Here is a 55,310-nt window from a genome sequence, read left to right as displayed (position 1 = left end):
ATTGCCATCTTAATCAGAAGTGGGCTATGGTTCTATCTAGAAAAAAAACTGGCATTTTTTTCCTCTACTCCAGAGGAATGTTATCTTACTTGGATCAACAAGAAATCCAGAAAAAAATCAGTTAAGCACTTCAGTCTTTAGACATAATCTGTCTGACCTAGATCATTCAGAGTCTACTGGACAGTCACTTATCTGAAGTGGTATAGCGTCTCCTGCTTGAGCAGGGGGCTGGATTGGAAGACTTCCAAAGTTTCTTCCAGCTCCATTCTGATTGATTGCGCCATCATTTCTAAATGTTCATTCTCTAATGAGCTTGCAAACATGTTGTTAACCAAGGTTGGTTTGTGGTCTCTTTCTAAATAGACATCTACTATAATGACCCATCCTAGCACTAATTTCTGGACGTATGGAACATTGTGGGAACCACTGATCTGAGCTCTTACTTTGTGGGCTTGTAAGATATCTCTTCCTAGGAGCAAGATTATCTGAGTCTAAGGATCGAGCTCTGATATCAGGAGTACTACGCAGTTCAAATGTGGGTGATGAATTGTGCATCTGGTGTAGGGATTTCAGATCTATGGTTAGGAATCTGGTTGCATTCAATAAGAGTTGATAAATTCAGGCATGTTCTCCCATCTACTGAGTGACTTAGAAATAAGATACAAAGTCCACGGAAAAAGAGAAGGGGATTAATGGAACATTGTACTTTCTTTTGCATTTAGAGTCCTGTGTGGTCCACTGCTTTTGTAAGTTATGTGGTAATTGGGTTGACAACTCTGGCTGTGTCAAGGAATGCAAGTCCTGGCAACTCCCCTTCCAAATTATCTACTTGAAGTTCCATCAGTAAGTCATTAAGTTCCCTAAGTTTCTGATAAGGCCTGTTAACTATTTTGGGAAGTCTTCAAGTCTTTTGAATAGTGCATTTTCTACTGCTTCTGATGAACGATAACACTCATCAAGTCTGTCCCAGATCATAAAAAGGCTTGTCACAGGATAGTTTATATTTATTATCCTGATTTGTTTTGCATGCTATGCAAATTCAATTCTGAGCCATTTAATTATTAAGTATCCCTTCACTGCATGACAAATCTAAGCCTCTGATGGCATTTTGAAAATTGCTAGGCTCTATAGCTTTCAGGGCAACCATTAAACCTCATAAAACTCATGTCATTCCAAGAACTTGGCCAAGCCTATGGTGGCTTGATTATCTGACTGGGTATTGCTGTGGTGAAAAAGTGTTGTGTAATCATACCTTTTAAGGGTCTTTGGTTTCAGCTGGCCCTTTCTATGCTGCTCTGGCAGGAAGGCTGATCCTGTAGAATAACTTGCAGACTCAGGTACCTTGGGTGTAGGGTGCAGCTTTGCTTGGAGTTCTCTCGTTTGTAAGTGTGAGGCTTGTCATTGGCTTGTAGTGGTACTGTGTAGCATCTCTGGCTTGCTTCTTGAAGGTTGTCTTTTCCATCTAGGTGAGCATTGTTGCTTGGCCTGAAGTGTTGATAGATGCACACTGAAATGCATTGCAATCCTTGATAGAAAATTAGAATACGAAGGCAAGGAGATTGTAATTTTAAAGCAAATTCCAAGTAGAGTGAGAGAAAAAAGAAGAAAATACCATTTCCTGACCACAATTCTACTTAAATAGGAGTCAACTATAGATGGCTGATACCGGAAGGTTTAATATTTTTATGGAAAGGACAAAGGTACAGAATTGATACAATTGAGAAAGCAGAAGCTTTTTATACAGAACATCTGAGAGGAAAGGCCGAGAAGTCTGGAAAAGAAGAACTTCTAGTCCAATTGTTAGACATACCTATAACTGAAACCAAGAAGATGGAGGGTGCCATAGGTGGGATTGACATTGAAGAAGGTGCCGTAGGGGGTGTAGAGATTAGAGAACAATGGGAACAAAGAACAACTAGAGCTGTAAACCCTAATTATAAAACATAATGATGGAAGGAACAAAACTGCTTTTAATTAATGTAAATGGACTTAATTCGGTAATCAAAAGAAGGAAAATATTTCATAAATTAGAAAAGTTAAAAATAGATATAATCTGCTTACCAGAAGTACATATTCAACAAAGATACGATTATTTATTTTTACAACCAAAACTTGGGAAAACTTTTACTTCCTGGGCGGACTGTAAGAAAAGAGGTGTGACCTTTTATATTAAAGATAAAATCCCAGCAAAACAAATCTATACAGATGAAGATAGAAGAATCTTGATGATGAAAATTATGGACAATGCAAGGAAAATACTCTTAATTGCAATCCACGCACCTAATGAAAAACAGGATGAATTTTATAAAAAAAAACTTCACAAGAAAATACTCGACTTAGATTATGCTGATATTTGTATGATGGGAGATTTTAATGGCATTATAAATCAGAATATGGATCATAAAACCCATAGAACAATAAAATCAAATAGAAAAACCCTCCCAAAATCCTTTTTCAGGATGATGGATGAAATTAATCTAAAAGATATCTGGAGAGAAAGAAATCCTACCAAAAAACAATATACCTTCTATTCAAATAGACACCTATCATTCTCTAGAATTGATATGATTTGGGCTTCAACTGATTTATTTGGCAGTATACAAGAAGTGGAAATTGAACCAAGTATTTGGGCAGACCACAATCCAATGACAATAAAATGGAGAGCGCAAAGAACAAGATCAAGATGGACTTTAAACAACACGATATTGAAAGAGAAAGATTTTTTTAAAGAAAATGGAAAAAGAATTGATTTTCTTTTTCAAAGAAAATAAAAAAGAAAATACATCCTTGCAGAACCTTTGGGATACAATGAAGGCCTTTTCTAGAGGTCTGATAAGAGACTATACAAGAATGAGAAACTCAAAGAAAAGACAAATATCAAAAAATCTAGAAAAACTATAGAATTTTGGAAAAAGAACTACAGAAATCTCCACAAAAGAAAGAGACTAATATAAAAATGGATACAATTAAACATAAAATGGACTTACTGGAAAAGGAGGAACTGGCACAAAAAATTAGAGGCACTAAACAGAATTATTTTGAAAATGCAAATAAACCAGGGAGATGGTTGGCATATAAACTGAGAAAGGAGAGAGAGGCTAAGAAAATACAACAACTAAAAGCACTGTTCCCTCTAAGGTGCGCGGCTGCGCGGCCGCGCACATGGCAAGAAAACACCATGCAGCAGTTTCTAACTGCCGCGCAGTAATTTCTGTCACAGGCTCTGGAAGCTGAGGGGCATCAGAAAATCTAGGGTTACCACGGGTGCGGGGACGGTGGCAGGAGGTTACACAGCACATCTGGTCTTCTAGGACCTCCTAGGCACCGGCTGCACCGCTCATTACCGTCAGTCGCCCCATGCTCAGCAAAGCAAACACGGGGAAGTCCTTTGCAGGCGGCTAGAACTGGCCGCCCGCAAAGGACCTCCCCAGACTTGTTTTGATGAGCATGGAGCGACTGACAATAGTTTGTGATGGCTGCCGCCGCTCAAACTAGCATCAGTCGCCCCATGTTCAGCAAAGCAAACCCGGGGAGGTCCTTTGTGGGCGGCCAATCCTAGCTGCTTGCGCCCGGTTCTGCAGCTGAAGTGAACCCCCAAAACCCCCGCCACCACCAGAATATCTGCTGCCGCCTCCTCCTTCTCCAACAGCACTGCCGGATTTGCCGCCCGACACTGCAGCTGAGGTGAAGCTGCCAAAGCTCCCACCAGCACCCCCACCGGTGGCAGTGGTGCCTCCGCCTCCATGTGGAGCACCTGAGCTGGCATCCGTGTTATCCCTCCCCCTTTCTCCTCCGCCATCCTTTTGAGGAGCCATGAGGCCATGGGAGCTAGTAGGAAGGCGGCAGAGGGGGCGGGAGCAGGAAAAAAAGGCCTCATGGCTTCTCAAAATCACGGCGGAGGTGGAAGCGGCGGCAGGGGTAACGCGGTGCCCAGCTGAGGTGCTCTGAGCGGAGGGGGAGGCACCACTGCCACCGGCGGGGGTGCTGGCGGGAGCTTTGGCGGCTTCACCTCAGTACTGGGGGAATAATCAGAAGTCAGTTTTGATAGATTTCTTTTCTGTATTTTTCTAAGAAATGTTTCCCACTTTTCCCCCAGCCCTTCTATTTTTTCCCATTGTGATTTTGTATTTCATCGTTCTTTGGAAATTTGATAAAGTTATTTGAAAGGCTTTGAGCACTCAAGATATGCAAGGAGAGTCACTGACTGCCATTGCTCTGTTCGCCATTGCATACCATGTGCTCTGAGGCTGAATGGTTTTTCCAATTACAATGCCTCACCATCTGACAGCAGGCACAGCTGCTTTTAGTGACTATTGATCAGCAAAACTCCTGATCATGTTGATTAGCCTCACTGATTGAATCCTTGAAGCTTCCTCAGATTGAAATGCAACCTGCTGTCCCACAGGAGAATCTTACGTGTCATACTCCTCAGTGTCAGCATTAGGCAAGAAGAACTAAAGAAGAACTAAATAGGTTGCCTTTCCACAGTAGGGACAGAATCAAACAGGGTGTGTGGGAATCGGCAAGATATCTAAATGACCTGATCTCTCCAAAACAAAGAATAGCTTTCTTCAGAGCCAGATTTAACATTCTTCCTTCAGCACTCCTCCAGGGCAGGTATAAGAGAACACCTATAGCCGAACGCGTTTGTATATGTGGTAAAGGAGAAGTGGAAGATAATTCACATGTACTATTACACTGCAAGCTATACAGAGCTTGTAGGTCTGCATATATTCTCCCCTTATTAGAGAGATTGCCAGGGAGGGCAGACAATTTTTATCTAGGCTTTCTCCTCCAGGACACTAACCCGGTTACCACATATGCAGTGGCAAAGTTATGTGCTGCTGCAATGTCCATAAGAAAAAAATTGGCTACAGTATAGTACCATCTTGTACCAATTATCTGGACATACCTTTAACAATCTTTGGACCATAATGTTATTATCCACTTTTAATGTAAATACTTTTAATTATATTTTAATGTTGGTATTTTTAATATAGTATAAAGACAAATGTATATTGTCTTTGACCGTAATAAAGATCTTACTTACTTACCTCAGTGTCAGCATTAGGCATGCCATGTAGACCAGTGGTGGGATTCAATTTTTTTTACTACTGGTTCTATGGGTGTGGCTTGGTGCACATGGCAGGGGAAGGATACTATAAAATCCCCATTCCCTCAGCTGGGACTCAGGAAGCAGAGAACAGATGGAGGCGGGGCCAGTTAGTATTTACCAGTTCTCCAAACTACTCAAATTTTCCACTACAGGTTCTCCAGAACTGGTCAGAACCTGCTGAATACCCCCTGTGATTTAGACATCTGCATTTGACAATCCTAAGCATTATTTCTGTAGTATGTGAATTTAAATATATTGTACAATAGTTTGTTCACTTTCTTAAATCTCCTTTCTTTAATATCAATACATGGAGTTACCTCTTCCAATCTCTAAATCATTGTGTTGTTCCCCAGATTTGCTGATGGGTTCGGTTAAAATCTTTATGGATTCTTCTTTTGGTTCTCATTTTTCTGTAGATATTCCATCAATACCATTAACCCCCTGACTTAGTAACAATTGGAGTGCTGACCTGTCATCACTTCGACTACTTGAGGCTCTGATATATAAAGAAATAACTTCTGAAGTATTGTGGATGCTGCCATTGCTAGTATACAAGACTTCAGTAAGCTCCTATTTTTTGTTTAATCATTTTTAATCAATTGCTAATCTATCTAGTATACCAATTTAGTGTTAGAAATTTCTGAGTTCAATGATCTTTTGAAATTCTTTCATTATTTTTCTGGGTGTTTTTCTATTTTTTGTGTTGGTATATATGTGTGTATACACAGAAACACAGACAACACACATGTATATGTGAGTTCCGACAGGCACTACTGCCAGTTCGCTCGTGGGCACATTGCATGTGCATGCACAGTGCAATAAAAATTGTTCTGTGCATAGACAGAAGCGAAATGCAAGATAGGGGTGCCTATGCCACAACCGAGACAACCGGTTTGGGGGTGTGGCAGACCTGGGTCGTTTCCAGTTCCAGCAACCCTGGCTGCCAAACCACTAATGGTTCGGTCAAACCGGTAGGAGCCCACTATTCACACACACACACACACACACACACACACACACACACACACACACATACACATGATATATATTTTGTTTTCTGGCTGTAATTCCATAATCAAGATTAAGATTGATGTTTTATTGTGTTCCTGCTTGCTGTCTTTTCTAAAAATATTGCGAAATCCTTAATTAAATTGCTTCTTGAGATCTTTATCTTTCTTGCCTTTGGCTTCTTAACAATTTCTCTTCTTGATAATTTCTACAATTAATTTGAATATCCCATTTGCTTTCTTCTGTTTCTTGGTTGTTGGCTGTTTCTTTTACATATATTCTTAACAACCTCTTTGATTTAATTCCATAGTTCCTGCTTTCTATCGATGGGGATTTCAAACAGTTTCTGATGTTATCCTTAAAATGGGGATATATTCTCAAGAGATGACAGCAAATGGCTGTCTTCATTTTTCCTCTTTAGCTTGACTTGAAAATTACACATGAGCATGAACTTGAAATTCAGAAAAATAACTGGATTGAAAGAAAACAATGAACTATTACAGTACTTCATTTCTATTTTCTAGATGATATAGTTTGGTTATATTTCCCTCCTTTTTATTACAATACAAAACAAAATACAATTTTGACATTCTAGTCCCCAACTATAGGTAACACTTCCAGTTTCTAGTTTCTGTAAGGACTGAAGTTCACCACAAAACTTGTCAGACATCTTTTCTGCATCAGGGTTAGATCATAAACTGGGTCTCTGTCATTTTAATATGTTGTCTATGAAGTTCTTGACTGCATTGTAACCAAGTACAGCCCTTGCTGTTTTTTTCTTGGTTATAAGGACAAGCGTCCAATTAGAGTATCTTTCTGTTACCTGGTGCCTCATATATTAAATGAGTTCATTCCATTTTTCACTGTTTTGAACTTTCCCACATTGAAGCTTGTTTTTCTTTCAGGTTCCTACTGTAACTATCTTTACATCTTTAGAATATCTTTCACCGCATGACAACAGTGGCAACTAAATATTCATAATTCTTTAATCTAGTTACCTGATAAGTACTAAGTAGTCTGCAAGATATATACTCTGTCTCCATATTATGTTCCGTCAGACCTTGAAGCCATCTTTTACATTTGGGCCACGTTTTCTACTGTGGGAAAATGAGAGGGGGAATTGTATGGAGTTTGGGTGAGATATAGTCAAAATAACATTCTTTCACAAACGAGGCAGCAGAACAGGACTGAGATGGGGAGATAGTCAGGATCTAAAATTAAACTTTCAGACAAGTTCACAGCATGTAAGCAGTCTTCTAGAAATTTTAGACTATAACTCTTTAATCTCTGTCTATTAGCTCTGCTAGTTGGAATAGGCATTCATAACAGAAAGCTGCAAGAAGGCAGATGGTTAGGAAGCTGGAAGCACCGCAACAGGAACAGTTGGAAAATAACAAAGCTCTGAAGACTCTGCAAAACCCAACTGGACACCCGCTACCAGGGACCTTCAGATCAAAACCATTCTGGAGGAACAAGTGAAAAAGAAGAAACATCTTGATAACCAAAGAGGAACTGGCAGTTTCTCGAAAGGTCTGAGATAAAGTTCTTCAAATTAGCAGTGGCAGCGGCCACATTAATGGCGGCTTTAAAGTCGGGGCAACCGGACCAAACCATTTGAGCAGGAGAGGTGCTGAAACAAAGTGTTGGACCTGGGTGAAAGAGTGATCAACCCAACTTTAAATTTGGAATTAAAAGAGACCTGGAGTGGAAATCAGCGGCTATTTGGCAGATGGGGGATTTAACAGAGGAAAAAATGAAAGGGCAGAGACTAAAATGGAAAGCCCTAGAAGATTTTTTATTCCCAAATTTGGACTTGGAAACATCAAAAATAATAAAAGAACTCAGGGGGAAATTTCCTTTCTTTCTTTTTTTACCTTTTTCTATTTTTTCGTGGAATAAATACGGATTTTGACAGCTTTTGACAGCTAGAACACATTGCCTACAGCAGAGAGGGAGACATCTACTGGTGAGGATACTAAAGACTTAATAGAAAATAACGGGGAGGGGGGAATACAGCTGTAATCTTCAATGTAAAGATACATTGAAGGTGTGAAATAACAAGGAGGATTTGTTTTTGGAACAGAGTTATGGATTGGATTTACTGTTTCGGTGGAAGAAGAAAAGTAAATAAAAGTGGAACTGAACTTTAGAAATTGGAAATAAGAAAAGAAAAAAAAAGAAATTTAAGCTGAAGTAAATGTAATACAACAGAAAAAGTTTTTTTTTAATTGTTTAATTAACCAAAGAGACAAAATGGAATTTTGGATGTATAACAAATTACTTGATATGCTAAAAAAATGCACATAAAATGTTAAATGGGAAAAAATAGTGGAAACTCAGAGGGAACACCTAGAAAAAGGAGAAGGAGAAAAGGAGAAAGAAAAGGGATTGAATGAGGAGCAAGAAGACTCCATAGAAGAAAAAGATTGAAAAAGAAAAATACTTAGATGATTATACTCTGATTTACAGATATATATTTAAAGGAAACAAGGGAGAAGTGGCCCCCAAAAAGGGAATGTTAAAAATCAAAGGTGGGATTAATGGGGAAAGATGGGGGGGGGACTGGAGAGAGGTATTAAAACAACAGAATTAAAAAGGAGAAAAAAGATTGGAAAGAAAAAAATATAGAAATTTCAAGATTAAGAAAAAGAAGAAACTAAGTATATGAGTGAAGAAAAGAAAGTATAAAAGAAGTGAATTTCCTGAGAAACTAAGAGAAAATGGTTGAAAGGATGAAAGAAAGAAAAGGATTTACTAATAAAACAAAATGAAATTTGGTAAGTATAGCCAATGGTATATATCCAATACAATGTGAGGGGAACAGATTAATAGTATTACTTGTGGATAACTAACTAAATGAAATGTTTATTATATAAAAACATATAGAAATGATACGTAAAATGTGATTAATTTGGAGAGGCAAATATTGATATTGTTTATATATTAAGAATAAATTAAATTAAGCAGGAAAATATGGAATGAAAATAAGATAACTGAAATGTAAAATGAAAATATGATGTAAAATGAACTATGCATAATAGAAGATGTAAAGGGGAAAAACCCAGACAACACTTTCTTTAAAAAAGAAGTTAAAATATGTACCCCAAAAAATAAAATAAAAAATCTTTTTATTAAAAAAAAGAAGAGAGATGGTCTCCTATCCAGTTTTATGTTCTCTGAAAGAAGAGATGCCTTTGATAGGGGGAGGAGAGGGAAGCCTTGCAAGAGTACATCTGGAGCAACAGAAAGTTAATTGCAATGTGGGTGGCTAATAGAGGTGTATATAAAGTTGGCTGCAACATTTAGTCGAATGAAGAGATAGAGTCGCTTCCACTTTCCACAGGCTTAAAAAAAAACAGTCCAGGAGTTAGTGGAGCAGCATCCCTCAGTGCTTCCAGCCAGGATGCCCCCTCGGTCAGGAGCCAGTGCAGGGAAGCCAGAGATTGAGCCAGGGATTCCCCGTCTCTTCACCTGGGAGGAGGTGGGGCTCCGCACAGGCAATGGAGACTTGAAGGAAGAGAGATGGCTGGTCATCAACCGAAAGGTTTATGATGTTAGTCAGTTCTATTTGCGGCATCCAGGTGGGCCTCGTCTCATCAGACACTATTCTGGACAAGATGCCACGGTGAGTCCTTGCTGAGGGGAAAGACAGCCATGGAATGACCTGAAGGGTGCACAAAACACTTACTTTGCATACACACATTCCGGGTTGAGGTTGTGTCTTTCTCCAAGGGTCTCAAATAGCAGAATGGGTGGAAAGGAATCTCTCTTCTCTGAAGCTGAAAGGAATTCTGACATTACAGAACAGTCATTCTGGGTTGGACAGTCCAATACTTTAACACAATGTAAGGAAGTTCCAGATGGTGGTCATATTGCTTGGCAATTTTGTAGTATTGATTAACAAAATCTGCCCAAAATTTAGAAGTTTGGAAAAAAGACAGGGCAGCAGCTAGGCAGCTAATGTACAGATGTACAAATTGATGTGATTTGCAGGCTTTCTTTTTTCCAGGTTGGGTCAATGTTTGACTGCAGTTAAGTTACATAACTTTATTGACATCTAGACAATGTGAACAAAATACAGCGTAGGTTTGAGGACCTGATCAGAAGGTGTTTGTGAAAAAGCATGGACACAGCTTATATTTTGCCTAAGCAAAATTCAGTCTGGCAGACTTTCTCGGTGAGAATATATGAGTAATATTGGTAGCATAGAAGTGTGACCTCTACCAAGTATTGCAGGATTTCGTTTCGTTTATTGGTTTTGTATGCCGCCCACTCCCGAAGGACACCGGGCGGCTCACAATAAAACAGGGGAGGGGATAAATAAGACGATACAAACAATATTAAAATCCACAACAGTCACAATTGAAGCGGGGCTGGCACTTCAACAGATTTGTGCTGCACATGAAGCATGTCCTCATAGAAGTTGTAGGAAAAGATTTGCAATCCCACCACTGGAAAGAAGGAACTGGCAACTTTCTAAGTCAGGGCTCTCCAACCTTGGCAACTTAGAGACTTGTGGACTTCAACCAACCTCAAGTTCAACCATGCTGGCTGGGGAATTCTGAGTTGAAGTCTACAAGTCTCTCAGGACTGAATTCTAGTTAAGTTTAGAACACAATAGTTTATAGAATTTGATTAACATTTTGATAAAATGTTTAAATGTACAGACACCTCTATACACACACATACATGTATGTCTATGTCATTATTGCTTCAGTATATGAAGAAAATATAAATATAAGCTAAATAAAAATTATCAGAACAGAGATTGACTTTTTCTATGTTCCTGTTGTAACTCGCCTGTTGTACAAGGATCTGTAGCTGTGGCTCAGAAACATCTTCTGTGTTCTAGCATATCTATCAGGACTTTCAATCTTGGAAGCATCTGCAGCAGGTGAAAAAGGACCACACTTTCTAGAGACATTCTGTCACTTCTAGACATTTCTGGTAAATACCTGATGTATTCTGCCTTCAAGTTAACCTCTGACTGAAGGCTCTCTTTAAATAATAACATCTATTATGGGACATTCAGGCATTGATGACATACTTGAGACCAAATCTAGCACTGATATTATCAAAATGTCTTCATTGCCATCTGAATGGAAGAATCTATATGCAGTCACTGCATGAATATTGTCTTCAAGGATGAAGCTGGGAATTTATGGACGGAGGTGGTAATGGGAAGGAAAGGGAATGGGAAAGGAAAAGGGAAAACTGGGGTATTAGCAGATGAAGATTCCTTGATTACATAACCATGATGGGTTAAAACCCCACTGTTTTTGTTAAGGCCTTCTGAGGTAGGCGGATACTTCTTGCTATATGTAGGTTCAGCTGTCTCAAATTTTGATCTGGTGGTGAAGGTTGGAATGTGTGTCCATCATGTTTTTATTTTCAGAAAAGTGGACTTATTGGATTCATCTAGGCTTAGGTTGATAATGGGATTGAAGTATTGGAAGTGTTGCAATCCTGATAGAATTTAATGAGGGATTTTCATGGGTACAGATCATGGAAATGTCATCAGTAAATTTCATATAAATTCAGGAGTTGAGAACATTTGAAATCTTCTGTGAATACATTGGCATATTGCAGAGTGATGTATGTGCACATAGGTATGCCGTTCATGTGCAGTTATAACTTTGCCAATGTAAAAATAGTGATGGATGAGATCAAAGTCTTGAATTTCTCCTTATTTCTAGATTGAATCTCTCCTTGATCAGTTTCCATCCATTATGCCTTATCTGGCCTTCAGGTGCTTTAAAAAATAGGTTTAACCCCTCCTCTCTATGATAGCTCCTCAAATATGGGAACCCTGCTATTGTGTCTCCCTTGTTCCTTCTGTTCACAAGACTAGCCATGCCCAGTTCTGTTACTGTTCTTCATATGTTTTAGCCTCCAGTCCCCTTATCATCTTTGTTGCTCTTCTCTGCACTCTTTCTAGAATCTTAACATCCTTTTTGTAGTGTGGTGACCAAAACTGGATGCAATATTCTAGGTCTGGCCTTACTAAGGCTTTATAGAGTAGTATTAGTACCTCATTTGATCTTGATTGAATCCCTCTGTTAATACAATTTAGGACTGCATTGGCACATTATAGGCTCATATTTAATTGTTTGGCCACTAAGACTCCAAGATGCGTCTCCCAGTTACAGCTCTTAAGCCTGGTTTCTCCCAATTTTTATATGTGTCCTTTTGGTTCTTCTTGCCTAATAGTAAGACTTTATTTTTCTCTACATTGAATTTCATTTTGTTAGTTAGCGCCGAGTGTTCAAGACTATCAAGAACCATCTGGATCTTCAGCCTATCATCTAGGATGTTGGCTATTCCTGCTAGCTTAGTATCATCTGCAAATTTGATAAGTTCCCCTTCTATTCCCTCATCTAAGTTGTTTACGAAGATATTGAAGAGTACCTTGCCTAAGATGGAACCTTGTTCTACCCCACTGCTTACTTCCCTACATGTAGACGTAGACCCATTAAGGATTACCCGTTGAGTAAGGTTTGTAAGCCAGTTATGAATCCCTCTGGTGGTGATGCTATCTATCCCACTTTTTTCTAGTTTACCAAAAAGTAGGTTGTGCTCTACCTTGTTGAATGTCTTGCTGAAGTCTGCTATGCCCACAACATTTTGCTGGTTTACTAATTTAGTCACTATATAAAAGAATGAAATAAGATTTGTTTGGCCTGATCTGTTTTGAATAAACCTGGGCTGACTTCTACTTACTACTTTACTTGTTTCTAGATGTTCACAGATCTGTTTCTTGATTATCTTTTTCAGTATTTTCCCAGGTATTGATGTTAGGCTGATTGGTCTGTAATTTCTTGGGTCTGTTTTCCCCCCTTTTTTTGAAGATGGGAATCACATAAGTTTTTTTCTAGTCCTCTGGTAGTTTGCCAGTGCTCCAGGATTTTTGAAAGATATGGTACAATGTTCTATTGCTTGTCAAACATGTTTTCGATGGATGGTGGCTGTATGTATTCTTTTTCCTGTCTTGAAAATATTCCTTGAGCAATGAAAAAAAATCAAGGTTTCTATAGAGTTGAGTTGTATAATTTTTGAATGTTTATTTCAGCTCCACTAAGTAGACCAGATCAGGAAATCAATTCCACAGTAAGGATAAAACTAATTTTATTAAGACTGGTTATAATAACAGAACCTTGCAAGTCTGACTGGGCAGCCAACCAAGTCCAACTATTGCAGGGAAAGATGGTTCTGTCTTATTTTAGCAATAGCAATAGCAGTTAGACTTATATACCGCTTCATAGGGCTTTCAGCCCTCTCTAAGCGGTTTTACAGAGTCAGCATATTGCCCCCAACAACAATACGGGTCCTCATTTTACTCACCTCGGAAGGATGGAAGGCTGAGTCAACCCTGAGCCGGTGAGATTTGAACAGCCAAACTGCAGAACTGCAGTCAGCTGAAGTAGCCTGCAGTGCTGCATTTAACCACTGCGCCACCTCGGCTTTTCATTTCAAGTAAACTACAGTAGCACAGTTTTAGTCTTCAAAATTAATCAAAGTCATAGAGTTGGCCACCTAGAGAGCCAGTTGTGAAGCATCACCTACAATACACTTTTCATTATTTCCAAAAAGAACACATAGCCAACTTAACTGGAATTTCCATCATGTTAACCAGATATTCTTCTCCATGTTAACCTTATTTGTATGTGTGTGTTTGTGTGTTTAGGATGCCTTTGAAGCTTTCCACAAGGATGAGGATCTGGTAAAGAAATATTTGAATTCCCTCCTAATTGGAGAGCTTGCCCCAGATCAACCATGCTGTGAGCCCACAAAAAATGTGAGTATTGGGTGATCTCAGCTGTTGGATTCCCTTTGCAGAACCTTTATTTTAGATAGTTAGGCGTACATGTGTATATGTATGTGTATGTATATATCCCCATCACACTAATCCCTTTCAGGGAAAATATCATTATGCAAAATTCAGGGGCGTAAAGAACATTAAACCAAAGGAATTAAAGATATAAGGTTAAAAAAATAGAAAAGGACCGTTAAATCTAGGTTACATCCATACTATCGACTTTATCTCCTCATATTTTTCTATTAGAAAGTGAAGACGAGTAGCCACCACAAATGTGATAGACAGATAGACAATCAAGAGATATTCTTACAAACTTTAATTGCTTCATCTATGTCTATTTATCATTTCATTCATTATCCATTGCACTTTTAACTTCTTTCTCTCATTTTAAGGATATCCAGTCATAAATTTCTCAGTCTTCCCTTTGGCCAATTCACCTCTTAATAGTTTGTTTTACAGGTTGTACTTGTCACAATATTGAGTATTGAGTATTGAGTAATTTATTCATTCATTATTTTTCACTGCTCAAACCACCTCAACCTATTTATTTCATACAGTCACTAACATTTCTACTTAATAAACTTCACTTAGGATCTTTAACCCTATCTTTTTCTTTTACAGCTTCTTCAGTATTTCATTCCTATTAGAGATTTTTTTTACTATTGCTGTTATATTATTAACTCCAAATGTTGATGGCTTGGTTCTTTCTTTTAAGATCTGGATGTCCTATTAAGTATAATGACAGAGGGGCATTGGAAAGCATTTTCCAGATGAGACATTGACTTAGTCAATGACCTAGATCAGTGATGGCAAACCATTTTTGACTGCCGTGCCAAAAGCTAGGGGACCATGGGGGGGGGGGGCATGCGCCAATGTACCACACCCATAATGCTATGCATGCAACCGCCGCCAGCACGCCTGCATGTACGTGATCAGCTGCACACACATACACACACCACTTTGGCCATGGTTATTTCACCATTCCTAGGCTCCAAAGGCTTTCAAGGAGCCTGGGGAGGGCAAAAACAGCCTCCCCCTGGACACTCTCCGGAGGCCTCAGGAGCTTCCCTAAAGCCCCCAGAAGGAAAAAAACTGACCTACAAGGAACCAGGAAGTTCAGGAATGGTGACTTCCGGTTTGTCTGTAGGGCTATTTTTCACCCTCCAGAGCCTTCAGAGAAGCCTCCTGGAGGCTCTGGAGGTCAGAAATTGGCCCTATAGACAAACCAGAAGTCACCATTCCCAAACCTCCGGTTTGGCCGCAAGTCCAGTTTTTCACACTTTGGAGGCTTCAGGGAAGCCTCCTTAGAGTGAAAATGGCCTCAAAAGAAGGCTGAAGTCAGCTGGCCAACACGCACATGTGCGCTGATCAGCTGACAGGGCAATGCCTCATGTGCCCTGACAAATGGCTCCACGTACCGCCATCATAGACCTAGATAATATTTTCTGGTCATCAAGTGAAATAAATAAATAAATAAATAAATGTCAGTGTTCCAATATCATGCAGAATTAAATCAGAGTCCAAGGCAGAGCTTTCCTTAAAATTCCAATTTAATAAGACAGACATTTTGGCACAAACTGTGGAATCCCAAATCTAAAAGCTTCCTGGGATTCCACCCAGTTGAAAGTTCATGATCTTATCCCCACACCCATAAATCCATCACATGGTCCAATCTTCTTCGGCCACACTGGCATTTCCACCCATCTAGTTCCAGTCAGATGCAGAGGTGCGGAGGCAAAAGATGATCTTGATTTCTAGAAAGGAATGACAACAACACATTCTAAAATTTTACTCCTTACTATTCCCCCTCCCAATTACTTCACTAATGAAACAGCATAGGAAAATAATAGAGGGCCAAAAATCCTAAAAGAAATATAACTGCAGGCCTGACAACTTCGGTTATTGACTTCATTCCCTTTGTTTTTCATTGAAAGAAAAATGCGTAGTAATTTTTGAAAGCACTCTAGTTACCATTCTAAGGAGAAAATATTAGGTCCCACATATGGGACTCCAAAATCCTTTGGGCTGCGGAACCAAGATGATAGACCATTATTTAATTATGTATTGCATTTATATCATGTACTTTTTTTGAACCTCCAGATGACATAAATGGGGGTCTCCCTAATTTATCCCAGCAAGTCTGTGTTGCAACTTGGTCTGAAGGATGATAGTAGAAATTACATGTCAGTAAAACTAACTGGGAAGTCGGGGGGGGGGGGAGGTTGGGGGGTTGGGTGGGGAGGGGAGTGGGAGAGAGGTAAACATTTGTAAAAGTTTTTTTTTCAAAATTTTTCAATAAATAATAATAATAATAATAATTTAAAAACTAAAAATGAAAATAAAATGTAATTACTAGGAATAATACTGTTATGTTTATTGGTATTGAACTGGATGACTCTCAGGAATCAAGCCATTCACACAATGTGGGGTATAAAATAAAAAACTTTATTAATTAATAAGCTGAATGGTCAAATGATTCATCCTGGTACAAATCTAACCTTAGGTTTAATACATAAAACTCCGATTGCTTTTGATCTAGTCTACCAAAAGGGTTCTAATGTTCTGAAGCAAGTAAAAAAAAACTGTCATCACTTCTTGTAGGAAATGCTGGTCAAAGAATTCCATGAACTGCGTGCAGCAGTGAAGAAGATGGGGCTCTTGAAGTCAAGATTCAGCTTTTTTGCTTTCATGTTTCTGCATGCTTTCATACTAGACATTGCATCTTGGTTTACTATCTGGTATTTTGGAAAATCCTGGATGCCTTTCCTTCTTGGAGTAGCAATGTTCACCGTTGGACAGGTAACCTCTTTGAGTTGCAGAGCATAGCAGTGTAGAACAGTCTTCAACATATATAGAGCAATTTAATTGTTTTCATTAGTAATTTAACACCTTGTGCACTTATCTCGGTTTTCAATTCTTTGAGCTGTTGAACCTGGACATAGTATTTCAACTACACACAGATTAAGAAAAGTGCTTCAGGATCTGAGCAAGTTATACTGCAGAATTTGCATAACATTGCTTAATCCTTTTTGTCTGCTGAAATTAAAATGTTTGAAAGGAAGGCAGCAAGTCATAGTATTTGCTGGCAGCATACAGCATATAAAGTCTTATGTATGTATTGTATGTATGTATGTGTATGTATAGACACAGAAATGTATCTATATATACACTGTATAATCGCACAATATGTGTAATATAATTGTGGTTCTTTTTGATCACCATTAATTAACAGTGATTAATGGTGCTCCTCTACCAATTAATTCATGCAGGAAAAATGTGGTGAAATTATATACCTATGTGTTATGTTTGTTGATTCCAGATCCAGTATGGTTTTCTCCAGCATGATCTTGGCCATGTGTCAGTCTTTGAAAATGTCAAGTGGAACAGAATAGCTCACTTCGTGATAATTGGCATTCTTAAGGTCAGAATCCATCTAGGAGAAGGAAATTTTAAGTGATGATTTGTGATTATTTATATATTTGAAATTGGGTCTGCCTATCCATCGTTATTTTCTGTCTCTAGGGTTTTGAAAAATAGGCTAAGGATAATGAACACTGATATAGAACACTTTAAGCACTGAAGGGCTGAAAATATAAGATCATCTTTTTGCAATATCTCTGTAAGATGACAGTATTATTAATGCTTCCTTACAGAAAAGGGAGATGGTGTTAAGAGAAATATAGTCAGTCTGCATTTTATGGCTATGAATCATTTTTAACAATACTGCACTATACTTGCTTTGATTTTTCACTACTGAAGAGAAAGTAATGGAAGCTGCCATGTAAATATTTTCCAAATGAGGTGCTGTACAAGGAAAGACAGGGCACAGAGTCTCTGAGATTCACGGACAGATCTTCACACTCCTGAAACAAATCTAACTTTACTCCCAAGTCTACCCTGATTTCGGAGTTGTTCTTTTCTCCTGGCAGCTCTGCACATGCGCACACTGGGAACAGGGTCTAGCTGTTCTTCTGCATCACTGCTGTCTAGCTCCATTGAAAATGTGTATGCTGCCAGTTCAGACTAGTTTGGTCGACTCAGACGTCTTCAAGGATATTCTGTGCATGCTCAGATATGTGTGCTCCCTCTACATAACTGATAGTGAAGACTCCTCCGTAGGCACCTGATCTAGTCTATTTCTAGTTTATTTTTGTTTCACCCAAACACATTTAGCAGCAAAACTGGAATTTTCAATAGCCAGTCTTGGAATGAAACTTTTTCATTTCATTTCATTTTTATTTATTTATTAATTATCTTTATGTAATGACATAAACCAATGACTACACCTGGAGATTTTTTTTTAATTTTTTTTTGACAAATATTTATTTTATTTCTTAAAAAAAAAACCACACAAATATTTCGTCATTTGTCAATCATTAAGACATTGAAGTACAATTTTGTGTGTGTGTGTGTGCCCCTCCCTCTCTCACTCTCTCCACCCCCCCAATCCCCCTCCTCCTCCCTCCCCCCGACTTCCCAGAACCCGTACACGGTATGGATTTTTAACTAACACAGTCTAAAATCTATTGAGAAAAAAGAAATAAAGAAATTAATGACATTCTACATTGACCTTAGCTTCTTCTTACTGAACTAACTTTTAACAGTTTAAATCATTTCTGCTTAACCTTTTGGCAGGTCCACCATATATGATAATATGTAGCATCGAGAAAACCACACCTCCCTTCCTTAACCTTTGTATCGTCTGGGTTCATTGTTAACTCCAGCTCTTTTCTCTTAATTTCTTCTTTCAGTTCTGTTCGTTTTAACCCTTGCTTATTTCTATGTGTTTTATTTATATTCATCAAGACTCCTCTCATATACGCTTAGCTTGCATCCCATACAAATTCCATAGATGTACCCTTATTCATATTCGAAACAAAATATTCAGATAGTAATTTTTTACAATCATTAATATACTTTTCATATCTAAATAAGTTTTCATTCAATCTCCAAGACCTTCTTGCCTGCACTACCCTTCCCAACTCCATCCAAACTGGGTTATGGTCCGAAAGGACCCTAGCCACAATCTTTGTCTTCTTGACCCTAGAAAGCAAATCATTAGTGGTTAGAATAAAATCAATCCTTGAAAGGGATTCATAGGAAGTCATATTCCTCTGCATTTCTTTCTCGCCAAATATCTCTCAATTCAAAGTCATCCATAATGTCAAAGAAAGGTTTGGATAACTTTGCTCGCATCTTAATATTTAGGCGGGAAATCTTCTTATCTCTCTTAGTATCTATCACTCCATTCCAGTCACCCAATAGTATACAGCTTTCATATCTTCTCTTAAGTATACAACTATACCATTCTTCTTTTCCATAGCGGAAGCTACAAAATGTTGACCAAGTTTTGAGTTGATCAAATATTTTTGATCAGTTGACTTGATATGAATTTCTTGCAAACAAATTACATTGTTCTCAAACTGTTTGAGATAATGAAATATTTTCTTCCTCTTTTGTGGAGAATTCAGTCCGTTGACATTCCATGTTAAAATCTTAGTTGTCATCTTTGGTTGGTTGAAGCATTTTTAGAGCTTCCTGCATGGCCTATTTAACCTTAGATCTAGCTCCTCCCACTGCTTCCAGATTTGTTATTGTAGTTCCTTGATTGATGGCCAATGATTGTTGATGCTGTTGCTTTTTAGCTTGTTTCTCCATACGTCTAGTAGTCATATGGCTAGGTTTTTGTTCCTTGTCTGGTGGTTGTGTAGTTTGCTGTCTATCCTGTCCTTCTTGTGGTCTTTCTCTAGGTCCAGATGGTGCAGGGTATCCGACCTTCAATATATTATAATAAAAATCTCGAGCTTTCCATACAGAGTTGAGGCGGTACCTTTGCTTATCAAATGTAAATATGATGCCAAATGGTGCATCCCATCTATACTGTATCTGACGATTTCTGAGTTCTTCGACCAAAAAAGCGTAGTCTCTCCTGGCTCTTAACATTTGAGGTGGTATCTCTTTCAAAACAATCAGGTCTTGATCGCCAATTTGAAGCTTAGTGTTATAAGACGCTTGCAGTACCATATTTCTAAGCTCTCTTGTAGTAAAATATATAACGATGTCTCGAGGAAGCTGCTTCTGCTTTGCCAGCCAGGAGTTAATGCGGTAAGCTTTGTCGATTTGCCAGTCAAGGTTGGTCCCTGGTCTTCCCATCAAGCGGTCAAAAGCTTCCAATAGGATCTGTTTCAGGTTCTCCTGTTTCTCCTCACGCAGCCCCCTTACTCTTAATGCGGACTCCATTTGTCAGTACTGTATCATAATAATTTCTTTTTCAGCATTTTCCACTTTTTGTTCCACCACCTCTGTTTTCAATGTCAAGTTAGCATTGGCATCATTAAGAACCTCTAGAGTATCTTCCATTCCAGAAATATGTTCTGTTAATACAGTTACAAGTCTCAGCATTTCGTCTCTAATTTTGCCAACCTTAGCGTCAATTTTCTCATACAGCTCCTGTTTAAGTCCTTTTATTTCACTTTTGATTTCTTCTTTCATTTCTTTTATTTCCTCTTTTCTCTCCTGCTTTACCACCTCTCTATTATCTCTAAACTTATCTTCCATTTTAATTGTCTGTGCATTAAGAGCCTCGCTTAGATTGCTCAGGAAAAATTCTTTCGTTAACACATCCCCAGCAGGGGGCGTAGGAAGCGGAGGCTGCAGCTTTGTGCCAGGCACTGAGGATGTGCCCCTGGAAGTAGAGTGTGACGACTTTGAGTTAATATTTGGTTTTGAAGCCATTTCAAAATTTATCTGCCTGCAGTTAATAAAACTCTATTGCCTGAATATGCAGCTTTAAGTAAAGAGGCTGAGTTCCCCTTTTATTTTGAAGTTAAGGCTTGGCAAAACTTTCAGTGAGTAAACATTGTAACAAGACCGTTCAGCAGATTCATCACCATTTAACTTCCAGATAAGCAAGATTAATGAAGGAGTGAAATTCTTGTAAAAATGAAACTAATTAAAAAGCTTCTGCTGGCCTATTGTGAAACCAAAACAAATGATAAGCAATCTCTTTTGTTTTGAATTCTTGTGAGAATTAACAAAAAGTGTTCGTTATTACCGGAGAAACCAGCCTGCTCGGCGCCATTTTAAAAGCCTCTAAGTAAATAATTTTTCGGAGGAGAAAAAGAAAAGAAGCTAAAATGTTGATAAACAATTATTGTCCACGCAAACGGATTCAGCTCGTGATAAGATTAAATCAAACAAAACTTTGAACTGAGTGGGGGAGACCTACTTTGTCCCGCACAAGGCAGTTTGAAGTTCCCAGCACGGACAGCCATTCTGCCTTGGGCTAGCCCCCCTTTCCCTGCAAGCACAAAAGCTGCAAAAATCGAAGAGCATTTGCCAGCAAAACAATTTCTTCTTTCCTTCTTGCCTGAAGGATAAGAAAACCTGATAAGACGTCAGATGGAAGATCCTCTAAACAGGTACGTAGCCAGGAATTTGGAGGCAGCTGATTTTTTTGCTGCCACCACCAGCAGGCTCCTCCCAGGAAGCTCGGAATGAAACTTTTTCAGATGCTTAATAAGAAGGAGAAGAAATGAAGCTAGTTTACACAAAAATGATGGAGGTCAGAGCACTGTCACTGTACACAATTCAATTCCTGCTAGATGGAAGGAAGTGTAAACCAACAGAACTGCAGCTGGTTTTTGTTTTATTTTGTTTGTAGTGGGGAATACAAAGGATACAGCATTATTCACAAATAGATGGAATTCATGTTTGTTCTTCTGTACTTTTCCAGGGAATACCAATGAGCCTATGGAACCACATGCATAACCAGCATCACGCCAAACCCAACTGCTTCCGCAAAGACCCTGATCTCAACACGCACCCATTCCTTTTCAGTCTGGGGAAGAAACTTTCTTTGAAGGTAAATAAATAGAAAGTCTTAGGCAGACAAAAGACCCTGAAAAAGGATTAGCAGTACTAAAAGAAAAAACCCGACATCACCATAACTCTGATGAGCAATCTAGGAAAATAGGAAGAAAGATTTCTTTCCATCTTCCATATTTCTTTATAGCAACTCTCACTGCTGTTGGATCGGTTCAGGTATTGCCTTATTTTCTAGTCTCTGCTTCTGTAATAATTCTGTAAAACTTATTTTCTTATAGACTGGAATGGAATGGAATGGAATAGAATAGAATAGAATAGAATAGAATAGAATAGAATAGAATAGAATAGAATAATCTCCTTGATCAGTTTCCACCCATTGCTTCTTGTCCTGCCCTCGGGTGCTTTGGAGAATAGTTTGACTCCCTCTTTTTTGTGGCTGACCCTGAGATATAGGAACACTGCTATCATGTCACCCAGAGACTTCCTTTTCCTTAAACTAGACATACCCAGTTCCTGCAATCGTTCTTCATATGTTTTAGCCTCCAGTCCCCTAATCATCATTGTTGCTCTTCTCTGCACTCTTTCTAGAGTCTCCACATCTTTTTTACATCGTGGCGACCAAAACTGAATGCAGTATTCCAAGTGTGGTCTTACCAAGGCATTATGAAGTGGTATTAACATTCACGTTATCTTGAGTCTATTCCTCTGCTTATGCAGCCTAGAACTGTGTTGGCTTTTTTGGCAGCTGCTGCACACTGCTGGCTAATATTTAAATGGTTGTCCACTAAGACTCCAAGATCCCTTTCAAAGTTACTACTGTTGAGCAAGGTACCACATATACTGTACATGTTCATATTTTTTTTTGCCTAAATGTAGAACCTTACTCTTTTCACCATTGAATTTCATTTTGTTAGATAGTGCCCAATGTTCAAGGTTGTCAAGATCCTTCTGTATCTTAAGCCTATATTCTAGGGGGTTGGCTATTCCTGCCAGCTTGGTGTCATCTGCAAATTTGATGAGTTCCCCATTTATTCCCGCATCCAAAATCATTGATGAAGATGTTGAAGTGTACTGGGCCTAAAACAGAGCCCTGGGATACTCCTCTCCATACTTCCCTCTATGTAGATGCAGTTCCATTGAGGACTACACCAGTGCTGGGTTCTGGATCCCATTGCAACTGGTATGCTGCAACGGGCCCTGGCATCCAACATGTGAATGTGCGCAGCACACGTGCAGTGCGTGCATGTGCACTTACCACCCGCAATGCTACAGCTGCTCGGCGGAGTGTCGTGCAGGTGTCATACGCTCTGTGCACGTGCTTGAAAGCCCTGATCAGCTCAAATAGCAGTAAGGAAAGCGGTTGGGCGGTTGGGCCCTCCGGGGCACCATACCGGAATGGTACTTGGTGCTCCCAGCAGGCACCGGTACGTCTGTACCAGGGCGTACTGGTCGTATCCCACCACTGGACTACACGTTGAGTGTGGTTGATCAGCCAGTTATGAATCCATCTGGTGATGATGCTGTCTAACCCAAATTTTTCTACTTTACCTAGTAGTAGGTTATGATCTATTTTATCAAATGCTTCACTGAAGTCCAAGTAAATTATAACAACAGTATTCCTCTGGTCCACAAATTTTGTCAAAGAATGCAATAAGATTAGTCTGACATGATCTGTTTTTGACAAACCCGTGTTGGCTTTTGGTTATTATTTTGTTAGCTTTTGTTGGCTTTTTGTTTGCTGATTGTTGCTTGATTATCTTTTCCAGAATCTTCCCTGGCAGTGTGGTCAGGCTGATAGGTCTGTAGTTTTCTGGGTCTATTTTTTCCATTTTTGAAGATGGAAACTACATCATCTCTTTTCCAGTCCTCTGGTAGTTCCTTGGTGCTCCAGGATCTTTGAAATATATTGTTCAGTGGGTCTGAGGTCTTTGTCTGCCAGTTCCTTCAGAACTTTAGGGTGTAATCCACTTGGTCCCGGTGATTTGAACTTGTCTAGGGTAGACAGGTGCTCACTTATCATTTTCTTCCCTATTCTAATCTGTTTTTGTGGTGCTGTTTTTGATAGGTTAGACTGTTTTTTCCATTTGTCTAAAGATACATGCAAAAAACAAGTTAAGTAGTTCTGTTTTCTCCCTGTTGCTTATCACCTTCTTGCCACTTTCTCCCAGCAATCAACCAATTGTTTCCTTGACTTTTTTCTTGTTTTTAACATGCTGGAAGAAGTTTTTTTGTTATTTTTTACTTTTGTCGCAAGCCTTTCTTCATTGTGAGCTTTAGCTTTCCTCACTTCATCTTTACAGGCTTGGGCTATTTGCTGATATTCTGCCCTAGCTATGTGTCCCCCTTTCCACTTTTTATACTTATTCTTTTTGTCTTTCAATTTATCAGAGAGTTCTTTATGCAGCCATGCTGGTTTCTTTTGAGAGCTGTGTTATTTTTCTTCTTCATTGGTATTGTGCTAGACTGGGCTTTTATAATCTCACTTTTCTGGTAGTAAAACTGGCAACAAGCCACCCCTGCTTAGTTAGCTGACCAGCAAAAGGTTCATCTATTTCCTCTGTTTGGTTGGGTGGACCTATGGCAATGTCATTGCCCCCCATTAATATTGATCCAAATGCATTCAAGATAATTAGATCTGTTAACAATTCTGACACAAATTTCCATTGCATTTCTGCATTAATCTGTACATTTTCCAAAGAATATGTTTTGATCCACATTTTCCTGTGAAGTGCAGTCTAATAATGCATTCTCCTTCCCAAAAGTTGTGTTTAGATGAATGTAAAGTCAAGTAACTTAACCAATGAATTGTGCATGTTTAAGGCTGCAGTAAAATACAGTGCCTCTTCAAAAGTTGACAAACTACCACTTTTAATGTGACAAAAAAGAGAAAGTAATGTAACATTGGTGATTCAATGTATGAATTGAAATAAGATGAATTAAATAGAATCAAATTAAAAAGAAATCACATTTAATAGTGGTATTGTCTTGTCCATGTTTCCCCCTTGGCCCTGTTTATTTTGGCAAGGTAGCTTCCCTCAAATATCAGAGGAAACCCTCAGTGCACAAAAGCTGTGTTTACAGCAGAAAATCAAGAGAGACAGATCAAATAATCTGTGATATAATAATATGCAAAGATGAATCTTTTCAAGAACCTATATTGTAAAGAATGGGCAGAGACAACATGACCTGATGTGGCATTTACATAGTTGTCAATTTAACTGTTTGTTCTCTTTCTCCTTGTGCAGCTTGGAAAGAAGAAAAGGAGGTATATGCCTTACCAGTATCAACATAATTACTTTGCCCGTAAGTGTTTTACCACATTTACAGGAGCCTAAATTTGGAGGAGAATAACCAATGAAGTCATATATCTGCACTATAAAGCAGAGCAGACTAAGAAACCAATGCCCCACAGGTCGGGATTACTTTTATTGGAACACCTAGAGCAGGTGTGTCACATCGGCCACACCCACCCCATTTTAGCAAAGGGGGTGAAGTCGTGGTATGTTATGTGACGACAACATGACATCGTGAGTTTGACACTCCTGACCTAGAATAACAGGATCTTGGAAATATGAATGTGTTTCCATCCTTAATGCGAAGCAGGGAGCTGCCTGAGACATTTACTCAAATTACTTTCTTGGAAAGGGCTCATTGACTTGATAGCAACTCTTTCTCCTGGCTTTCAAGGCCATTCCTTATTCCCTCTACATCAGGTCTCTGACTCAATTACTATAGAAATACACTGATGAGCAATGGGGCAATAGGTCAGAGAATAAGGCGGTTAGTTTAATGCAAAAAGGGATTCAGAGACAGATGTTTGTTTCCTCTAGGATATGTTCTACCTTTATTTTAATCACACACTCATTTTTGTATTCTCCTTTTGCATTTTTATATTAGTCTTTGCCCCATTGATATTTACAACTGGTGTCCAATTGGTTTCCTATCGCTATGTATTTCAAAGAAAAAAATGGTTGGTAAGTCATAGCACCTCTTTATTTTAGGGGATTGGTGTATGTCAAGTGTAACACATAATGGTCCTGAATCCTCTTTCTTTCTAATGAGCCACAGGAGATGCATTACAAAATGCAAATTGCTTTCTTTCCTTAATCCCCCACAACATCATGGGAATATTCCCTGCCATTCATGATTTCATTGGCCTTCCCTCTTGTCAGCACCATTGAACAGAAAATGTACCTTGTTTGGGAAGGGAAGGGAAGGGTGAGCAATAGGCAAATATTCATTTCATTTTCATTTTCATTTATTTGTATGCCGCCCTTTTCCCTAAGGGGACTCAGGGCGGCTCACAACTCAAAGGGAGGGAAAAACAAACAAAATTACAGAAAACATAAAACCATACATAGTGAGTGTATGTATGTATGTATGTATGTATGTATGTATGTGTGTGTGTGTATGTATATGTGTATGTATGTATATATATATATATATATATATATATATATATATATATATATATATATATATATATAAAATCAAAGCCAAGGAATGTTTATCACAGCTGCAAAGAGCTGACCACAGTCTCTACCCTGATGTTAACAATGAGCCTGTTCCACTGGGTTACATCAGGCATTGGGGAAGTTATCTCCTAGACTGGGAATCTTTTCCAAACCAACCTGAAAGTCAGAAAACAACCATATGCTCCTCCAGCCAGAGACAGTGGCAACAGTGAAACAGAAAGGGATGAGGAGCAGAGGAAGAGATTGCCAGGAGATTGCATTTCTAACTGCCATGGATATTTGGGTGCACTTGCAGAGGGGATGGGGGAGAGATTATCTGGGCACTGATATGGGAAGTACAGACACATTCTAATAATAATAAGAGCAATGCTCTAGTTAAACATACTGTGGGTATGAAGATCCATTCCTTCCCATGAGTACAGAACCCACCCCCACCCCCACTACTCAAAATGAGCCATGCCACTACCCATTGCAATTCTCAGCCACTGGAAAAGACATCAAAACCTTTAGCAGCTTCAAGAATTCCATTTCTGCCCTAGAGAAATTCTTTCCATTTTGATGTAGAGCAAGGTTTCTGCACAACTGATGCTAGTATGCTCCATCCCCACTCCTTTTTATCATTGTGGGAGTTTTACTAGATACACAAACGAAGAGACCCTGAAAGTCCTTCAGCACTACATTGCAGGCTGCCTATTACTCCACGTTATTGTATTATAGCCTTTAGCATCTCTACTTGCCACATTGTAGCTAATTAATCTGAAATTGAAAAAGGACCTCATAATAATGATTCACACATTGTTACCATTGTGCTTATTTAACATTCTGTTCTTTGACAGGAACTGTTTACCAATCTTTTCTATAACTTCCGGGTCTGCCTCATGTACGTTCCTTTAATGGGATTTAAGAGCTTTATGGCTTACTACTGGTTAGCAAGGTAATAATTATATAAAACTCTACCCTGCTTCTATGACTCAGCTAATGCTTTTAACTGCTGTGAAGTCAAAGAGAGACCTTCAATATGTACATTACTAGCTTTGTTTACCACTTTGAAAAAATAATGAGGTCTCCATTTCTTGTTGACTTAATATGGGGATCTAAAACAAAATAAAAAAAATTAGTATACACTGTTACTGATCGCTATTATACTACAGTGATACTATATAGATGCTATAATATCTGTATCTATGACTATATGGCTTGGGCTTTTTAACTTAAAAAATGATGTGTCATCCTTTGTCAAGCTCACCTCAAACTAGTTTGTAACATAAAAATGAAAATAAAAACAACCATGCTATTGAAAAGAGCATAGCTCACCACAATAATCTTGATCCAACTCTTGTTATTGCTTGGTCATCACCAATTAGCAAAGTATTACTTACCAATACCTCTAGACCAGCAGTGAAATCCTCCTAGTTAGGCCCAGTTCGGCCGAACCTGTAGGGACATTTGTCCGTGGTTCTGGGAACCAGTAGTAAAAAAAAAGCTTCTGAGAGTCGTACGGCTCAGCTGTGAGCCTTGCGATCATTGGAAGCCTTTTTCCCTCTTTTTAAAGCATTTTTCCCTGCCGGTTCGCCCTCTTTAAAAGCTCTTTAAAAAGCTTCTGATGATGTGCGGCTCACAGCTGAGCTGAACCGGCAGGGAAAAAATGCTTTAAAAAGTGAAAAAAAAGTTGGCCACACCCACCCAGTCACATGACACCCCCCACCAAGCCAGAATGGGGGGGGGGATTAGATTTCACCACTGCTCTAAACAGCCACTAATTATCAGTTTCAAATGTTCTTCACTATTTACCAAATAGCTTCATCTGAGAACAGAGGTTGGTGTTTAAAAGCTTGATCTTGCACAATTCAGTTAAAATTGTCCTGTGCATGCGCAGAACTCAAAAACAAGATCCCAGTGTGGCAGCCACCAGGGAGCCAGTTCGGGGGCGTGGCAGGGCTGGATCGCTGCCGATTTCAGCAACCCAGGCCACCATACCACTACTGGTTTGGCCAAACCGGTCCGAACTGGTAGGAGCCCACCATTGATATACAACCTGTCTTCCAACATGTGTTTCATCCAATCTACAGTACCTCGTGTCAAAAGGCCTCAAATGTAGTGTTTCCAGCATGCCATTTTTTAGCCCAAAAATCCTCTTGGATGTTGGACCAATTAGCTATAAGGCTGATTAGGGAAATGAAGTAATTTTAGATTTCTTTAATGTTTTCACAAATCAGTCCTGTTTCCAATCTGGCTAGCAATCTACCTGAAAGATCGTTTCCTAAACAAACTGACAAAGACACAGATGAATGCTGCAAAATGCCTAGATGGGACATATTGTGGAGGAGGGAGAACTAGAAATTTCTTTGGGACAGTGGTTAAATCTAATTTTTTTCCCCACCGGTTGTGAGGACGTGGCTTGGTGGGAGGTCATGTGACTGGGTGGGTGTGGCCAACATTTTTTTCACTTTTTAAAGTATTTTTCCCTGCCAGTTGGGTGAACCGGCAGGGGGAAAATGCTTTAACAAGCGGAAAAAAAATTTCCAAGCTGCACAACCATCAGAAGATTTTTTTTTTACTACTGGTTTACAATACCAAAGACAATCGTCCCTACCGGTTCAGACGAACTGGAAGGATTTCACCTCTGCTTTGGGATCTTTTGCCAAAGGAAGGAGCTGCTTGTAACTCATATGCCATTAAAAACCTCTGGAGACAATGTATGTAGTGATATTCCATCCAGAAGAACGTCACTCTTCTGTTCAGGGACTGAGATTCTTGGTGTAGCTGTTGGCCAGTTCAAACTGAGCAACAATTGGCTCAGACTGATGTGTGTGAAATCCAAACTCACAAGTATATAATTAGCATTGAGCTACAAGTGCTTTGATTAATTGATAGAACACAGTGGAGAAATCAGGCTGGCTTTAAAGTATATTGCAAATAATTTGCAAATGAGAAGTGATTATGGAAAAGGAGCTGTGAAGGGAAATACAGACAAATCTTAAGCACTTTCCCCCTTCTTTAGGAACTAAGCTGAATTTAAGCACCTTTATCCACCTTTCCTGCCCAATAGGTAATCCAAATGCGGGCAGTTCATCAACTTGTGTAACTCATAATACTATTTACTCAATTGAGAACTCTGAAGAATGTTTTAGAATACCTGAAACTTCTAACTAGGTATGAGGGATTAAAGTGTGATAGATTGCATAAGATTATTACAGAATGCCATAGCTTTAACTCCCTGCTTTTACCTATACAATTATGTTTCTGTATAATCCGTTAGCGCAATGATGTGGTAACAGTAATGATCATGTTATGTTTTGGGCTGAGAAAAGCAGTTTTACTAGTGAGTGAACCATTTAAAGAATTTGTTTGAATCATTATTATTGTTTTTATGTCCACACAGGTACTTAGAATCTGGATGGTTTATCTGGGTCTCACAGATGAACCATATTCCAATGAATATTGACTATGATCAGAATTTAGATTGGGTCTCTGCCCAGGTGAGATAGTTTCTATTTAAAGGGGAAATTTCTTTTCTTCAGATAATCTTATTCAGAAATGCTGGGTCCTTAGTTCTGAAACACAGGTTCCAGATCATGTTGTTGTTTTCTTAAATATTTCATGCCCTTATCTACATTGAAACATTGTCTTATGAAGAGCAGGTAGTACAAATGGAATGTCTATGCTGACAGCTAGAAATCACTCCCATATTGCAGTTACTTGGAAAATCACAATTGCAGCGTGATGCCCTTTCTCTTCTCATGGAGAAAATTTACAGGGGCCAACAATGAACTCATTGTCCACAGTAGATGATTTAGAGATTTTTTTTTTAGAGATTTTATTAATATTTGTAGGCCGCCCTTTTCCCTGATGATGAGATGGTAAACAATGTAGTACATTGCCTATTAATCTTTCTTGCTTTTTCAGTAAAGCAAGAACAGTTTTATTGTTACTGCTGTTTACTACTCAGTAAAGCAGGAACAGCACCAATGCTATTAGTCCTCCATCCAAAAGGACACTTTACAATTCCAAGTCCCCACATGTGGACTCCAATTCACATAATTGTTCTTTTTGGGATCATGAACCAGTTTTTCAATGGCATAAAAATTAACTTTGCAAGATGCATTAGCCACAAAATTAGAATATAGATCCATAAGGCTAACATTGATTCCAGATAGGAATAGCCTTTCTCTTTATATTGTAGAGAAGAACATATCAGAGTGTTGAAAAACATTTTGCTGGTATGTATATTTATGCAACAACTACAATAGTATGCAACCAGCAGATAGTAGTGTTTAAAACTTTGGATCTATGGTCTATGGTGTTTTTGTACTAAGTAGAGTTTCCTATTACAGTTGAGCAATTAAGCAGTAAAGCACATGGTGACTGTACTCTTTATTTGATCTGTGGTGCTATATATAAACAGAATTTCTAATATGGAGGAAGTCTAATTTTCCTGATGGTAGTTACAGCAATCTCCCCAGAAAGGGTAGAGTAACTGTGTACATGTGGATGTACACAGTACATTCTTTCATTTTTTTTAAAAAAAGCATGTTTCTTCATGCTTTCTTGGTGTCATTTTCCCTTAGGTTTTTTTTTTTTATGGAAGTAGAGATTGGCTTGGATCCACTCAATTTCAAACTGTGGTTTAGGCAAGATAATTAAGGGATGGGACTAAATGAATAGATTATGTGACTAGGCCTCCAGCAAGCATTAAGCAATTTGAAGTTGATACCTGAAACCTTACTACAGTGATGCAAGTTAAGAAGAGAAACAGCATATAGTTGTTGTGACATTAATAACAGATGGTTTCTGCATAAATAATCTGCTCTATCACAAAGAGAGAGTGAAAGATGATGAGAGACAAGACAGGTTTTCTCTCTTTTTTAACAGTAAGTCATAAAACAAATGCAAAATGGCTAGTTGTACATAATCTTATAGGTCCTCCAAATGTAAGCTAGTGCCAACCTTTATTATATATTTACTGTTGGTACATCCCTACCAACCATGTTTATGTTACCCATCTATATATTTTATTTGGATTCTACTTTTTCTTTATGGGACTTACAGCCAGTTTTTAAGGTAGCTCTAAAGATTGGTGTATTCATGCACAGTTTTCCTTTTCCAATTTCTCTTTTGTTTTATTTTTGTAATAGCATGATATAATTCCTGGGGATGGAAAATAGTTAACTTCTATTTATTTATTTATTTACTTATTTATTTATTTATTTATTTATTTATTTACAAACATGTAAATTACACACACACAAAACTTAGACGTACACCACATTTACACAATATAATACGAACAGGAGCTTCCTGTTCTTTCTAATAGCAATTATCAATCGATACCGCTCACCTTATATTATTTCACCTTCTATTATATTTCATTTGGATTTCATCATTCTTAACTCTCTTATTTTACTCATAACTATTATTTTTGAGTTTTGTTATATTCCTTCATTGATTCTTGTTTCTTTCCTCCATCCACCTATACCATTTATCCAATATCTGGTAGAATTCTGATTCTTCTTTTCCCTGGATTTCTTTAGTTAGTATGTCCATTTCAGCACAATCCATAACCTTTCTTATTATTTCATCTTCGCTTGGAGTTAATTTGTTCTTCCATGGGAAATGGTTAACTTCTAATGCATGTTTATCAGTGATGGGATTAAAAAAAATTACCACAGGTTCTGTGGGTGTGACTTGGTGTGTCGGGTGTGGCTGGGTGGGGGTGGTAGGGGAAGGATTCTGTAAAATCTTCATTCCAGTCACATTCCAAAGGAAAGTTACTGCAAAATTCCCATTTCCTCCCAATCAGCTGGTACTCAAGAGGCAGAGAAGATGGGGGCAGAGCCCATTAGAGGTGGTATTTACTACTCAAAATTTCTGCTACCAGTTCTCCAGAACTGGTCATAACCTGCTGAATACTACCTCTGATGTTTATATTATTATTTTTATTAAAATTGGAGGGTACATTAATTCATATGATTTGGTTATATCCAGTTTTGATTTTTGTTTGAACTAAAATTAAACCCCATAAAAGTAGATTTGTGAATAAATGTTTTATATTAAAATGTTATTTTGAATACATTCCAAAACCAGGCAAGTTGAATTTTAAAGGAATTACATGAATTATGAATTATATAAAATATAATTATGAAATGATTTTTGAGGGATTATTAAGGGAAATTATATTGGATGAAGTAAATGGTATTGAAAGACCTATCTATTTTTGAATATTAAGGACTGTATTCAAGAAAATGTAACAATTTTAAAGCTATTTTTTCTACTCAAAAGACAATAATTCAAAATAATTTTATAATGGTACCTTCTTTTGAAAATAGAAGAAAAACAATTGGCCTAAATCTGCTTACGGGTGGCTGAATGGAGACTTGGAGACTGCTCTTCTTGACCCTAACCTAATGCCCTTACTTTTACAGAAGTAATTACATAATATTTCCATGTCTACTTCTAAAGAAATAGTTCAATAAGAATGACTCAGGGAAGACAACTTTAGAGTCACTGGTTGGTTGATTCACTCCAAAAGAGAATTACATTTCTCCTGAAAAGAAGCCAGCGTGTTAAGCAGAATAAGCCATTGAATCTGAAATGTCACCAATATCCTAGTCTGTGCAATTTTTCCCCCAAGCATATATATCACTGGATTTCATCCCATGGACACAGCACCAGTTCAATAGTTCGCCTGGATTGCCTGGCCTGGATTCAGAAATATTTATAATTTCCTTCTGCGCAGGGACCATACTATAAATGTAACGAACGTTTGGAAATGAATGATGGTCTACAATACTGTAAATTGGAAGTTATTGGAAGTCTACATTTTTTTTTATTTCCCCCTTAGCTCGCAGCAACATGTAATGTGAATGAATCTCTATTCAATAACTGGTACACTGGGCACTTGAATTTCCAGATTGAACATCAGTAAGTACAAGCTATATGGAAAGGTTGTACAGCATACAATGCAATGTTTGTACAGCTTTTGTCACCACTAAGCATCACATGCATATTATGGTCCATGTTTGAAGCCAAATGATGGCTGTGGCCAGGAGTTTTGGCTAGTTTTAAAGAAAGCAGATCTTGTCCCAGTTATACATGCTGTGGCTATTCCAGACTGGACTTTGGGATCTATCCTGTAAAAATGCCTAGAAACAGCATTTCATATAAAATGCAGCAGTGAAACTAATCTCGATGAGCCATGGTGGCACAGTGGTTAGTGTTTCATATCTTACTTCTAGATATATAGCAGATTAAATGGTTGATAATTATAATTCATTTCTGGACCAAGTCAAAAAGCTGTTTTTCACCTTTAAAATTCTTAACTAAGATTTCAAAACCTGTGAGCAACTGCATAGTACCCTACTACAAAGTAACTCATTAGGAAGGATCGTGGTTCAGCAATAATCAGAAGGACCTCAGCTTGTTCATCCCTACCTCAAACTCTTTGGGAACCAGACAGGTGAAAGGTTATCCTCTTCTGTATCCACCTGCCTGTATGCAATACTGAATAGGAAACCCTCTGACATTGAAATGGGAAGGGCAGTAATGACAGCAGGATCCAAATTACAGTAGAAGTGTCTTCTACTGTGTCCTCTTGATATTTTTCCTCTTTCCACAGTCTTTTTCCAACCATGCCTCGACATAATTATTACAAGGCGGCTCCCCTGGTGAAATCCCTTTGTGCCAAGCATAACATTAAGTATGAGTGCAAGCCCATGCTCACTGCTTTTGCGGATATATTGCGGTAAGTGTGAGCCAACAGGAAAAAGGCCATTTGCAGGCATGTCACCAAGAGAATATCTCAAGTGAAGAGTAGCCTGAAAGAACTCATGGCTGTGCAAATGTCCTTTTGATTAATGTGTTCCATGTTCCTTTTTCCTTCTGCAGCACCCTGAAGGAATCAGGAAAGGTCTGGCACAATGCTTATTACCAGGAAAAAAATCAATACCAGTGAGGAATTGGAATGACTCCTTTGTTATTAACACCTGCTGTTTTCTCTTAGCCTTTGTGATTTTAAAATAATTTAAATAATAATATTTTTAATCTATTGATTGTTTTATAATGTTATAACATCAGTTTTTCATGAGATGGATAGCCATGTACAGTGGATGAATAAATAAATAATATTGAAAAGGAATCTTGTGGTAAATTATCCTGGATGGATGGATGGATGGATGGATGGACGGACGGACAGATGGACAAACAGATTAGAGAAGAAGAGGCCAAGATGGTAAATGATCCATTCCACAAAGAACCATCCAAGATGTACTTCCAACTGCAGTGCAACACTATAGCAACATGAAAGCTGCCTATCAGCCAGCCTGCTGCTTGCTGTCATGGAAAGGCAGGGAGGGGGTGCTGCTCATTTGAGAATTTTCCTTTACAGCTTTGCATCTACCAGCCTTAGTTTTGCTTATCTCTCCATGGTCATTTCTTCCAGCTTTGTATGCCGCAGCCAGAGACGATGCTCTTGAATCAAAGACCTTCTCAAAACATTTCCTGTCCGGTGCTTTCCCTCTGATTGCCTAGATACAAGGGGGGTCAAGCTCTACAGTTAGTTTCAATTTGATGCTTCCTGCACTTTTGCCTCAGATCTTGGCTGAAACTTGTTGCATTCAGTTCTCTCCTAGTAAAAGTATCTTTTCTCTGAATCTATGGAGCCAAGGGTTTTTCTTTCCTAGGCAGTAGATGGGGGAAACCCTAACATGAGGCAAAATCTTCTTCACCCCTGAGACAGGTGATCAATACCAGTAGGATGTGAGATTTGTCACTGTAATGCTTTGACAAATGAAAAGCTGTTTCAGATTCTGCCAGTCTCTTTTTTGTGTAGCAGGTAAAAATTCTCAGCCTGTGGCATTCCAGGGATGAAGAGGAGGAGGAAAGGGAAAAAGCCACTCTGAATCTTTTCAATCACAAGTCAGCCTATTCGCCAAAATGAACAAATACTGGCAAAACTGATTTTGATCCCATCACTACCAGTTGGAGAGGTCAAGCTTTACAGAGAGACTCCAAAACTTGTTTGCCAATTTACTTGCCTTCCACGACATCACCCTAAGGGTCGTTCATTCTTATCGCTTTGCTTGCGAAGAAATTTGATTTTTATGCAACCAAAAAATAGAGTTTGCTCGGCTTACTGCAAAAATGCTGCCAGCCGCCAACTCCTCTTTCGTACTTGAAAAGCAGAACATCCGAGGCTCAGCCAAGTTGGTTCTTTCAGTACTTCCCTCTTCGCGTTTGTTCTCCACGAGAGCAGCGTCAGTGACGCTGTTTGCCAATTGGTGATGGAACCCTTGTCACCTCAAGGCTGGATTATTGTAACATGCTCTACATGGGGCTACCCTTGAAAAGCGTTTGGAGACTGCAGTTAGTTCAGAATGCGGCCGCGTGGGTGATAGTGGGTGTGCCGAGGTACACCCATGTTACACCTATCCTCCGTGAGCTACACTGGCTGCCTATTGTTCTCCGGACTCAATTCAAGGTGTTGGTTATCACCTTTAAAGCCCTACATGGCTTAGGGCCAGGATACCTTCGAGATTGCCTGCTGACGCATACCTCCCAGCAACCAGTAAGATCCCATAGATTGGGCCTCCTTCGGGTGCTGTCGGCCATAAAATGTCGGCTGGCGGGCCCTCAGAGGAGAGCCTTCTCAGTGACTGCTCCGACTCTTTGGAACCAGCTCCCCCTGGAAATCCAGACCATACCCACTGTCATGGCCTTCAGGAAAGCAGTAAAAACTTGGCTGTTCCGGCAGGCCTGGGGCTGTTGATCTCACTATTGAGGTCTGGCCCCGACTAGAATGAATTTGATGGATGATTGTTTTTTTTTAATTATATTGTTTTTATGTTTTTTATATTTTGTTTGTAAGCCGCCCGGAGTCCTTTGGGATTGGGTGGCATATAAAAGTTTTAAATAAATAAATAAATAAATAACTCCCTCGCCAGGACCCGCCTAGTCCGCCCTCCCAATAGTGCTGAAAAGGACAGCGCCAAGTCCCCCGAGGGGGGAGATGGCTTCCCAGCAAGGAGAAACTGGGATCAGATGGAGGAGGGAGGCTGATCCCGCGGCTGATCAGCCCAGTCCTTCATGGCGGTTCACCTGGGAGAGATCACGCTGCGCAGGGAGCCCGCCATGAGACCGCTGGCTGATGATTGATAGGAAAGTCTATGACATCAGCCGGTTCCACAGGAGACACCTGGGGGGCTCTCGGACCATCTGCTACTATGCCACTGTAAGGCGCACGGCAGGTGGCGAGAGGAAGATTCCAGTGTTTCCAGATCCTTGCAGCCGCAAATCTTTCACTCTTCGTGTCAAAGCAGAATTCCTTTTTCTTGCTGTTGCCACCTTTTCTTTTTTAGCTTCTTTCATTTACCTTACATTAAGATATGTGTAAGAGTAAATATGAATTGAAAAGGAAAAAAACATTAAACAGAAACATGTTCTTTCTCTTTCATCCATCCATCACGTTTCCTTTTTCTTTGGTAAACAAGTATGCTGAACTTGTTTAAACTTTATGAATCTAGAACTTGAATTGTTTTTTAAATAAAAGAACATAAAAGTTTTATAGCAGTAGACCTTGTGCAGTGTGAAACTTAACAGATATTAATTAAACCTTTTGGGAATGGGGGGATGAATTCAACTTTCAATTTTGGATGGAGGAATTTTTTTTTGGCGGCAGGAGTTAATTCAACCTGTTTAGGAGAGAAAGGTACTCTGTCACGCTCTGAAGGTTCTGGGGTCTGAAGCAGGCCAGCTTACCAGAACAAGGCTGCTCCCTGCCATCTGAGGAAAAAGCCCGAAACTCACTGCCTCAGCTTCATTGCCCTGGCATTGCTGCCTGCATACTGAGGGGAAATTCAGCCAGTGTCAGAGTAACACCGAGCAACCTTTGTTGCTGCAATTAAGTTGAATTGGTAAACTTCTGCAGGATTTGTTATGAATTGCAAGGCTGGAAGTTTTGGCATTGGTCAATAACTTTACCACAGGTAATCCTCATTTAGTAACTACAATTACTGACACTAAATGAAATACTTGTTCAGTGGCATGGTCACTGAATGAACCATATGACACAGAGAGAGAGAGAGAGAAAGGGATGCTGACAGATGGCTGGTTGCTGCCATCACATTCAGATAAAATTGTCTCATGCAGAAACACTAGCTTTACTTTCACTCCAGGGTATGTTGTAGTCAAGTGTGGAAATTTTGGAATAAGTATACATATTTGTCAGAAAATGGTTTTGTTATAGTTTATGACTGTTTTTGACTATCAGTTTAACAGTTTTATTAGTTTATGTCAGTGGTGGCAAACCTTTTTGTAAAGGTGTACCAAAATAACCCACAATTCAATGCACCCCACCCATCTGCTCATGCGCACACAACATGGGGGTGTCATGCGCCTCATGCATGTGTGCATGACACCCCTCCTATATTGGGGAGTTTTCACCCTCCACAGACTCCGGAGGCTTTTCTGAAGCCTGTGGAGGGCAAAAATGGCCTCCCTCAGTCTCCCAGAGGCCCTCTGGAAGCGGGAAATTGATCTTTCCAAACTTCCGGTTAGTCCATTGGACCTGTTTTTCACCCTCCCCAGGCTCCGGAGGCTTTCCTGCAGAACAGATACAATATCAAGAGATCTTTAAGATCTTTTTGGATTGAATATACAGCTAAAACACATAAAGTAATTCAGGCGATGGGAACAAAGCTTGAATTAAAACTTGACACATTTTCAAAGGAACTCTGTGAGGAGATACAACTTCTGATGGGAAATATTGAACAGGTGAAGAATAGAGTGGATTTTAGGGAGCACAAACTGCAGAAACAAGACATTTTCTTTGAAACTGATCTGGATGAGAGAAATCTTCTGGAAGCCCAGATGAAAGAACTTCAATTAAGATTTAGAGGAGGGGTAAAATGCTACCGGTTCGGACCAGTTCGCCCAAACTGGTAGTTTTAAAAATGGTACTAGTTCGGATTCTCTGCGGTGACGTCACTTCCATGTGGCCGAAGGAATGGGATTTCTGCTAGCTTTGCTTGAGTTTCTGTGGTGAGGATCCTGGAAAAGGACGAGTTGAACCTGGAGGGATCAACGGGAGAGATGGGGAGCCTTTAAAGCTAGAAATCACGAGAAGAAATCGGCATTCATGGCGGAGCTTGGGTTGTGACAGCCGCACATGTGGGAGAGAAGATAGCAACACAGCAATATCCGTGAGAATAAGTAAAACAACTAAACTAAAACGGTATAAATTCTACTAAAGACTCTTTGAGCTAGAATTTCAAAACTTTGAAATGAACTGGATACAACTCAATATCGGCAGCTATAAGGAGGGCTGAAAGCACGTGATTTCCTGTAGCAATAGAAGACTTGGAGTGACTTGAGAACGGAACGGAATAACCAGAGGAGGAAAGGACTGTTGGAGCGATTTGGACAATAAACAGAAATTGGAGCCAGATAAATCAGTGATAACAGCAAAGAAGGAGAGAAAAATACTTTGGAATACTTGAGAGAAAATATCGGATGTTTGAAGAGCCGGGGAAAAAAGCCTATACGAAAGAAGAGTAACAGCACCATCTAGTGGAGAAAGAAATAAGAACTGAATAACAATGTATAGGACAAATCTGATGCAACCTGAAAATATTTTTTCCCTTTTTGGTTGTGATCTCTGAAATTGGACTTTAAAAAATCTTTTCTTTTGAAGGAGAACATTGAAAGAAGAAATATAAAGCTAAACTGAACTGTGGTGAGATAAAATATTGTTGAATTGTATTGAACCATATTATAATTGTAAGAGACAGCGTAGAGCGTATGAACTATCTGTGATACTCTGAAATTATCAACGTTATAAATAGATGACATAATATTATATAATAGTATATAAGAATTAAAATTAATGATCTATTAGCCTAAACACACTGTATACCTTGAGAATATAAAAAATAATAAAAGTAATATAGTGTTGAAGTAGGAGGTGATAGTTTGTAGTTATTAAAGAGACGATATAAGATTATATACTGAATCAAATCAAGAACATGTTAGGTTAAATATATTGAATATTGCATGAATATTGTGTGGATTGACTTACATACAAACCCGAATATATAGAAATTAAGTTCTTAGATTGTGATATTGAATTGAATTGAATTGAAATGTACATGGAAGAGAGAAAGTTCAAAGATTGAAGGGGCTGGTAAGAGAGTGGAAACAGACAGTGGGCAGAGAGAAGTATATGCTATTGTGGGAAAAAATTGTAAGGAAATTAAAATAAAAAATGACAAGTACAATAACAACAATTAGTAAAATGAATAGGAAGGCAGCATCCAATCCAGCATCAGCAACGTCTTCACCCTCAAACCAGCGTACAATTGAGAGCACACTGGGTCTAGAGAAAGCAAACTCAACAAGAACCTTCAGTGTATGTAAGATGCATTAGCAATGATACAAGAAACAATGCTGAAAACACAAGAAATAATTACAAAAACACAAGGACAATTACAAAAAATCACGAAGAAATTAGGAGAAATCATGAAGAAATTAACCTAGAAATGGGAGAAATGAAGACTGAGAGTAGAAGAATAGATGATAGAATAGGGAAAATACAAAGTGAAATAACAAGAAATGAACAAAAATATCAAAAAGTAGAAACAAAGGTAGAAAAAATGGGGAAGAGAATAGAGATGATAGATGAGAAGCTGACTACATTAAAAAGATAATTAGGGGGAAAATAGTGTTTTTGGAACTTGAAAAAGCTGGCTTCTTTCTGCAATTTCAAAATAAAGTAGAAGAAGAGGAGGATTTAGGGGAAACAATCACAGAGATTGTTGCGAACATATTACAAAAAAACAAACAAGAAACGAGAAGGGACATAGACGAGGTGTATCGAATCCACACAAATTATGCCAGGAGACACAGGCTCCCAAAAGAAATCCACGTACACTTTACTAGAAAATCGGTAAGAGATGAAGTATATAAGAAAGTGAGAGAAGAACAAATAACATATAAAGGAAGAGAGATACAAATCCTGAGACAAATCCCGAAAATAGTGAGAGACCAGAGAAGGCAATATCAGTTCCTTACACAACAACTAATAAAGTACAATGTAATATTCAGATGGCTCACACCAGAGGGTCATGATTACCTGACAGGATAAAAGATATAAAATAGACACAGTCGGGAAAGCACATGAGTTCTTTGAACATCATTTCACTGCTGAGGAAGAACAAGAAAGTAAAGTGGAACCAGATAGTAGAAGTCAAGAAGAACCGTCAGTTGAAAACAGGGAGGAAGAAAGAGAATAAAGAAGAAGACAGGAAAGAGAAAAAATAGAACAAGAAGGTAGTAAAATAGGAATAGAGACAAGAAAGGCAAGGAAACTAAGGGCGGCACACAAATAACACAATGGAACAAGAAATTAAGTTACTCTCACTAAATATAAATGGATTAAACTCACCAGAAAAGAGAAGGCAAACTTTGACTAGATTACAACAAATGAATATGGACATAGTATGCCTTCAAGAGGTACATATTAAAAAACAATATAACAAACTACTAGAATATCCAAAGTTAGGGAAATTATTTACATTAGCACACACAAAAAAAGGAATTGCAATATACATCAAAGAATGGATAAATGCAAAAAAAATGTGCAGGTGATTGGCTACTTTCAATCCTAACATTTTCAAAAATTCAAGTTTGTTTGTTTTAGCACATAAACTCACTCAAAACCTTAAAAAGGCTTTGCTTACATTAATAAAAATTATGCATCTCAATCCGACTGCAGAAATTTTCATCAAAGTACTAATTTTGCATGGTTTGTATGGGTGAAAAGTTGATTAAACATGTAAATACAGCTTAAAATTGAAAGTGTGCAGGACTTTTTCATACAGCTGTACATCCTGGGAAGCCAGACTCTATTTACTTTAACCATCTGAGGAAATTGAAGCACCAGGAAAAATCCAGCCTAATCTGTGACACACGTTCATCTGAGGACAAAAATCCACACAGGATTGCTGGTGAGATTTAGATTTATCTGTATTTATTAATTGTTATGCTCACCAGCAACTCAACACTGCTTATTTTGTATTGAGTTCTTATTGAGAACCTTGAGTCGCCATGAGTGAGTAGGAGGCAATATAAATTTTCATAAACAAAATTTTGTATATATTTCTATTTTTCCCAGTTTCACCCCTCCTGCCCTTTATTAAAGCATCCAGATCTATGTATACAGTCGTTTTTATTGGAGGATAGGTGGGTTTAGCTGCATGTAAAGCTGGTAATGTGTAGTGAGGACAGAACAGTATTTCTGCTGGATATAGTGTATGTACACATACAGTTTTTTCTCCAATAATAATAATTTAAATGTACAAGAATAAAAAAACCTCCCCTTTTATGACTGTAGTCCCTATTCAGGGTTGAGTCGGGGTGACTGGATGGAGCTGAGCATTTATTGCCTGGATGCACTTCCTAACACCAGACAGAGTTCACAGCAGATATTTTTTTCTTTGCAACTTAGGAGAGAAACCACTACCAAGGATTAATCTCTCAACCATCTGAGTGGGAGACAAGCGTCTTCAACATTAGGCCACCATGCTGCTCATTTAAATATACAGGAATAATTTACAATAAATTGCATTCCTATTTGTTTGTTTCTTTAAAAAAGTTATAAAAGTAAATAAAACTTACATAAGTTATAAATCTGTATCTATTATTTAAAGATAATTAACTATATATGCTGCCCAAGATCAATAGTTCAGTTTTGATCTGGATTATTGCTGTCACAATGGTTAAATGCGTCTTTCCATGGCTGTGCTAATCACCTACATTTGAATAGGTGGAAGACTATATTGGCATGAAACATATTGTCCCCATAGGTAATCCTTATTCTAATTCTATTGTATCTCTTGTTTCATTTTTTTTAAATTGGAACAGCTTTAATAACAGAACCTTACAAGTCAGAAGGTGCTTCCTCTCGCCTCTCTTTATTTTTATGTGAACCAGGAAGAGGCTTGTCCAAGACATTTTCTTAACTTTGTTTTTTGGCCTGGGCTCAAGCCCCCACCTATCTGACCTTGGCAGCAGCTCTTCCTCCTGCCCTTCAAGGCCTTTTCCTCTGCCCTTTTCATCACAGCAGGCACCAAGCCTCCTCCCAAGGTACTGCTGATAAAACCTGATAGTTTTTATAAACTTGATGCTGTCCTCAGGGTTAAAACAAAAGGGAAAACACTACTTTAACACTGGCATGTGACTTGTAGCTGCTTCATTCTTGGGCTGCAGAACAAGCAGACGTAGAAGAAGGAAGATGATGCCAGAGCAAGTTTGTGCTGTAGCTAAGTGGAAATCAGGAAAAGTCCTGAGACAACACAAAATGGGAGATCCTGTTATAGACTCCTATCTGTTTGCTGAGATGACGGTGAAAAATATTTGGTCCACGGGGATTTTGGTAAGAGACGAACCTTCCCTCATAAGGAATTTTAGTCTCTCATGAGGAACAATGTGGGCACATTTTCTTGTTCATGTGTGGGTTTTAAAGAAGATAACCAAACAGAGATTAAATCCTCAAACAAAGAAGAGGAAGAAAAACCCATGTGCTGCTCAAACGTGGCTTGCTCTTGTTTCTGTTTGTCCTCTCATTCCTTATGATCTGTCTATGCTATGGAGTTTAATGTTTGAGGATGTTATGAGGACAGCAAATACGTTGCATCATTTTGTACCATTTTTCAAGGGACAGGTGAACACATTGCAGCCTTTTTAGAGCCACCCAATATTTAATCTTGCTAATTGAACAGTGGCCTCATTTTCTGATTCTATAATCAATCCTCCCTTTTGTCCTTAGATTTCTCTGTATGAAGCCAATTAAGAAATATATTTTTTCTCATTACAGAACTGTATGTAGCATTTGTTTCTAAGGCCATTTAATTAAATGTCAGAGAAGTATATGGATGCATATGTAGAGAACAGAGATAAATATAATATCTTCGTACTTGTTAGGGTGCAAAACACAAAATAGTATCTTCAAGTCATTGGTGGTGCCTCCATCTTATTTTGCAACAACCTTACTCCTTCTCAACCTCCCTTCTCTTCTTAGGGAAAGCAGAATCTTATGGTCTTACATTCCCCATGAGTGAAGAGAAAACATACCTGATCTGGAAATGGCATAGAAACTAAAACCTTTTGGAAAATTCAAAGGAATCATGGTCTATTTACCTAACCATATTAAATCTTTTCTCAAAATTGAAATAAATAGTAACAGATGGGTTCTGTTTATTTTGAATTATAATAATCATTTAATTAAGTGTCCTCTTGTAGCATTTTTATGGCAACCTATGAATCCAGCATGAGTTGGGAGCATAATTTTGAAAAAGTTACCTGCAAACCATAGGCTCAAATAAATTTTAGCATTACATTCCTCAAGGGAAGAAGCCTATAACTGAAATATGGTACTTTGAAATCATTACTTTCTGATGTAACACAATACTTCAGTTAGTGCAGCCCAAGATTATTCATTTCTAGATCTCCATAATACAGTTTGCTCATATTTGTCTGAATATATCATCCTAAATTTGTACAGGAATAGAATTTTGCAGCTTATGATCTTCTTCAAGGCTACATCCTAATAGATTAAGGTGACCAGATTTTCAGATTGGAAAAGAGGGACGCCCTTGACGGGGGGGGGGGGGGGGGGGGGGGCGCTTGATTAAAAAAAAATTTCTTTGTCAAAAGGTCACCCCAGGACACTGAAACCAGCATAAATACGAATCTGTTGCCAAACAAAATTTTGATCACGTGACCATGAGGATGCTGCAACGGTCGCTAAGTGTGAAAAATGGTCGCAATGGTCGCTAAGTGTGAAAAATGGTCATCAGTCACTTTTTTCAATGCCATTGTAACTTTGGTCACTAAATGTTTTCCCCCTCCTCGAGACTCCTCACTTAGCGACCATCAGAAATACGAATCTGTTGCCAAACATCAACATTTTGATCGCATAACCATGAGGATGCCACAACGGTCGCTAAGTGTGAAAATGGTCGCTAAGTGTGAAAAATGGTCATCAGTCACTTTTTTCAATGCCATTGTATCTTCCTGATTATTAAAAGTGCAAATTCACTCAGTGTCAATCATGACTCCTGAGTCCATTTCAAAGTATTGTGCATAGAAATTTTTAAAATGGCTTGTTTCAATTTATTTTGGATAGAATCTTTTTTTAAATAGTCTAAGACAATTTAAAAAAAGAATCAACACAGAATACCACTATTTTAAAAAATCATATGCACAATAAATAACATATTATTTTAAAATACATTGAGCCTATACTCCTTACAGTAAATGACTCATCTGGAAACAAGCCAATAGCATTTTTTGTGCTTTCAAATTTACAGATTTTCCAAAATCAGCTTAAAGTCCAAATATTTAAAGACCACCCCCCTCAAAGCTATCTTACCAGAGCTTTAAATATCTTCTGGGGAGGCCCTGCTAGTAATCCCATTCATGACAAAGGTAGGGCTTTCTCAGGAGGAAGGTCTCAGCTGGTGCCCATCCTTTGGAAACCTCCTCCAGAGCAGGGAGCCCTAACCTGCTGTCCATTCAGGAAGGCTGTACAAATTATTCTGTCTTCTAGAATCTAGAGCCATTGGGATTTAATATGGTTTTATCACTGGATTTTCTTTTTATTGTTTTTGTGGAATTGTTACAATGATTTTATAATAATATAATTTTATTTGGCATTTTTGTTGCTGTAAACTGCTGAAAACCCCTGATAGAATACAAATTATTTAATAATAAATTAGGAAATGTGTAGCTGTTTTCTACACATTGGTTTGTTTGAACAGCTGAAATCAAGCCTGTTCACCCAAGGCAATTCTAGAGTAACATGTGCTTCAGGACAACCTCCCTCTTAGACTGCTTTTTAAAAATGAATTATGCCTTGCTTTTTCTATATTATCTTCACTGACACTGTTAGTTTTATTGTTTTCTTGAAGAGATATTTTATTATTCTTTTGTAAATCCTTTTGGATTTTTTCATGAAGAATTCCAGTATAAAAATAAAAAAACAACACCATAGAGTAAGCTATCTTTTTCAAATACACTTGCAGTGGCAACCTATTACATATTACCTGGGAAAAGAAATCAGTGTTTCTTAAAATCTCTCCTTGGAGTCCAGAGGGTCAGACCCAATCAAGGGTACTCAAAATTCAAATTTGCCAGCCTATGTTGAAATCCCATCAAACAATTGTGAGAATCCACAGTAGCAGTGAATACTTAGATTTCAATATTTAATGCAATACATATTGATAAATATAACCCATACAAACAAACACCATTTTGGGATCCTGAGAGAAATTTTTTAAAACAAAGACAGTAATATAGAATACAATAGATTGTATTTGTTTCAGAAGTTCCTCTTTTTGGCTTGGTTCTTTAATCCAGAGATACGGAATTTGTGGGTCCTTGATATTCTCTGTGATTGGCTGTTTTCAGAGGGCAGCAAGACCACCCAGTTCAACCCTGAGCTACGCACATTTTTTTCTATCACACAATTTAATAGCCTAGGGCCACATGTGACTCATGGAAGCCTTCAGTTTGGTCCAGCACAGCTCCCTATAGGTCAGAAATTAAAAAGTTTGATGCGATACAAAAGGGAAATGATTCAATCCATTGGGATGAATATTATTTGCTATGTTTAATTAATTAGTATAAATTAATTCAATTTAAAAAAATTTTTGTCCTACATCTGTCCATCCTGGCTCTGCCTATTTTTTTGGAGAACGATCTCTGGAATCCCATTCAGTGCTCACTAGGAACCTCAAATTACTGCATGCTGCTGCTATAAACAATTGTAAACATGCATGTTATTTGATCTATATTTGACTACATGCCTACTCAAAAATAAAAAGTTATGAATATGAGTACTCTTTTTGATGGGGGGTACATCTTATAGAACAAGGAAAGTTCAAGTAAATATGTGTATAAACTGTATAAATAGATCTGTGCTGCAGGCTATTTAAAGCTGGATGCAAGATATGAAAACACTGCAAACTATTGTTCAAGATAATTTGAGAAAAGGGAATCATTCACCAAGAGTGCTAAGTAGGCATTCTACATGAACCTGCAATTTTATTGCTATAATATTTATTATTAATTTAAAAACTCAGCCAAGATTCAGGCGGCTAACACATACAACTGTAATGTTTTGAACATATTTTTCTCTCTACACTATACAGCCTTCTGATGCATGAAATGAAACTCTTACTCTTAACTCAGACTATAGGCACACAATCTTTCCAGTAGTTCACATACTAGTTGGTAACATCTTAATTTGAGGCTTGATTGGAACATTATACAGAAGTTATTGAAAGACAGTAAAATGGACATCAACAATCTCACACCCTGCTCAAAGTTGTGACAGCAAGTTTAAATTTTTGACCTTAACTATCAAGAAAAAAAACAATTTTAAAACTGGCATGTCAGTGACTTCTTAAAAGTCAGGATGCCTGGTCAAGATTAAATTGCAGGTAGATTTCTTATCACTTTCTAAAAAGAGAAAAATTCAGAACATAACAAATAAAAGGTTGTGAATTTCACAGATGAGACAGTAAACCACAAATGGGCAAATATGATCTAGAAAGGCATGACTCTCCCATATTATGGGAATCCCATAAGCCCTGCAGATGTTCATAATGAAATTATATTTAACTATTTGGGACAGAAAGACAACACAGACTATTTTTTTAAAAAAATTCACTAATATCACACCATAAGATTCTTTATCTTTTCTTTGCAACAATTCCTAATGGCACAAGAAATCTCCATCAATATCTATCCCCAAGAAGAAAATTCTTCTTTCACAGCAAAATAATGTAGAAAAATTACAAACAATAACTCTTTTCAGCTTTATGCACCACCCCAGTAAACACAAATGTTTGATCAGAAAAAATATGTCCAAGATAGGAGCAATAAGCTATACACCATGATTTAGGAGTTTGATTTTTTTCAAAAATAAATGCTAAAATACTAAACTGTATATATGCACATTTAGGTAAAAAATAGTGTTCTGTATACCCTCTCGGAGGCGGCGATCGATCCCAATCACGAACGGACTCCGCGGAAGGGTGGGGCCCGTGGGGGCAGCAGCAGCAGCCCGCAGATAACCTCCACGCGGTTCAGGGGCTTCTGCCGGGCGGCGGGAGCCCCGGAAGCGAGAGGAAGTTGTCTGCGGGCGGCTGCCAGCGCTCCAACCTCTCCTCCTGCCGCGGCGATCCATTTTGATTCACGAACGGACTCCGCGGCAGGAGGAGAGGTTGGGGCGCTGGCAGCCGCCCGCAGACAACTTCCAAGCGGTTCAGGGGCTTCTGCCGTGCGGCAGGAGCCCCGGAAGCGAGAGGAACTTGTCTGCGGGTGGCTGCCAGCGCCCCCAGCTCTCCTCCTGCCGCGGCGATCCATTTTGATTCACGAATGGACTCCGCGGCAGGAGGAGAGCTGGGGGCGCTGGCAGCCGCCCGCAGACAACTTCCAAGCGGTTCAGGGGCTTCTGCCGTGCGGCGGGAGCCCCGGAAGCGAGAGGAAGTTGTCTGCAGGCGGCTGCCAGCGCCCCCAGCTCTCCTCCTGCCGCAGCGATCCATTTTGATTCACGAACGGACTCCGCGGCAGGAGGAGACCTGGGGGCGCTGGCAGCCGCCCGCAGACAACTTCCAAGCAGTTCAGGGGCTTCTGCCATGCGGCGGGAGCCCCGGAAGCGAGAGGAAGTTGTCTGCAGACGGCTGCCAGCGCCCCCAGCTCTCCTCCTGCCGTGGCGAGTGGAAAATTCGATTAGAATTAGATTACTCACCAGTCAGCGCAGCTGCAACCTCTTTCGTCTTTTGGCGAAAGGAAATGGAGACTCGCGCAGGCGTGCTGAAAATTTCCCATCCCAGCCAGCTCACTGATTGGTTGGAGTCCAGGCCAATCCAATCAGTGAGCGGCAGGCTGGGCTGGCTTAAATTTGTAGGTAGTAGGTAAAAGGCTAAAAGCACGCTTTTTTTGGCGCTCGCAGCTCCCGCCCATCAGCTGCTAGCTTGCTAGGCTGGCTCATCTGGTAGGATAGAGAACAGAACGATGAGCCAGCCCAGCAGCAAGCTAGCAGCTGATGGGCGGGAGCTGCGAGCGCCAAAAAAAGCATGCTTTTTAAAAAAGCGTGTGGGACGCGGGAAAATGCATTGGAAAGCGGGGGTGTCCCGCCAAAACCGGGACGTCTGGTCACCTTAGGATAAATGTTTGTCATTTGACTTATCTATGGATTTGGTTAAAGCATCCTGCTCCTGTTGTTTACTATTCTCTCTACAAATAAGGTGTGCTTTTGATTGAAAATGTTCCTTCAATTTTTTTCTGAGAGAGGATTGCTGATTCTCCTTAGTTGTCCCTGCAGCCTCAACCTGGAAATTTTTCCACTGTCTAGAAACCTTTCTCTAATGATAACATGGGTTTCGCACAGTACTCACAATCTAACTTTTTGTCAGCTACTGCCAGTCCATCATACTTTTCTTTGAAGTTTCTGTATTGCTGCAAACTCCAGCAGTCAGTAAGTTTTGGAACTTCAGTGGAGAGATGGACTTGCTGCTTTATCTGACCTCAGGTAATGAAAGTGAGGGTGCTGGTGCTGGTGCTGGCACTGGTGGTGCTGGCGGTGGTGCTGGCGACTGTTGTGGATCAGCTAATGGTTCCTCTCTTGGTTCTTTGGAGAAGCAAACAGTCATACCCTGTTGCCTCTTCATCCTGTTAAATAATACTAACTGCAAAAGAAATAAAAAAATATTGGACTTGATTGTGGTTGTAAGCTGAGGACTACAGATACCAGAAGGGTTCTCTGTTTTCAGCCAACAGTGTACAGTATTTTCAGGAAGGATATCCCCCAACAAACAGGAAAGATATAGTTTTTCATCTAAGAAGTTAGATCAAGAAGAATGAATGTCATAGGTAGATTCAGAGAGCAATACAGATTTCTTTTTCTGAAATTTATTCCTCAGTTCAAAAAACAGGAATATATGAATTAGGTTCAGTACTTAGGTCAGTCCAAGTAGCTATTAAAGAGTTAGTGGTGTCATGGTTAGAAGCAATGGCAAAGCAAGATATGATTTTAAAAACAGAAATATTTTGTGGGTATTTCAAAGGGAATACAATACATATTTAATTTTACATATGTTAACAGCTGCTGAAATTGTGTTTGTAAAACAGTGGAAAAACAAAGAAAATGAAAATGAATAAATATTAAAATGCAGGAATGAATAAATTGACAATTAAAATCAAGAAGATTTTGAATACTTTTTCATGTGGGATTTGTTTTGTCAATTGCTAAGTAACAGAAACAGACATTAGAAATCTAAAGTATGAAAGAAAACAATAATGATGTAAGGAAAGGTCATTAAAATGTATAAGGAAATATTATTAGTACTTGATCATTATTAATGTGTAGATAACTGTGGGACATGACACAGATACAGACAGACAGACAGACAGACAGACAGACAGACACACACAATGACAATGCCAGGAAAACATCAAAAGAATAACAGTTTCCCCCCCAAAAGATAAAACCAGTTTTTCATCTTTTGGGAGGAATGCAGATGCAACGAGTTTTTCCCCTAACCCTAAGGACAGGAAAAATAAAACCACTGGAATAAAAACCATCAAGGCATTGTGGGAAGTTATAAAGGACAGTGCTCACAGAACCAGGAACCACCAGATAAAAACACCAGTTAAAAAGTAAATTTTAAACACACCCATTAAGACAAAACAGGATTCACCAGATGATCACACTTTCTCTTTCTGTTTCCTTCCGTTCCTTAGCCGTCCCCACTTCATCAGCCTAGGTTGCCTTTTGTCGCCAGCTTGAAATCCTTCTCTTGTATCAATCAGAGACTTGTGTTGTCCCTGATATCTGCAAGACATGGTCTTCCTGTTCACCATCTCTTCGGGATGGTTTAGGCCTGATTGGACCCCCCAGTGGCAAAAGTATCGGTTGCAGTCTCAGAACATCGAGACTGCATGTCCATACCGTAGGGACATTCGGGGTTCTATTTTTTTAGGGCTACAAGAGTGAGGGACCATAATGCACCAAGTTGAAAGAAATGTAAATATTAGTAACAAAAGTACGTACTTGGAAAAAAATGAATTGATGGAGACATTGAAATTAACTACTTTGTTTATTTTAAGATTTTATTTAGGTTTATTTTTTTAAAGAGATAATTTTTATAATCTTGCTTAATAATGACGGATAGGTATTTTTGAATTAATGACTGGATAATTAGAATTGCTTAAGATTGTAGAATTATTGATATGCTGTTAAACTTAGATATTGATTATGTTATGTTTAATTTAGAGATTACCTGATTATATATTTGAACTGAAGAAAGTCAGAAGTCTTTCTTTTTCTATATTTCTTTGTTTATCCCTCCCCTCCCTTTTTCCTCTTCTCACTTTTTAACTTTTTCTCTTTTTGTAACCTTCCCCCCCTTTTTATTTTCTATTTTAAATATGAGAAAAAGGAGATCACATGACCCTGGGACACTTCAATAAATATGAGTCATAAATATGAGTCAGTTGCCAAGCATCCAAACTTTGATCCTATGACCATTATGGGGATGCTGGTGATAAGTGTGAAAAACGGTCCTAAGTCACTTTTTCAGTGCCATTGTAACTTTGAATGGTCACTAAATGAAGTGTTGGAAGTCGAGGAGTACCTGTACTATGGTTAATCCATATATTGTTGGAAGGATAAAAATTGGCTTCAAAAACAGGGGAGCCATCTGGAAAAAAAATGACAGGATTTAAAATACTCATATCGAATCCAAGCCATCTATTAGAATATAAACTGTTACTTAGATATTACATGGAGACAGTACAGATTAAAAACTGAATGATAAAATAGATGCAAAACATCAAAGAAACAGTCACAGTAGAACAATGGGAACTAAGAAATAAGTCAATAAAATTCATCCTAAGTATAGCGCAGCCCCCAAAAGGGTCGCTGGAGTTGGGTTCTCCTGGCCCTCTTTTCCAACCAACTATGTGCCTTCCACTACTACAGTCCGTTGTTATAACTGCCAGTCCACATAGATCCCTCACTCAGGCAGCTCCACTTGCTGGGATCAGCTGGACTATACTGTTTTATATGCACATTTAGGTAAATAGTGTTCTGTATACCCTCTCGGAGGCGGCGATCGATCCCAATCACGAACGGACGCTGCCCGCAGATAACCTCAATGCGGTTCAGGGGCTTCTGCCGGGCGGCGGGACCCCCGGAAGCGAGAGGAAGCCCCGGAAGCGAGAGGCTGCGCCGGCGATCGATCCCAATCACGAACGGACGCCGCCCGCAGATAACCTCAACGCGGTTCAGGGGCTTCTGCCGGGCGGCGGGACCCCCGGAAGCGAGAGGAAATTGTCTGCGGGCGGCTGCCAGCGCTCCAACCTCTCCTCCTGCCGCGCGGATCCATTTTGATTCACGAACGGACTCCGCGGCAGGAGGAGAGGTTGGGGCGCGGCCAGCTGCCCGCAGACAACTTCCAAGTGGTTCAGGGGCTTCTGCCGGGCAGCGGGAGTCCCGGAAGTGGAGGAAATTGTCTGCGGGTGGCTGGCAGCGCCCCAACCTCTCCTCCTGCCGCGCGGATCCATTTTGATTCACGAACAGACTCTGCGTTCCCCACCTCTCCTCCTGCCTCTTCGTGAATGGGATCGCCGCCTCCGAGAGCGTGGGGGCAGCTGCAGCCGCCTGCAGAGAACTTCCACGTGCTTCGCTTCAGGGGCTTCTGCTCTGCGGGCGGCTGCAGCTGCCCCCACGCTCTCGGAGGCGGCGATCCCATTCACAAAGAGGCAGGAGGAGAGGTGGGGGCAGCTGCAGCCGCCCGCAGAGAACTTCCACGTGCTTCAGGGGCTTCTGCCGGGCGGCGGGAGCCCCGGAAGCGAGAGGAACTTCTCTGCAGGCGGCTGCAGCTGCCCCCACCCTCTCCTCCTGCCGTGGCGAGTGGAAAATTCGATTAGAATTAGATTACTCACCAGTCAGCGCAGCTGCAACCTCTTTCGTCTTTTGGCGAAAGGAAATGGAGACTCATGCAGGCGTGCTGAAAATTTCCCATCCCAGCCAGCTCACTGATTGGCTGGAGTCCAGGCCAATCCAATCAGTGAGCGGCAGGCTGGGCTGGCTTAAATTTGTAGGAGGTAAAAGGCTAAAAGCACGCTTTTTTTGGCGCTCGCCGCTCCCGCCCATCAGCTGCTAGCTTGCTGGGCTGGCTCATCTGGTAGGATAGAGAACAGAACGATGAGCCAGCCCAGCAAGCTAGCAGCTGATGGGCGGGAGCTGCGAGCGCCAAAAAAAGCGTGCTTTTTAAAAAAGCATGCGGGACGCGGGAAAATGCATTGGAAAGCGGGGGTGTCCCGCCAAAAGCGGGACGTCTGGTCACCTTATAATAGATGGACACCCCAAGCTACTAACCCTAGCATTTATGTGTAATACCATGATCTCATACTATTTCTGTTATTATTTTCAGAGCTTATCTTACAACATAAGTTGATCTGTTTTAATTGTTAGGTGGATGGATTGCAATGTATTTTATTGCAAATATTTTATATGGGTGTAATGCAGATTATCCAATAGATGCCCGTGTAGTTTAATTGTCATTAACTGATGCAAAAAACATTTCCTAGCTGCTTGAAACTAACTAAGATCCAAGTATATCATCCATTGATTTTTCCATAATCATATCATTGGAATATTGTGTCCAGTTCAATTAAAAAAGGGCAATGACAACTGAAGCAAGTACAGAGAAGGGCTAGCAAATTGGGGAAGAATCAGGAAGCCAAACACTATAGGGAATGTTTAAAAGATCTGAGTGTCTTCAGTCTAGATACTTACAGACAATGTGATAGTCCTCTTTAAATATTTGAAAGGCTGTCACATGGAAGAAAAGTGGACATGTGCTTTTGCCCCAGAGAGCAGGACCAGAACTAATAGATTAAAATTACATAGAAATACGTTCAGGCAAGATTCCAATAAGAAATCTTCAGTCAGTAGAACAGATAGACAAGTGATAAGTTATTCAATAGAAATAGTCCAATTGAGTTTTGGTGTTCAGGATTGGTCAGCTCAGGATCCCATGCTGAGCTGTGGGTTTCACTTAGTAACTACTAAGTCTTTTCCAACTCAATGATTCTATGACTTCATTAAAAAAATCCCTTTGTCCCCACTATAAAAGTGACATATAATGCCAACATTCCATGTGTTCGGCATTTGTCTAAGCCAGGGATCCTCAAACTTTTTAAAAAGGGGGCCGATTCATGGTCCCACAGACTGTTAGGGGCCCCAGACCGGCTGGGTGTGCGTGGCTAGGTGGTCATGTGACTGGGTGGGTGTGGCCAATTTAGCAGTACATTTTGCCTTTGTCCTTGCCCCTCCCCTACTCACCCACCGGCCCTGGATTATATGGCTGTGAAAAATATGCTGAAAGGCTGATTTTAAAGCGTTTTTAGACTTTTAAAGCGCTACTTTACAAGCTTTCAGCAGAGCTACTTTTCAAGCCAGCAGCAGCCCCTCCCCTACTCACCCACTGGCCCTGGAACACATGACTGCACTGGCGAGATCACCCCTCAGTCATCTGGTCCTCCCCAGCACCCTTCGGCCCTACCTTCACAACCAGCAGTGTGATCAGAAGTACATCTCAACCAGTGAAATAACTAACCTAAGCAGCTGGAATGGATGCTCACTGGAAGATAAGACCAACGGTGAGGGATGGGGCAAGGGGCATGGCTGAATCCCACCACTCCGAGGGCCGGATACTTTGCATTGTCGGGCCATATCCAGCCCGTGGGCCATAGTTTGAGGATTGGTGGTCTAAGCAGTTTGAAGAAGCTGGAATGGATGGGTGAGAGGTGAGCTTCCGAATGCAAAAAGAATACCCTGAAATAGCAGCAAACTAGGATGAAGCAGGTGTTCTCCCTTTTTGGCTAGCCAAAACCAAAACATTTTAGCCTCCTCCCCCAGGTTTCATGCACCAATTGATTATGTCCACTTATCTTGCCCTTTTTTTCTGCCAGATAGATTAGGGTTAAGTTTATTGATTAGTGATTGGCAGATAATTTTGTGAATTTATGTACCATGCCATAACCACAAAGGTATTGCAACAGTTATGTCTGCAGCAGGCAAGAATTTTTCAGGGGGTCTTTGGTGCTCTTTGAGCTTGGTTGTTTTCTTGTAGACATTTCATTACCCAAATAGGTAACATCATTAATGCTAATATGGACTGGGGCAGTGGTGGGTTTCAAATTTTTTTAGAACCTCTTCTGTAGGTGTGGCCTGCTTTGTGGGGGTGGCTTGCTGGCTATGTGACCAGGTGGGAGTGGCTTGCCAGCCATGTGACTGGGTGGGCATGGCCAACTTGTAAAATGTGGTGAAACTCACTTAACAACGCTCTTGCTTAGCAACCAAAATGTTGGCTCAGAAACTCTGGCATTTGAAGCATGCAAGTCTTAAAGCTGTCAAGTTACAAGACCCTTGCACCCCTAACCCTTTAGAAAAAAACCCCAGGGGTGTTCAAACTTGACAGCTTTAAGACTTGTGGACTTCAACTCCCAGAATTCCTCCTCTCGCTCTTCATCTTGATGATGTGCAGACGGGCGGGGGGAGGGTGCTGGAACCGGTTCTAAACGTCACTGTAGATTTGTGGAACCTCTTCTATAGAAGAGGTTAGAACTGGCAGGAACCCACCCCTGGACTGGGGTTTATTCTCAGTTTTTATTCTAATGGCTGGCCCTGTGACTAGAATATAAACTGAGAGCAACCCCACTCCTTACTAGCACTAGCCCTAGTTTGGGTAATAAAAGTTCTTCAAGAAAGCAATCGAGGTCAGAGAGCATCAAGGACCCCTCATTTCAACCTTGATCTACAAACAACTTACCACAGCCAACTCACTATGGCCAATTCACCATGACCAACTCACCACGGGACTAATTACCACAGGGAAAATTTACTTAATATTAAAGAAATAGAATCATTAAAGAAAGGATCCAAAAGGAGGGAAAAAATGAAATGTGAATGACAAAAATTAAAATTATTTTTAAAATTATT

General features: G+C 39.4%; 1 protein-coding gene across 1 annotated transcript; it reads left to right on the top strand.

Moving 5' to 3' along the window:
- Positions 1-9,527: 9,527 nt before the first annotated feature.
- On the top strand, positions 9,528-34,193 carry LOC116505327 (acyl-CoA (8-3)-desaturase-like). The gene is made up of 12 exons (XM_032212498.1): positions 9,528-9,749; positions 13,809-13,919; positions 16,542-16,739; positions 17,260-17,361; positions 21,676-21,804; positions 25,013-25,070; positions 25,665-25,741; positions 27,079-27,176; positions 29,625-29,721; positions 33,084-33,163; positions 33,858-33,983; positions 34,127-34,193. The coding sequence occupies exons 1-12, from the start codon at positions 9,528-9,530 to the stop codon at positions 34,191-34,193; spliced, it is 1,365 nt and encodes a 454-aa protein (XP_032068389.1).
- Positions 34,194-55,310: the final 21,117 nt, after the last annotated feature.

Source organism: Thamnophis elegans, chromosome 1, assembly GCF_009769535.1.
Source record: "Thamnophis elegans isolate rThaEle1 chromosome 1, rThaEle1.pri, whole genome shotgun sequence".
In the NCBI taxonomy this organism is placed as follows: Eukaryota; Metazoa; Chordata; class Lepidosauria; order Squamata; family Colubridae; genus Thamnophis; species Thamnophis elegans.
This window is presented reverse-complemented; position numbering and strand designations above follow the sequence as displayed.

Bases quoted from the DNA above. Each gene is read 5' to 3' on its own strand.
- LOC116505327 (XM_032212498.1), top strand. From the start codon at position 9,528: ATGCCCCCTCGGTCAGGAGCCAGTGCAGGGAAGCCAGAGATTGAGCCA. The intron at 17,362-21,675 runs GTCAGAATCCAT...GTACTTTTCCAG, and splicing joins TGATAATTGGCATTCTTAAG to GGAATACCAATGAGCCTATG. The intron at 27,177-29,624 runs GTAATAATTATA...ATGTCCACACAG, and splicing joins GCTTACTACTGGTTAGCAAG to GTACTTAGAATCTGGATGGT.